The sequence below is a fragment of the Sebastes umbrosus genome, chromosome 9 (genome assembly GCF_015220745.1).
Source record: "Sebastes umbrosus isolate fSebUmb1 chromosome 9, fSebUmb1.pri, whole genome shotgun sequence".
NCBI classification, from domain to species: Eukaryota; Metazoa; Chordata; class Actinopteri; order Perciformes; family Sebastidae; genus Sebastes; species Sebastes umbrosus.
The window spans coordinates 1473907-1545804 of NC_051277.1; the positions used below are offsets into that span (position 1 = coordinate 1473907).

A 71898-nucleotide genomic window follows, 5' to 3' on the forward strand; every position below is an offset into this window, starting at 1 on the left:
CAACGAATCAGCCGACACCCCGCGGGTCTGATTGTTGTGTGCGTGCTCTCGTCTTATCTGTGCTCGTGTGATCACAGCCGCCGTTAAACTCCCACGGCAAATCACAGAGAGGACGCAACTCCCGAGAGAAAGCGGAGAACAGAGGCGCCAAAAAAAACCAACCAGAAGCATCAATTAACATGTCAGAGGAGGCACGAAGAAGAGCGTGTATCTCTACCAAATACTCCGATATCCCCTGTGGAAATAAAAAGGGCTCAATCTCACATTGGATTTTCTACAAAGTGAAACAGGTGTCATTTATCACTGAGAGAGTCTGAAGATATCAGACGCAGTGTGACGCTGTGAAAGAACCTTTAGAAGAGGAGTAAATGAAGTGAAACAATGCAGGAAGAAATGTTCAAATGAGGACTGTCGTTGAACATATAGACCCGCCGGTCCACCAGAGGACAGCGTGTCAGTGTCACGTTTTGCCTCGCAGAGACGTGAATATTACAAGCCTGTATTAACGTGCAGTACCGGCAGGAGTTAACAAAACCACTGACTTAGATTCAGGCAAGAAAACCACTTAGTTACTTTAAAGGAAAAATATCAAGGTTGGCTTAAAACAAGTACATAAACTAATTCAAACACGTGACAAACATCACTAACGTAACTTGCAAAACAAAATATTGGACTCTCACTTAAAAGTCCTGTGTTTGTTGGACCCATATATGACAACTGTCACTACAAAACACTGCACCTTCATGCAGGCGTGTAATATTCACATCTTGGCCACACCGACACGTTTTCTTGCGGTGGACAGGCGGCTTTATTACAGCCTTTGCGGGCTTTGTGAGACTGGGTTTGACATTTAGCACAGTTGTATATTTCTGAGCATTATTGGAGCGTTTTTGGTGAATTAAAATGAGCATCAGAGTCTTTTGCCGCGGTTTGTCTAAAAACATTTGGATAGTCTAGAGGAGCCAGATCAATATATCATTTTATCTTCTTAAAGGAGCAGTGGGTAGAAATGGAGCAAATATGATTAAAAAACTGTATTTTTATAAAACGGTCACTATATCCTGAGAGTAGAACATGAAACAGGTAACCTGAAAAAAATCATGTGCCTCCGGTGTCCTCCGGTGCTTTCACAGACCGAAGGTAAACAAGCAGTAAGAGCTGATCTGGAGTCTGCCGTCTCTGAGCAGCTGTCAATCACTCGTGAACTCCGATCAAACGGTCAAACTAGGCAGCGCTGATCAAATATGAATCAATATTCTGTTACTGTAATGCCTATTTCTCTCCTCAGATGTTTTCAGAATCATCTTGTAGTGCACGGTTTAGCTGTAGAATGAGAAAGTTTGTGACCCAGCAGCCATGTTGAGATCTGTTGAGGAAATACCAAGCACCACCCACCAGCCGGAGCACAGCCAATAGGAACGCTCTCTCTCTGAAATGACCTGTGATTGGTCAAAGTCTCCCGTCACGGGCTAGATGTTCTAAAGCCTGAAAACAGAGCCATGAGGAGGAGCAGAAGTCTAGTTATCTCTCAGAACACTTGAATTACAATATGCTGAAAGGTTATCATGGGATGTTTACTGGTCCTAAAAGAGCATTCACACGCTTTATTTTTCATTCATGTGATTGAAAGGGTTTAATTGGATTATTCTGGATTTATTGTTAAATGTTAGGACTTTGTACTAGACGCCCCCTAGTGGCTCCCTTTCATTAAAGTCTTCTTACTGGGTTTTTAAATAGTATTTTATTAGACAGTGAAAACTCAAAAGCGTCTTTTTAAGGTGTTTTTAAAGAATAAAGTAATCTATAAAGTAATTCCTCCACTAACTCCTTTAATGGGTGTCGGTGTGACTTGAAGACAGATTAATGTAAATGTGAGTTTATTTTAGAGGAGCCGGCGTTAGCAGAGGTGGCTGCTGGGTGTTTTGTGTGTCGCTGCCGAGAGCCTTTTTCTCCGCTCGGATTAATTTTTTTTTGTATAAATGAAACCGAAGGAAACTCGTCTTGACATGAAATTTGGAGCGGTCGGCTGCAGAAAGTGCTGCGAGTAATGAGCGTCTGGTCGAGGTGTCAAATAAGAGGATTACCTCGTTTGTGGGCTTTCAGAAGATAAGTGGATATCTGAGCGCTCGTTTGGCGGCGCCGTCTGAACCCCGACCTTTCACAGATGGAGGGGGGGCGGGGCCTCGGAGGGGGGGGGGGGAACTCTCCTCAGAGATGATCCGTCCGTCGGGAGGGGGGGGGGGGGGAGCTGACATTTCCGCCGTCCGAGAAAAACAAACCTGAGTCTCATTGATATGTAAAAATGTATTGTAACCTTTGTGACTCCAGATTATCGTTGTGTGATCACCTCCGGAGGTCGGCTGCCTTCAATAGAGACGATCCATCTAATCGGTCAGAGCTCAATGACATCCATCACACATCTGGATAATGGGTCCGGCAGATTGTGTGCAAAAATCTGCATTAATAATTCAACTCCGATCTTTATTATTCATCAGTGGGAGAGAGAGAGGAGAAGAGAGGAGAGGAGATAGAGAGGAGGAGAGAGTAGGAGGGGAGAGGAGAGGACCAGTGACCAGTGACCAGGAGACAAGGAGATGAAGAAACACGGAGACAAGGAGGCTAGAAAACAAGGAGATGAATTGACCAGTGAATAGGAGACAAGAAGATGAAGAAACAAGGAGAGAAGGAGATGAGAAGACAAGGAGGTGAAGAGGCAAGGAGACGAGGAGACAAGGAGATGAGGTGACCAGCAGATGAAGAGACCAGAAGACTCTGAGACGAGGAGCTGAGGAGATGAGGAAATTAGAAAAAGGAGAATAATCTCCTCATCTCCTTGTCTCCTCATCTCCTCGTCTCCTCTCCTCCTTGTCTCCATTTCTCTTCACCTCTTGGTCAAGTCATCTCCCCATCTCCTTGTCTCCTGGTCACCTCATCTCCTCATCTCCTTGTCTCCTGATCACCTCATCTCCTCATCTTCTTGTCTCCTGGTCACCTCATCTCCTCATCTCCTTGTCTCCTGATCACCTCATCTCCTCGCCTCTTCGTCTCCTCACTGACTTTTCGCCTTGTCTTCTGTCTCCTTTTCTCCTTGTCTCCTTGTCTCCTTGTTTCCTCGTCTCCTAGTCTCCTAGTGTCCTAGTCTCCTCATCTGCATCCTGCCCAGTGGAGCGGGGGGGGGCGTGGCCGGCGGTCTGTGTTGTTGTTATTTCGGAGGGTGAACTACTTTTACTTAACGAGAGGAGGAACACTGACTCATTAGGAGGGTGACGACGGCGGGAAGTTGTTTCAGAAATAACCCGAGGACGGCGTCTACGCCACCGCCGCCGCTTTGTGGGAACACGCCGCCACGAGAACAATAAGATCCGATCTAATGAGCTGATTTCACCACAAACACTCGGCTCAGAGCGGAGACGGAGACGGAGACGGAGGTGTAAACTGAGCTCATGTGCAAATAGACTGTTTGTCTGGCGTTGTTTGTGGAATCAGCTCGTCCACTCCCGTTCAGTCCTGTCCTGTCCTGTCCTGTCCGACGGCAGCGGCGGCGGCAGTGGCGGTGAAGATAATAATCGTGGTGATCAGTCATGTGGTCGCACCGCACACGCTCAGTGAGAGCTGAGTCCTCTGCTGAGACTCATCTGGTGATTTATCAGAACAGAGGCTCTTTGAAGGGCGCAGCCTTTGAGCAACGCGGCGTTTTATCTTATTGTCTTCGACTCTCTTCCTGTTTCCTTTATGAAAGAAGGAGAAGAAGAACATTACAACTTCTGGCCTAATTAAAACTTTCTGTCTGCTGTACTTTCTGACTACAGGTGCGTGGATGTTTAAAGACTGTAGAGAGTGTTACTGACAAAAGGCAGAGCTATCTGGAAATCCGGCCCTCAGATTAAAACCGGCACACCTGAGCGCCGAGGCAGCGAGTCGGCGTTAACTCGGTTTTAATGCTTTCTGTTTAATCTGGGTGGCAGCAGCCTCTCACCTTCATCTGTCTCCTGTGAAGTTCCCCTTTTAAAATATTCAGAAAGTGAACCGAGGCAGGCGCACACACGTCTGTGTTTAAACTTTAAAACCGGAGACTCTCGGCGAGATGTCAGCAAAACTCAAGTGAAAGCAGCCGCTCGCTTTGAGGCTCAGATTCATCGAGACGCATTTGAATTTTTATGATTTAATGTTAAAAGAGAGAAAACGCTGTGATGGAAAGTGTCACTTATTGACAGAGACTGGTGTGAGAGGGTGTGTGTTCTCTGGGAAACATTTGTTTCTGAGCGGAGACGACGCCTCACAGACTAACATTAAAAATGCTGATTACTCCTTTAAAGGAACACACCGCTGTTTCTTCACCTTTTACTTCATTAACTGAGGATTATTTAAGATATAGATTCCCTCTGAAATCACCGTCAGATATCCATCAACATTTATTTTGTTGTCAAACTCTTCTTCATGGTGTGTTCAAGGACATTTAAAGAACTGACACTTAACTGCTATTTTTGTCAGCAAACAGAAACTCATTTATATGTTATTTTTATGTTTGTCTAGATTTTTTTGTTCATGAAAACAAATAATTTTCGTGTCTTTAAAAAGTAAAACATTTGTGATCGAAAATGTAAAAATCACCAAAATGTACGTCCAGTTTTTAGATTGAATTCACATGATCAGATCATGATCAAAAATGAACTTGCAGAGACATGAAATGTGACACAGATTAATAATCTATCACAGACAACATATCCTCTTCTGTCAAAGTCACTTTGGTGATGCGTTCAAGGACAGTCCACCAACTGACACTGAAATGTGATGTCAAAATATCAAAGCTTTGTCAGAAAATCAAAAAATGAGCAAACCTCAAAACAGCAAAGTGATAATAGTTTTTAAAAAACTTTTCTGCAAGTGACTCTCACTTGTCTGAGCATCCTTGAACACATCATTTTCCTGTCTTTGAGTCTTTAAGAGTCCAAAATTTACAAATGTTAAACAAAACAAAACCCCATTCAACAAGTCACACCTCCAGTTTAACCAGTTCGGATTTAGTTAACTTAATGGTCCTGATTTTACACCCGACACAAAGCGGTGCGCAGCACAACTGTCATTGCTAGTTTCAGACCGACGTAGTTGTCATTTTCATGCCCAGCGGCCACGTTGTGCAAGTAGCAAATGTACTGGCGCCCATCTGTGCACCCATGGGCCTGTTGGTCTTAAAATGAGGTGTGGTCAGGCGCTTTGTTGGTGCGTTACTGCAGCAGAGAGTGATTGTGACCGACAAAAAGCTGGTCTAAAGTCTGGTGCAGTATTTTCCTGCTATTTAAAGGACTCATTATTCAGATAGTAAGATGCATCTACAGGCAGGTTCACAACACGCTAAAACAACGTTTTTATTTATGTTAAAGAAAATAACATTCAGGTGGCCGGTGACTAGTAAGGGATATCGACAGAGAGCTGGTCATTGTTGACGATGAAAAGGCAAAAGTTCAACTTCTTTGCAGACGACTCCGCGTCGTTTTGCCCGAGCCACCATCGCTGTCTCTGGCTCCTTCTGACCAATCACAATTTGCATGTCATGGATGTTGTTACCATGGGTGTATGGAGAGAACTGGATACAACGTTGGAGGCGGGGCTCAGTGGAGCATGAAGCCTAAATGACTCGACTTCCGCCTGGAAAAGTACCCGGATCTTCCGGCGATCTACCGCATCCATTGGGCCCATAGAACAGGCGCAGTAGCGTCCGCTTGGTCACATGGCTCGGTCACGGGGTGACAACTGTCACGCTGTCGTCACGGCTTGCTAACTCCGCCTCCTAGCCCTTGCTCCAGCCTCGGTCTGGAGGAAGGGAAATAACTCTGCATTCATCTATAAATAAGCACTATTAGCGTGTTCATACTGGGGAGTTGATTCACCTCAAAAAGAATGATCCTCTGAGTTACAGACGTCTCTTTCCCAATGGAAGTCTATGGGAAAAAGTATTTGATGTCTCAATCTCAATGACTGGCACTCTTCCTGGGGGGTTGGTTGTTACGACAAGTTGTGATTGGTCAAGTTTCAACTTTAAAGGAGTAGTTCACCCACAAACAATATACATTTTATATTGCGCTTTTATTTTTCGGGCGCTCCGCTCTCCTTGACGCCATTTGACTGGGACCATAGAGAGCCTAGAGAGGTGAGTACTATACACAATTTATATTATTTTTGGGTGAACTATTCCTTTAAGGCCCTGAGATGACCTGATCGGGCATCGTAACTGTCTCAAAAACACATCCACATCCTGAGGTCTGATCTTAGCTTCACATCAACAGGTTCTTACTTGTTATTTAGCTTTAATATGACCTTTGTATTTATTTTCTAATGAACTGGATGATTCTCATCCCTCAGAAAGTCTTCAATGTAAATACAGGTATATAGAGTTCAGTCTATAATCACAGACTTAAAGTCAAACAGGTGAAAACCTTCTTTCAGTATTTTATTGGATTCATCCACAGAGCTGCTTCCTCTCCCCCGAGCTCCCCGGAGAGATCTGTCCACCAGCCCGATAAAGTACGGCTGCCGTGTGGAGAGAATATAATAAAGTTTTGGGGAGATTGAGAGGCTTTGGTTCGGTCTGTGAGCCGCCGTCGTCCACATGTGAGTGACGGAGGAGGCGGCGTGGATCGACAGGAGGAGCTGAGGGTCCTCAGGGAGAACGCTGCCGAGCAAACCAGGTGGAAAAAAAGAGTTTGAAAACTCAAAATCTCCTCTTTTCTCCTCTCCTCCCTCTCCTCCTCTACTTCATCTTCCTTCTCCACCTCCGCTTTCTCTGACTTTTCTTTCTCTACAACCTCATCAGCGAGGAGGATTTATTGAATATAAAAGGTTTATTACAGTTAAACACACTAGATACATGAAAGAAAAGGTTCATTAAAATAAAGAATTAAAAAACATATGTGCAATTATAATAAACAAAGAGTTATGATGACATAGCCAAATGTCTGTTATAGCAGCATTTTCTACCTGTATGGTGCTGTGCCAAGTAGTGTATTGGGTAATTTATGCTTAATTTACAAGTCATATAAATATAAGGAAGCGTAAAACACAGAATAACTTTTTAAAATTTAACTCTATGGCTTTATACAGTTTTTTATAACATTAAATGCACTTATTTAACAATCAAATCTTTAAATTTATGCAAATGTGGCGATAAAGAGGAAGTCAAAATCTGTTAAAATGCTGTTTTTAACTGTCTCATATAGTCAACACCTGTGTTTTTTTCAGTTTATGTATGTAAAGTAGTGGTTAAGTTATGCAAAATTACAAATATTTTTTTCTTTAGGCATATATTTTCAGGTAATTATGCACTTTTAAATATATTAATAACAGTATTTTTATGTATTTGACAGTATATCTGCATAACAAGTATGTTTTTGTAAAATTACAGAAAATGCTGCTGCTTTTATCAATAAAGAAAACTGTATTTTTACAGTTAGTTTGGTTAAAATTAGCATGCAAAAGCTGTTAAAAAAGTAAATGTAATGTAAAAAATTAATGTATTCAATTTATACAGATGTGTTTGTTAAAACGTGACACATTTCAACAAACAGTTCATTCTTCCTGATTTTCCTGTTATATATGTACAGGGGAACAATGGAAAATTAATTCGGAAAATCTGTAAAAAAGTAAATAAATAAGAAATACAGTGTAGGATACATTGAATATATAAATAAATAAACATTTGTAATAAATGTTATGTGTTTACATGAGTTAATTCTGCATAATGAGACTACATACTTTCTGTTGTTCTTTGGCTTAAAAAGTACAACAGACGTTGTGTCTGCGGCGGCAGAGAGCTGAAGACAGCTGAATACCTGCAGATATGCTAATGAACACATGCTCGCTGCGTTTCTCTGATTCTCTGATTGTTCTAAACACAGAGAACATTTGGCAGGACGAGTTAGTAAAGCTTCAAACACACAGCTGTCTGTCTGATCATCTGTCTGTCTGTCTGTTGTTCTACAGCTCCTGTGGCGTTCCACCTCACAGTCACCTGATCCTCCCTGCTCACCTGTACATCTACTCAACTACCGAGGTACTTGTACTAATAACTTCAGTTACTTAGCATCCTCTCTACCAGCCAGCAGGGGGCGACTCCTCTGGTTGTATAGACGTCTCTGAGAAAATGAGCTTCTACTTCTCTCTTGATTTATGACCTCAGTAAACATTGTAACCATGAGTTTATGTTTCAAGTCTTCTTTAATACAGCATGATGTTCATTTAGTAAATGATGGTCCCACTTAGAGTCAGATAGACCATAAAGCAGGGGATGCTTTAGGGCGGGGCTACCTGGTGATTGACAGGTCGCTACCACGGCGTTGTCCGGTCTGGGAGTTGTCCGTGTTTTCGTCTTACTTTAACCCTTTCACAGCGTGTTCTCACTTCATCAAAGGTTATTAGAACATTTTTGGTCGCCTAAAAATGTCTTATTCAGCGTTCGGTTGTACTTAGCTCCACCCTCTAGTGTCACTTCTGGTTGTAAAAGACCAAGCTGGCCAAAATCCAACATTGCGACAGCCTAAAATCCAAGATGGCGACGGACAAAAACCAAGATGGCGATGCCCAAAAACAAAGATGGCGACGGCCGTAAACCAAGATGATGACGGTGACTACGTCCACTTCCTGTATGCAGTCTATGATTCGACATCGAGTCCCAGGAGTTTCTGATCCTACTTTTAATCTCAGAGGTGAAACATTGATCAACCTGCAGAGTCGTTCTCACCTGACCTCACCTCAACAGCAAGAAAGGAAATCTATATTCTTTATGACCCTGAGTGGAAATGTGAGCTTCTGGATTTTAAAAAAGGAACTTTATGAATAATAGTTCAGATTATCCTGGTGGAGATGTGACCTTTATGAGATTGTTTTAATAACGTGACTCAATAACTGAGTCGACAGTTTGTTGACTAGTCCTTGTTGGATGATCGTGTTGTTTTTCAGACAGAGGCTGGTCTCAGTTCAGCCCTCCAGTCCTTCTCTGCTTCCTGACTCTTTAATATTCTTCTGAGTCTCTGATTCTGGATGAAAGAGACGAGACAGAATCACACGTCCAACTCCTCAAAGCTCTGAAGTCCTTCTCTTTGTCTTTACAGTGGTGAAACTGGACGACCTGAATACAAAAGTCACTGCTGTGTTTTTGTCCCCGTGTGGTCTGAAGACACGGCGGGAACTTTCTACATGTTTTTATTATTCGGCATAAAGTTGCATTTAAACACTAGAGATGAATCTACGTCCAATATTCTCTCTCTTTTAGCTCTGTTTTTGGTCTCCACCAACTCCTGAGGGAAATATCTGTCTGTTTAGCTGCTAAATGCTCCGCTATGTTCACCAGCTCATCTCTACCTGGGTCTGTCTGCTGAGCAGGTCGTCTGCAGTCTGCTCGTCTTTGCTTGTTTTCAGCTGCCTTTACATTGAAGAGTATATTTGCAGCTGGAGAAGCCAAACTAGAACAAACTCTGCAGAGATGGAGACAACTCTCTGTGGGTTTCATGAGAGAAGCTCTCACATCTCAGAGTCAGTCCATTCAGTGCTGACAGATGTGCCATGTCTCCAGCTCGGTTTTTGGCCGTCATCATGTTGGTTTTAGGCTGTTGCCATGTTGTTGTTTTTTGCCGTCGTAATCTTGGTTTTTGGCCTTCACCATGTTTTTTTTTTGCCTTCGCCGTCTTGTTTTTTTGCCGTCGCCATGTTGGTTTTTGATTGTCGCCATGTTGGTTTTTGGCCGTCGCCATGTTGGTTTTTGATTGTCGCCATGTTGGTTTTTGGCCGTCGCCATCTTGGACAGTCTCATCTTTTCCAGACTTGAAAAACAGTAAATTTCTTGACATGAACAGATGAATATTGGCAATTTTCATTTCTTTATTTGGGAAATATCTTTAAAGTTTTCTAGTAACAACAGTTTTATACACGTGACCGTCACATCTGTCTGAGTAGTTAGCGTGTCACACTTAAATAAATAAACTGGTAAATAGTTTGTGTCAACATTACGAGTGTGATGTGTAAACTAGTGACAGTATGAGCAGAAACAAACCCTACAACATGTACTGTAGAGTTTCCCACTTTTAATTGGACTTTCTACATCTCAGTGTGAACTAAATGAAACCAGATATAGAGGAGACTAATCACACAGTCTGTGTTTCCACTGCTGGTTGTTTCAACACAATGAAAGGGTTAATATTTATCTGACAGGGGTCATATTTATCTGACTGTCTTGCCATGCGTCCTCGTCGTCCCGTCCAGCGGTGTGTTTTATTTTAATCCCCCTCTCTGAAAAGACCATTAGCAGCTGCTCTTTGTTGGAGCTGAAATGACGCTGAATGTGTCGGACGGAGAGGAAACATGAATTAAACATCCGTGAGAGACGAAGAATTATGAGCAGTGTCTGGTCTAATAAGGCTGAGCATTAACACCACAGTGTCTCCACGCTGACGGACACGGAGACGCCTCAGTGGGAAGAAAATTAATCAGATGTTCGTGAATTAAACACAACAGAGTCATCGGTGGCGTTTTATATATGTTTGAGGAGAGGAGGCGTTAAATCATAAACACTGATGCCTGCGTCCTCGATGCTACTAATACGACAGGAAGCAGCTCCAACACTGTTATTATTTATAGTTAAATATCATCTCCAACCCCTTTTATCACCTCTTTGGCTGCAAAATATCAACTGTAGGTTATGATCTACACCTGATACCTGAGTTCAGTTTCAGGACGGTAAAGGCCTTTGCATGCCAAGTCTGTATTTTTCGTAAGCCTATGCATTTTTTTTTAATCGGTACGGACAGAAACCTCACACACTGAGTGGGATGCGTTTTATTATTCTATTTGTTGTGAAAATTCGTAATACGATACAAAACTATGTGTGTACGATGGATAGCGCTATTCCCTAACAGGGCTAATTAATGAATGACATTTGCATTAAGCTATTGTTTAGCTGCTGAGACAACGTGGGTTTTGGTCGTTGCCATGTTGGTTTTTGGCCGTCGCCATGTTGGTTTTTGGCCGTTGCCATGTTGGTTTTTGCCCTTCGCCATCTTGGTTGTTGGTTGTCGTTTACTGAGGTAATAAATCAAGTGAGAAGTAGGGTCATTTTCTCATCGACTTCTATAGAACCAGAGGAGTCGCCCCCTGCTGGCTGGTAGAGAGGATGCAGGTTTATGACACACATACAGACACACTATAAAAGGACTTGAAGAAACTTGCTAGTCTAGCAATATTAAGGCTACAAACAACCCATAATGCAACACTCTTTGAGCATGGTGAACACGACATTGTCTAGTCGGATCTTATATCTGAATATCGTCTTCTGTTCAGGTCAATGTGGTGTTAGATATCTCTGATGAACGCGTCCCCCTCACATGTCATATTCCTATTTTAATATTTTAATAAAAAGAAGCTAAAAGTAAAGACGGTAAAGGTCAGTGTTCCTGAGACAGACATGGACTTCATTTCAGACTTTGCATTCTGTATTTATTTTGGTTTAGTTAGATAGTTCATTAATGTATCTGTGTGTGTGATTACAGTAAATACAGCTTTGCATTTATTCTCAATCAATGAATAAAATGTTCTCAGTATTGTTAGTGTTAATTAATAATACAGACATATAGGCTGCATTTTGAACTCTTTTGTTAGATTTATGAAAGTCGTTCATTGTGTATCTTCATTCGGTTTTGGCTTTTAAACAAAACATTATGTTCTTTTTAATTTCCATTTAAATATATTTTGTATATAGATTATTTGGCTGTAAAACTATGATGATATTGTGAAAGTTATAGTTCATAAAAACTCTGTGGTGGTGTAATTGTATCCATCTAAAGCAAAATATAGTTTTTTCAGTGCACAAATTATTAATTTAAGGTAATAAATGAAGTAATTTGAGGACATCAATTACTAAATTAAGGGGACAAACAGGTATATTGACGTCTATAATTAGTAATAAAGGGGAATGTGGTGTAATTAGTCTAATGTTTGACACTCACCAGGCTGCATATGTTTATCAATACAACACATTTCTGGTGTTTCCTGCTCACATTCACAGTTTCACTTTGTTGTGCAGCAGCATGTCTGAGTATATCTGTCGCCTTAACTGTGTCCATATTTCTTTTCTTACAGATGGAAGATATATTATTTTTATATTTATATAGATGTGCAGCAGGTGGTGGATTGAGCAGCAGAGCAGCAGTGAAACCACGTGATGGAGGACGATCACACAGACCGGAGAGAGAGAAGAAGAGCCAGCAGGGTGACATCATTCAGATTTATCCCAGCAGTGTTGTGATGAAGCTTTTCCACAACTGAGCATCAATATTTTGAATCAAGAGAGTGATACGGCTGAACTACAGTCAGAGAACATTACGATCTGAACTGCAGTCAGAGAACATTACGTGATTCCAGAAAATTCTCGCTGATTTACGTTGTAAATCCTGACGGTTGTCTACAGTGTTTGATTTACACCGTGGCCTTCAGGGGAGCCATATTATTTGTGGGTGACGCAATAAAAACGCCAACGCACAGCTAACAGACAACTGTTTGTGTTACCGTGTTAAACAGACAAGATGTGGTGCTAAATTTAACCATTTTTTACCACTGGAGAATTAATAAAAATGATCAATAATCCCTCTAAAATACCACATTAAGACACCAAGACCTCGATGAACACCATAGAAAAAGACATCCTGTAATTTGGGATCAAAAACTTTTGACATTTGGAGATTTCTGCATTTTTCAGCGATTGGATGGCGAACACTTCTGTTGTGTAAACTGCTCAGACACCCCCTTATTGTCAATCTTTCGGATTTTACTTCTGCCTTTCTTCCACCTTTTTTTTGGAAATTTTTCGGACTGTTCTTCTGCCTGTTTTTGGACCTCTTTCTGGCGTTTTTTCTGTGATTTTCCTGCCTTTCTCAGCCTTTTTTGGACATTTTTCAGACATTTTTCGAACGTTTTTCGGACGTTTACTGTTCTTCTGCCTTTCTTCCGCCTTTTTGTGTCGATCTTTCTGGCCTTTTTCTGTGATTTTTCTGCCTTTTTCAGCCTTTTTTTGGACATTTTTCAGACATTTTTTGGACGTTTTTCGGACTGTTCTGCCTTTCTTCCACGTTTTTCAGACATTTTTCAGACATTTTTGGACTGATTATTTTCCTAGAGGTCACCACAGGTCATTTTATACAGTGGTCAAGTTTAAAAAAAATGGTCTCACTTCAATGAAATGGTTACTATGAGGACTAACATCATCACACATGTTAGTCTTCACATTTATGTAATTCAAGACTGTTTAGGGAGTATTTCTACTCTGTGTTACTACTTTTACTTTAGCAAAGGATCTGAATACTTGAACTGTGGAGTAGAAGTATAAAGTAGCATAGAATAAAAGCACAAGTAACTCAGAATACTACAGTACTACGGTGAATGCACTTCATTATAGACTCCCGTGTGCTGCAGAGGCTGATGTCCATGTTTGAGTCATAAGGGGGTATTTCATGCTTTTGTCTGTATATTTGTACACATATATTTGCTCAATAACAATTATTCTTTAACACCTTTGATGACTGTTTACAGCCATGGATCCTACCATGTGATTTACCGGCCTCCACCTCCACCTCCACCTCCACCTCCACCTGGTGTCTCACGCTGCTTTGAAGCAGCCCCTCTGGAGGATGTACAGTAGTGATCCCAGGATGTGTTATCTCAGATAAAAGCCTCACGCCGTGCAGCTGCTGCTCAGAGTCCTGACACCTTTTCTTTTTTATTCCATTTCAAGCAGCAGAATCAGGTGAAATGATCTCACCCCTCACTGGCTCGCTCTTCTTCCTCTCTTGTTTTAAGGAGATCAGGTTTTAGAGGGAGATTCAACGGCGGCAGCGGCTCTCTGTTTGAGTGACGGACAGGAAGTCGGTTCATGTGGGCTTCAGCATCTGTGTCATCATTAGTATCGTAACCCCTGTAAATATGCATCTTCCTCCACTGTTTCTCTCTGACTGATCACATACATTATGGATGCTCTCCCTCCTCCTCCTCCTCCTCCTCCTCCTCTTCTTTCACCACCTTTTATGACAAATGCAGTTTTTTTTCTCTGTTTCCTCCCACAGCTGAATCACGGTGCTTCACTGCCATCAACAGGCTGCAGCGTCCAGACCTCTACAGGAGGACGAGAGTGAGTCTTTACATGCTTTGTTCAAACACAACTATATTTATCTTAAATTCTAGTAGAGATCCCTCATTAGATATCAGATATGTACGGTTGAATTTAAACCTTCACAGTCGCTGCTAGTGTATCTTATAATTTGATGTAGATTTTTATTAACCGTACAGCAGAGGTTGGATACGTATTCAGATCCTGTACTTCTCCTTTAAGTAAAAACAGCAACATCAAAATATAAAAATACTCCATTACATACAGAAGAATCATCTGAAGTAAAAGCAGTGGTGGAAGAAGTACTTCTATCGTTTACTTAAGTAAGAGTAGCAACAACGCTGGGAAATAAATAAGGGGTGAAATGCAAAATGAAAACTGTGCATAAATAAATAAATAAATGCATAAATACATGAATAAATACATATATTTAAAAATAAATATATTACATCTTAAAAGTGCAAATATATATAAATAAAAAATAAATGCAAAAAAATATATTTAAAAATTAATAAAAATAAATACATCAATAAATAAAAGGGAAAATTAAACAAAAGAATACATAAATAAGGGAATTAATACAAAGATAATAAAGAAACAAATTAAAACAGAAATATCAATTTTATCACACATTTTATCAATTAATTAATGGCTAAAATTATTTTTAATTTTATTTTGATATATTTAATGACACATTTATTTATTTATTCATTAATTTATTTTTTCCTCCATAACACGTGACGCAGGTGTCAATGTAGTTAGGTTTAGGAAAAGAGGGTGGTTTGGCTTAAAATAACTCCGAAAGCGGCGAAATTTAAGTACGGAAGGAAGTTACGCGAAAAAATAAATCAATCTGCGTTTTTTTTTCGTTTGCTTTTTTTCAAATGGAAACGTCCACTCAGCCGTTAGCAGAAAGCAGAGACGTATGTTAGCACAGTCAGCTAATCAATACGGTTATTAATAATGTGAAGGATAGCACTAGCTGAGTCAACGTTAGTTGTGATCAGTTTGGAAATAACCGAAAGGGTTGTATGTATACTCCTCTATTCTGAGAGGTAAAATTACTGTTTTCGTGAATGGAGTCTGGTGGCTTTGAAGAGAGCGCTATAACGGCTTCAGTTCCCCGTCAGAAAGGGCTGTCTGACGGAGAGGTAAAGCGGCTGTTGACGAGAAAACTAAAAACAAAATCAATATCAGTTTAAGCGTACGCTATATTTAGAATATTTTCACCGCCTTACCTCGCTGTCAGTCAGCCGTCATATCGCTCTCTTCACCAGACCAGACTCCATTCACAAAACCAGTCATTGTTTCCTCTCAGAGCTGCTGGTCTACCGCTGCATCCATCGGTCAGTTTGTTTGTGTTATTGTGTGACTTTCTGATCTGAACTAACGTCAGATCACGCGGGAAAAGGTTTTTAGAAAGACTTGAAGGGAAAATTGCATTTTGACACTAAAACATACGTACTTTGACATTAGTATGTGTTTAAGACATAAGTAACACAACTGGGAAGCTACAGAATGATACAAAAATAATGGAGCTGGCCTTTAATCAGTAAATGTACTTAGTTACATTACTGTAAAACATGCTGCTGTGCAAGAACAAGTCTTAAATCATCTAAATCATGCCTCTGGTGAGATTTATTCTGTCTTTTCTTTGAGAGGTTCCTGTAATAAATACATGTTTCGTTTCATCTCCATCTCCGTCACCTCTGACTCTCCCCCCCCCGGTCCCATCATGCCTCTGGGCGTCTGTTGACGGAGCATTACAATGTGATTTCAGGCTACTTCATTTGTTTGTTTTTTTATTTATTTATTTATTTATTTCCTTCCTGCGCCGCTGTAAACATAAATCACGGCGAGCCGAGCCCAGAGCTCATATAAACGTCAGGATAGACAGCGCAGCTCATAAACCTCTAATTTGATCTTTATTCATCTGGGACACGGCATGAATAAAAACCCTCCCAGTAAATCATCATTTTCTGCTTTCTGTCAACACGGCTGAGGGACGAGACAGAGACGGATACGTCCATCTGTCTCTGGAAGCCCCGCCTCCCTGCTGCTCGTTAGGCAGCGCCACTTCTGATTGGCCGGCTCAGCACACAAACTCGTTAAAGTGTTTTGCTCATTAATTAGTGGCTTATATGACATATTTACAAAATAATGTGACTTTAAATGATGGAATTAAAAATAAATTATTATTTATTAAATTAATATATTTTATTATTTTGTCTTTAATTCAACATTAAAGTGTTGACAGCAAATACACATTAGCTTCCTCCTCTTCTTCCTCTCTTTCTTCCTCTCCTCTTCCTGTCCATCTTTGTCTACTCATCCTCCTCTTTTCTCTTCCTCTCATCCAATCTCATATCTCATCCTCTCTTCCCTCTTCCTCTACATCTCCTCCTCCTCCTCTCTAACATCTTTCTCCCCCATGTCTTCTTCTTCTTCTTCTTCTTCTTCTTGTTCTTATTCCTCTTCCTCTGAGGGGTTAACAGCTCTCAGAGCTCTGACTGATGGAGCTTCACTGACATCTAGTGTTCACTGAGTGAACTGCAGCTGAACATCAGATCAAGACTCTCAGCTAAAAACAGAAATATGACTTAAACCAGATTAATTCCTGTCCAGACTAATCGAGTAAATGCAGCACTGAATAATTAGTTATTTGTGTTTCTGGCTTCACTTCATCTCTCTGTACCATTAAACAGGATGCTTATTAAACCACAGATATAATGATAAACAGGGCAAAAGCTACAAGTTTAATCTGGAGTTCAATTTTCTGGGTTTCTGGATGGACTCTGGATCTCATTAGGCCAAACAGTCACACGTTGTCTGAGGAGTTGGACACATGCAGCGTATTTGTTTTTAAATGAATACAAATAAATAAATAATACATTTTAAAAAGTGCAAAAAAAAAAAATGCAAATAATAAATAAATAATATAAAATAATTGCAAAGATACATAGATACATTTAAAAAATAAAACAAAAATAATTACATAAATAAATAAATAAATACAAGGAAAATTAAACAGAAGAGTAAATAAATAAGGGAATTAATACAAAGATAAATAAATAAAGAAGCAAATTAAAATGGAAATATCAATTTGTCACATTTTATCAATTAATTAATGGCTACTTTTATTTGTAATATTATTTTTGCTCTACATTTAATGACATTTATTTATTTAGGAGGCAGGTTCCGTCCCAGTCTTTTCAAAATAAACTTCTGTCTTCACAGGAAACAACTCGGTTAGGTTTAGGAAAAGATGGTGGTTTGGGTTAAAATGCAAGACTCTCGGCTAAAAACAGAAATATGACTTATACCAGATTAATCATTCCTGTACGGATTAATCGAGTGAATGCAGCACTGAATATTTAGTCATTTGTGTTTCTGGCTTCACTTGAGTCACACGTTGTCTGATGAGTTCGACACATGCAACTTATTTGTTTTAAAATAAACAAATAAATAAAACTAAGGTCGGTGGGTCGATCCCCGGCTCCTCCGGTCACATGTCGAAGTGTCCTTGAGCGAGATACTGAACCCCAAATTGCTCCCGAAGGCTGAGCCATCGGTGTGTGAATGTGTGTGTGAATGCTGACATGCAGTGTGAAGAGCTTTGAGTGATCAACAGACTAGAAAGGCGCTACTCCATCAGTAACAACTTTTAAATCACATCTCAAAACGTGTCTTTGTTAATGCGATTGCATTTCTTAACGTTTTAATGTTATTGCTTTTGGGTATGTTATTTCCGTTTTATTGTTGTAATTGTCTGATTTGATTTCATTGCCATCCTGAAATGTGTTTTATTCCTGTTTCAACCATGTAAAGCATTTTGTAATTTTGTTTTGAAAAGTGCTGTAAATATAAAGATTATGAAGAGTAATAATTCCTTTACCAACTAACATTGAGCTGTTTGACTTCCATATTGTCTTTATTATCACTGATAATAAGATTTACAGACGGATAAATAATGATGCTTTCGTGTGTTCAAGCAGGAACACAGTTGTCATATTTGGTCGTCTCTCTGTGGTTGAACCGCTGACGTTTTGTCACCCTGAATGTCAAATGTCTCTCTGGCTGCTGAGGCCGATTAGGAGCCGTCATATAAATGATCTGTCTGACAAGGTCAATGCCAAAGTGTCTTTATTTAAAGTATCTCCATTTGAATGCTGTCTTTCCTGATAGGAAAACAAAATAATATTTAATCACTAATTTGTCCTGAACTAAAGAACGTCTCTCATCATTTAGGTCTTTATTGTTTTATTTAAAATTAATTGAAAGAGGAAGTCTTTAACTGTTACATTTAGAGATGCACCTGCAATGAGTTATCACTGTGTGAATCGCATACAATTTGTTATTGAAAAAAAAGATTGAAAAAAGAATAATGCACCTGTTTTGCTACAATCAATTATTCATAAGTAAGTATAGTAATTAAATATAAATAAGTAAATAAGTAAAAAAAAATATATATATATGTGTGTGGAAGGAAGGCAGCATGTAGCTCGGTGCTTCATCACCTTTCTATCATGGAAAATACCAGAATAATACTAAATGTGATGTCATTTATATTTATTTATTTTTATATTTACAGGATTTCACAAAATACTGACGTTGTATACAGCTTTCCCCGCTGCCATGTCACGCCACCCCTCAAAGAAATGTTTGATTATCGACCCAAATTTGTCTCTTTAAATGCTTTCAAATCCTTCTCCACACTGCCAGCATGTAGTCCTGGGTGGATAAATAATAAACACTATTATATTTAAAATTAGGTTTTCATTTGTTGTCTTAAAACAATAAAATTTTAACATATTCAGTGTTTAAAGTCAGTCCTTAGTGGTTCTGTTGTTAAGAAATACAGCTCAAAGTGCTTCAAAATACGAGAAAACACACAAATTAAAGTTATCAAAGAACTCAAGTTGTTTTTTTTTCCAGTTTGGTTTAAATAACTAAAACTCCGAGAAGAATCGCTTAAAGGAAGACACACCAACTTATTAAAGAGCCAATCTATTTAACTTTAAAGTATGATTTTTAATTGATATTTCGTCATCTATGGTTTATTCCTGCAGCTCCTTTTCCTCCTAAAATGTGACCTATAAAGTAAAGTGTCGTCTGAGGTTCCTTTAAGATCCGAGTCTAAAGAAAATATGTAAAAATGTAAATGTCATGGTGTCTACTGTGACTTGTGTGAGAGCTTTGTGGACACAGTGTGGAGATGAAGCCGCCGTTATGAACGGAGGTCGGTGTTCAACAAAGTGGCACAATTTAATTTGTGTGGCAGGAACTGCACGGCTGCGATAGACTCGGTAATGAAACCTCTCAGCTTTAACTTCTGTCTACTTTATATTCACAAAGAGAAACGAGCGAGGCAGCCATTGTGGAGACATGCAAATACGCTGATCTCTTTAATACGAGCTTCACCCAATTGGATGGCGACTTTGACAAGCAGAACAAATGCCCTGCGAGCGCAAACATGTGCAGGTCAGGAGGAGCGGCGCTGATGGCCGAGGCAGAATTCAACTTTTCTTTATCCTCTTTTCAACGCCGCCAGTCACATTCTGCCTGTTCGCTTACTGTTAAATTAGTCATCTGAGATTAGAGACGGCTTAAGGAAGGAAAGTTTCCCCTCAAAAGTTGATAAAGCTCTGCAACTTTATGTATACTGAACATGTGCAAAAACAAAATGTGGGCGAGTTTGTCTTCGTGGGGAAGTTCCCGTGCACTTCTCACAACATAAAATATATTCTTTATTTAAGTTAGTAAACTATAAAACCTGATGAATCTGTTGGAACCAACCATGTCATGCTAGCTTGTTGTGAAGGAGGTTAAATAACGTTCCAAGCACTAAATGTTGGAGAGGAAAAACTGCCATTTTCAAAGGGGTCCCTTGACCTCTGACCTCCAGATGTGTGAATGTAAATGGGTTCTATGGGTACCCACGAGTCTCCCCTTTACAGACATGCCCACTTTATGATAATCACACGCAGTTTGGGGCAAGTCATAGTGAAGTCATTGTTTTGTGTTGTTAATTGATTTCCAATAATAAATATAAAAATACATTTGCATGAATTAGCATATTTGTCCACTCCCATGTTGATAAGAGGATTAAATACTTCGCAAATCTCCCTTTAAGTACATTTTAAAAAGATAAAAAATGTGTGATTAATTTGCAATTAATCGTGATTAAATATTCTAATTGACAGCCCTTGCTCACATGTAATTTGTAATATGGTATTAGGTTGTAACCGTTAGTTGCTGTCCTGTTAGAGTGACCTAGATTAGTTAGGAAAGTTATTTATTAGCATTAACAATGATATTAGTTTCCTTTGCTCTTCATTTTCACACAAATACTAGAAACAGCAGTCAATGTGTTGTTTGAACGCTCTGAACAATAAAATACAACACATCTTCTTTGTAGCGTCCGTGTTGTTCATTCATGTATTTTTTTCATAACTGAAAATCAATAAACACAGTTACAAATAATAACTAATATTAATCTATTAAAGGGACTGTTTGTAACTTCTTACACGTATAAATCACCCGGGGCGGTGTCCCATGCGCGTCCGTATATGCGCGTTCGCGTGTGTCTCCGCTGTTCAGACTCAGACTCCAACACAAACTCCAGTGAAGCACCAAAACCTCTTGGTTGTATCTAGTGAAGCTGTTAAACAGTGTTGGCCGCGGTCGGAGGACGCGGGGGAGACCGTAGCTTTGGTCTCCAGGACCGGAGTCTCTGCTCCTCTGCTCCTCTGCTCCTCTGCTCCTCTGCCTGCCTTCACTCACACACCGCGCTCCTTCTCTCTCTCTCTCTCCACCTCTCACGTGCATGCTGCTCACTCCACACTGCAGAAGAGTTAGTTTAGCTCTGAGAATATCTAGTGAATGTTCAGTGGACGTTTGTGCAGAAATAACTGCTGCAGCTCCTCCAGACCAACAGAGGTTTCCCGTGTCTTGTGAAGTGACGGGGCTCCGCAGAGAGAAACGTTATCGTCTCCCACCAAAACTCCGGCGTCTCCCCCGTTCCCTCCGGCCGCGGTCGGGAGGCTGAGGCGGGAAAAGCCAACACTAGGATCAGCATTGATTCATGGAGAGACCTTGGTCTGGTCAGCTAACATTACTGCCAAGCAGCTGAAATATAGAGTGATATTGTGCTTTTAGCTGACGTGTGTCTCCTCACTGTGTTGAGAGATGCTCCTTCATGTCTATGTAGAGCGAGCACAAGCGCCAGCAACAGGACGCTGACTTTCGTTGACTTAACGGACACAGGTGAAGCTGTTAACACATTTCTGATTCTTACAAACAGTCCCTTTAATAATCTCAGTTCTTTTGTTTTCATTATAAAGTGCAGTAACAGATGTAAACCTACACTAACAGTGAATCACAGCTGTAAGAACTACATTACCCAGCAGCCTCTCTGACTCCGCGCAGGCGCAGTAGCAGCATGAAGATGGCGTCAGTCAGCTTGTTGACAGTTTTACTTCTGAACGTTTTCTACAGTTTCAGCTCTTCTTTACACTTTCACCTCCGAGACACCGAGAGGACATGCTTCATAGAGGAGATCCCGGACGACACGGTGCTCACAGGTCAGTTTATAACGTTTAGAACAACGTTAGTAATAGTTTATACCGTTTAGAGCTCGTGGTGACAGAACAGCTGATCAGGAAGTGATAACCAGGAAGTCCACTAACAGCAGTATTAAAGTTACTCACAGTCTCTAAATGACTTAATGACACATTAACTTACTCTACTAAACATTATGAAAACCATAATGTATATAAACCTTTAACACTAACTGTTATCATGTGTTACATTAGTCTCTTCTTCATGTTCTGTTTGATTCTGATATTTATTTATTTTTTTATATTTAAGTAAATCATAGTTTGGTCCTTTGCAGGGGACACAGTGTCCTAAAAGTGTTAGTAAATTATGTGAAAAATGTCTGAAAACTATTAGTAAAATATATTTAAAGTATAAGTAAGATATGTGAAAAATATATTTGAAAGATTTCAGAAGTATTTCCTAAAATTATTAGTAACATATATCTAAACATATGTGAAACATGTCAGAAAAATGTGCTAAAAGTATTAGTTTGGTCCTTTTCAGGGACAAAAAAGCCTACACTTAAAAAAGATCAATTAAATGAACAAAGACTGAATAGTCTGTGTGGTCTGACTGCACATTGCTGGATATTCATATTCATATTATACATAATGCATTTCACAAGTATAATCCATTCAGTGTCTATACCGCTTTCTAGGGAGTCAGGATGTTTTCATGGTTTTCATGGCACATTTAAAGCTCTAGTTTTTAATTTTTTGGAAGGTGAAGCAAAATTCCTGCATGAAAACTGACAGAAAGTGTCCTAAAATTATTAGTAAAATATATTAAAACAAATATGTGAAAAAGGTCCTAAAAGTATTAGTAAAATATGTGAAAAAAAAATAGATTTAACATGTCAGGAAAACAAATCGAAATTAATTAGCTGGTATATTGATGTTTTCTCTTTCTCATAATAACAGAAATAAAAACAGTATAATTCAGACACCAAATGTATTATTTATATTTTAAATAGTTTTGGTCCCAAAAGAAGAAAAATTAAATATATAGCAGCCGACTAATCGGTGGTTTTGATCTGAGCTCACTAAGATTTCTTTAGTCAATTAGTCATCTTTTATGCTTTGTTCATGCTGAATGACTTATTCCCAACTTGTGAGCACATCTCTGATAAACACCAGATTTAAAGTGGTGCTTTAGTGTGATTCTTTGTGGAGTTTGATTAAATCAACTTATCAATTAGTCAGCAAAATCATACGAGTGTTAGTCGACTAAGAATTTCTTTGGTTGAGGACGGCCTTATCGATTAGTAGATACATCTGTTGATGATTTGATTCTTTATTTTATTACTCAACTATATTTGAATGTCAGGATTCAGTTTACAATGTTCTCAAACAGAAGCTGGAACAGGAATACATTTGTCATTATGAAATTCATTATCAAAGTTGTTGGTGAATCATTTTCTGTTTTATCAACTAATTGTTTCAGCTTGACGTGAAAACTTAAATAACCATAATATCTAAAATAGCCAAGTGTTAGCAAAGTCAAAACATTTATTAAATCACTAAAATGTATAGAACTTCAGTAAATAATGACCCGATATGTCCAGTAATATTTTGACATATTAAGTGATGTGTTTGTTGTCTCTGTCTCTCTGCAGGTCACTACTGGACTCAGCTGTATGATGAACAGAAAGACGAGTACCTGCCGGCCCCTCAGGACATCAGGATAGATGTTAGAGCCATAGATCCTGATTACAAGGTTGGTCCTTGATAACAAGTTCTGGTTGAGCCGAGCAGTTTGCACAGAGCCGGTCAAATTTAAGTGATTTTCTTTCCGATTTGGTTCCCTCCAGGTAATTCTGTCTCGGTCTAACGGCTCAGAGGGATTCTTCAAATTCACATCACGGAGTCCAGGAGAACACCAAATCTGCCTGCAGTCCAACTCCCCACAGCGTCCCCTGCCTGCTGGAGGCAAGCTGGTGAGAAGACACACGGTCTTTTAATGCAGTTATTTATTACATGTCCCGTTGCAAACCTTGTCCCTCCTAATGAACTTCCTGTTGCGTCCTGCAGGCTGTTCACCTGGACATCAGAGTGGGCGAACGCACAAACAACTACAATGAGATCGCTGCTAAAGAAAAACTGACGGAGCTGCAGCTGAGAGTCCGACAGCTGATGGAGCAGGTCGAACAGATCCTGCAAGGACAGAACTACCACAGGGTCAGTCTGAGTGTGTGTGTGTCCATTAACTCCATTTATTCTGGAGCTTTCAAAAACGTCTCTCAGTTAACGTCGTCTCTTTGAGTCCTAAAAAACATCTGCAATGGAAGACCTCAAACAGATGTTGTCTGTGACGGATCGACTGACTCAAGAAAGTCTTAGCAAGTAGATTTTCTTTGTGTTGTGAACCTGAGAAGTATAAAGTTAATGTGAAAACATCAGTAGTCAATTTAATATAGGAGCTAGTGAGCTTAAACATGGTTGGTTTTGGTGACGCTTTCCATTTAGCTAAAGTGGCTCCTTGATTCCTTCACTAGCATCTCTTCCTAGCTTCTTAGCTCCTCTCAGAGGATGGAGGAATTTTACGTTGTCACTCAGTGTATTTATTTTTTAAATCACAGAAGTTCGACTCTACTATAATGTGTTTAAATAGTTTAGTCATTATAGTTTAATCAGTCGATTATTTTCTACATTAATCGATTAGCTGTTTGGTCTATAAAACGTCGATCAGTGTTTACTGACAGAGAGGAGGAAAGAAACCAGAAAATATTGACATTTAAGTGAGTTTTATTTCTTAAAAAATTACTCAAACCGATTAATCGATTATCAAAATAGTTGGCGATTAATTTAATAGTAGATAACTAATCGATGAATCGTTGCAGCTCTAAACAGCAGTAAAGAAAAATGTTCTGATGTTGTTTCTTATACACAGAACAGAAGAGACATCAGACAGCAGGTGGGGTTGTTCTGGACTGTGTGAGGCTACTATAAGACTAAACATCGTGGCTGTATGGGATAAATATTTGGACCTTTTATCTTTCCTTGAATGAGAAAAGATGCATCTAGAATACTGAGGAAAATAGTAATAATAATAATAATAAAAAGTAATCCCTCTGCTCTGATTGATTGACAGTTGAGGGAGATAGATTTCCGTGAGGTCGACCACAACACCAACATGTGGATCTTCTGGTGGCCCGTCGTCCGCTCGCTCTACGTGGTGCTCTTCATCATCTGGCACACCAAGTCCTGGTAACACGTCCTCTTCTTTACTTTGATTACTCACTTGTTCATCCAGTATTTTATTATCATTCTCGTCTGTATTGAAGTTGTCGTACAGCCTCAGTAGGACAGTTTAGTATTTATACAGACTGTCCTGTTCCTTGATATTATTATAAGTTATTATAACTTCAACTCTGTGCACCTTAATTCCTCTCTGCTGCATGGTGTGAATTTATAAACATTTCTGATGCTGATCCATCAAAGAAAAAATCAGTTTTATTTCAACTTGGGTTTTATTTACATAACGTCATTCATCATCAGAATTTGTAAAAAAAAATATGTCCTGATCTCAGGGTCGGTACATTCTTACAAACAGTTATAAAACCAACAGATTTACATTTGAATAGGAAAATAGACTGTTTTATTTACAAGGTGGCATCTGAACAAAGTGCTGCTCTGTGTTTCAGGTGAAGTCTTCTTCAGTACACTTTGGACCTACAAGGGACAAATCAAAAGGGACAAAGCATGAACTTGAATATTTCTAGACATTGAAGCATAATCAAAGATATTTTTATTGTACTGAGAACCCCCACATCACATCACATCACATGACCAGGACCAGGACCAGGACCAGGTCCAGGACCAAGACCCTGCAGGATTTGGTCACCTGGAGAAAGCCGATACGGAGAGGAGTCCGAGCAGGAACTCGAGGCCGTAGAAGCAGAGCAGGACGGCGCAGAGGATGAACTCCAGCCGCAGGACGAAGGTCTGCAGCAGCAGGAAGTAAACGGCCAGCGCCGTACAGGGGAACAGGATGAAGAGCGACGCGCAGGACGCCAGAGAGCGCTCGCACAGGTTACCCTTCCAACCTGAACAAGGACACGGGACATGGAGGTCAACATCACGGAAGTCAACATCACGAAGACGTCCACACTGACTGACTAAATTTGACAACATTTTCTTCCATTTTGGCCGTCCGTCCAAAACAAGTCTACATTTTTAAACACCTGAAACTCAATATGTGGTTTTCCGATTTATACAAACAGCTGCACATTTTTGCCCCTGGCCTGTTTTGCACAACGACTTCTACTGAACATCATGAGTGCCACAGCACTGAATAAAAGTACTAGTACTCGGTGCAGGTGAGTATCAGCCCAACTCTCTCTACACTCCCTAAAAACTTGGTATTTTCCCGGAAGGGGCATGGCTTTGCAGGACGTAGGAGTGCACGTTTCCGCAAGCTCCGTGACAGTCTCGCTCTGCACTTAGATTAGGCTACTTTATATGATAACCAGGGCTGTCAAAGTTAATGCAATAATAGCGATTTATAGGTTGTAGCGGGCGCAGTTTTAAAGCTAGGGTGAAGATCCTGGTATCATAGTAAACTATAAAACCTGATGAATCCATCGGTACCAACCATGTTATATTAGCTGGTCTTGAAGGAGGTTAAATAACGCTGCAAACTTACGGTACATTTTGGTGAAGAAAAACTGTCATGTCCATTTTCAAAGGGGTCCCTTGACCTCTGACCTCCAGATCAGTGAATGTAAATGGGTTCTATGGGTACCCACGAGTCTCCCCTTTACAGACATGCCCACTTTATGATAATCACATGCAGTTTGGGGCAAGTCATAGTCAAGTCAGCACACTGATACACTGACAGCTGTTGTTGCCTGTTGGGCTGCAGTTTGCCATGTTATGATTGGAGCATATTGTTTTATGCTAAATGCAGAACCTGTGAGGGTTTCTGGATCAATATCTGTCATTGTTTTGTGTTAATTGATTTATAATCATAAATATATACATACATTTGCGTAAAGCAGCATATTTGTCCACTCCCATGTTGATAAGAGGATTAAATACCTGACTAATCTCCCTTTAAGATCCATTTTGAACAGATAAACAGCGAGCGAATAAATATTTTAATTCATTAACAGCCCTAGTCAATATATATATATATATATATATATATATATTTTGGCACTATTTAGTTGTGCATATTTTCCAGTTATGATGGTCAGTTTGAGAATTTATTAGCAGTCATTTGAAATTCTGCAGGGAGGTCTAGCAGCGGTTACAGCCGTGCAGCAGTACCAGGAGCAAAAATCTAAGTGTATTGTTTGAAGTTACAGTAGGCTTGAGGTGTCCTTTAGGTTTAATCCAGCGTTAAGTCAAAGATTAAGTTAATTAAGTTACGGTTTAGCTTGCTTATCTAAAAAGTGATGAGGCGACCCGATGCATCAGGAACAAAATGCTCCGCCCCCGGGTGAATACCAAGTTTTTAGGGAGTCCCGATTTAAGCACTAATGCAGTTTGTTCAACAGAAGTTTAACCTAAATAATTAAAATATAATAAAATAGTCTGAGTGAGTTCAGACACTGCTGCTTATTTAATTATCACCTGCAGCTGTTGTGCACATGGTGGCAGCAAAGAACCAAACAGGAAGTGGCCTCTGGCTTCAAATCAATCATGAAGATGTGTGTTAATAATGTGCATCTTCATTTAGTCCAGGTAGAATCTGAATATTTGTGTTTGGTGTTTCACCGTAAAAGATCCTGAGCGTCTCCAGACCGAGGAACAGCACCAGCAGCACCACATCAAGGACCAGGTTATCTGTCGGGTAGGGCAGTAAAATCCCTGCACGGCAAGAAAAAGAGAGTTTATCTATCAGCGTATAACATGAATTAAAGACGTAGGAAGTCTGTTTGGAAGTGATCGACCTCCTCTCTTTAGTTAGTCTTTCTTACCACCAAAGCAGAAACATTTGATTTGGAAGGAATAAACTGTTAAATTATTTGGACGCTGTGACGACATCTTGATCTGTCACAGCTGTAGATGATTCTTTTTTTAAATGAAGTTGTGTTTGTATTTTGTCTGATATACTACAGAATATACACTTTACTGTGTCTAAACATTGTATGAATGTGTTCTCAGTACGTGATATGCACTTTGTTTTTATAATATGTTGATTCACTTTAATGAATAAAAACTGAAACTGTTCCTAATGCTGGAAACCTCGTTTTGTTACAGAAGTCAATGTTCACACATACAGTATATGTCACTTTTACTGATTTAACAGATAGAAACAAGAACTTTAAACAGTTTCTGGCCAAAAAGATTTCAGTCATGTTTCAGTCAGTAAAGAGAGAGAAGAATAAAAAAAAGATTCCACACACTAGCAGATATCCATATATCCAAGTAGACAAAGTGATGAAATAAAAATTAAGATTCTCATTATTATATCATCAATAAACAAATCATTATTAGTAATCAATGTAAAGAGATAATCCATAAGGAAAACATTGGGGAGATAAAAACAAACCTTTTTTCAGTTGTTCTGGTGCCGACTCTAAAGTATGAGATGGCAGAGCGTTCCAGATCACTGAACCTCGGTAAACTAAACCAAACTCTAACTGAGATGTTCGACACACAGGAGGTCTGAGTATGGCATTATTTTGAGTTGTGGAATTGTTGATTATAGGAATACAGTTCATGGAAATATGAGGGAAGGGTCCTGTTCAAAGAGTTGTACACATATAATGATAATATGAAGGTTGTTCCAGCAGAATGACCTCAGCACAGTGGTTCAGTGCTTTAGAAATCTCTGTTTCCTTTCTCACTACTACTGATGTAAAGACGTGTGGAGGTGGGACAAACCTTTATAGATGAACATGAGGATCTCTGCCAGGTAGAAGGCAGCAAAGTACCAGCTGTTGAGGTAGAAGAGGACCTGCAGAGGAGTGGACGAAAGCTGAGGAAGACGGAGTCAAGGACAACACAGGAATATGTCACAGAGACAGAGCAGGTGTGTAGGTGTGTGTGTGTGTGTGTAGGTGTGTGTGTGTGTGTGTGTGTTTGTGTGTGTGTGTGTGTGTGTGTGCGCGTGCGCGTGCGCGTGCGCGTGCGTGTGTGTGTGCATCGGTTTCATGTGAAGGATACGATTGGTTGGCTCCCTGCAGAGAAGAACAGAAAATATAATAAATAATACATCAAATAATAGAACAGGTTGAGGGTAGTTTTTTTTCTTTGGTTATCAAAATGCATCATTATATAAGGCATAATTTTACCAAATTTTCCAGATAACCAATTATTTTCTTTTTGACTGTGAGTTTTATTAATTTGCAAAATCAAACAAGTACAACAAGATTGTCAAAATTAACTTGGTAAAGCACATTCATACAATATTTAGGTGTTTATTTAAAAAATAGTGTTTTGGATGTTGTCATTATCACTCAACCCTGTTCAGATCACCCTTCCTGTGATATAATTAATGTGAAACTGATTGATTTCTGCTTTATTTAATTTATTTTGTCTTCTTTATATAGAAACTGGAAACATGAAGGCAGTAGTCATGGTTAAATACATTTATTAAATACATTATTTAATATTTAAATATTATACTAAATGAATACAAAAATGGACTCAGTAATTTGACAAATAAATGCTATTAATTTTTTTATTTCTGTGCATATTTATTTATTTTCATATCATCCTGCACATTTATTTGATAACTGATATTTTGTATTTCTTTACTAGTTACTTTTATTTAAATCAATAAATAAATTAATAAATAAATTATAAATAAATAATAACAATAAAATAAATAAATAAAAAGGCATAAATGAATAAATAAATAATCATCAAATAAATGCGCAGGTTACCTTGAAAATGAATACATATGCACATACATAGAAAAATAAATAACATTTATTTATTTGACAAATTACTTATTTTTCTATTCATCTATTTTTATATTTAATTATTTTCAATGTAATAATAATGAATGGATTTAAACAACCTATGCTCTGCTGCAGCAGTACTGTATCTATACCCAGTACTACTAACCTATCCAGGTCTGCAGAGTGTCTCAGATCTACCACATTAAAATGCTCTAACATGTATTATCAGTGATGAAAACATGATATTTGTATGTTTGTAGCTGTGCCGTTAATATCTGCTTAGAGTTAACGAACCTGACAACAACATGGATCTCTGGTTTAACCACCGTCTGTGTGTCACGTTATATCACATGTTACAGTCTGTTCATCATAGAGGTCTGCTGGAGCTAACAGAACCAGCTAACAGAACCAGCTAACAGAACCAGCTAACTGAACCAGCTAACTGACACGGTTTACTGTCACCGCGGTGAACGCGTTGATATACTCCGTGTTGGTGTTAATGTTGATCTGAGTGATGAAGGCTGAATGTTTATTTGGATCAAACAGAGAGACTCACCGGGCGCCATGTCTGGTTACCATGGAAACAGCTTGGGCCGGAAGTGACTCTTCTTCAGGTTCATAGTTTAACCGGAAGAGGTTTAAATGTGCTGCCACCTACTGGCTGTCTGTGATACTACTACTACTATTATATACTACTACCACTATTACTAATACTACTACTACTACTACTATATACTACTACCACTACTACTACTGCTGCTACTGTTACTACTACTACTACTACTACTGGCTGTCTGTGATACTACTACTACTACTATATACTACTACCACTACTACTACTACTATATACTACTACCACTACTACTACTGCTGCTACTGTTACTACTACTACTACTACTACTGGCTGTCTGTGATACTACTACTACTACTATATACTACTACCACTATTACTACTACTGCTACTACTACTACTGGCTGTCTGTGATACTACTACTACTATTATATACTACTACCACTATTACTAATACTACTACTACTACTACTATATACTACTACCACTACTACTACTGCTGCTACTGTTACTACTACTACTACTACTACTACTACTACTACTACTACTACTACTACTGCTGGCTGTCTGTGATACTACTACTACTATTATATACTACTACCACTACTACTACTACTACTACTACTACTACTACTACTACTGCTACTGTTACTACTACTACTACTACTACTACTACTACTACTACTACTACTACTACTACTGGCTGTCTGTGATACTACTACTACTACTATATACTACTACCACTACTACTACTGCTGCTACTGTTGCTACTACTACTACTACTACTACTATATACTACTACCACTATTACTACTACTACTACTACTACTACTACTACTACTATATACTACTACCACTATTACTACTACTACTACTACTACTACTACTACTACTGGCTGTCTGTGATACTACTACTACTATTATATACTACTACCACTATTACTACTACTACTACTACTACTACTGGCTGTCTGTGATACTACTACTACTATTATATACTACTACCACTACTACTACTACTACTACTACTGCTACTACTACTACTACTACTACTACTACTACTGGCTGTCTGTGATACTACTACTACTATTATATACTACTACCACTATTACTAATACTACTACTACTACTACTACTACTACTGCTGCTACTACCACTACTACTACTACTATACACTACTACCACTATTACTAATACTACTGCTACTACTGCTACTACTGTTACTACTACTACTACTACTGGCTGTCTGTGATACTACTACTACTATTATATACTACTACCACTACTACTACTGCCACTACTACTACTACTACTACTATCACTAGTACTACTACTGCTACCAGGTTGTATGTGGTACCACCACTACTGCTACTACTGCTACTGCCACTGCCACTACTACTACTACTACTATCACTACTACTACTACTACTACTACTACTACTACTACTACTACAACTACTACTACTACTACTACTACTGCTAATAAATAGCTCAATAAATAAATGTATTCATTATTATTAAATTGGGAAATAATTAAATATGAAAATAAATGAATATGAAAATTAGTAATTTGTCAAATAAATACATGTTATTTATTGAGCTATTTATGTGCATGTGTATTTATTTTCAAAGTAACCTGCGCATGTATTTGATGATTGGGGTTTTTATTTATTTATTTATAAATATTTATAAAAAGTGGCAGTTTCTATTTTAATGTGTGTATTGTTGTTTGTGTTGTATGTTTTGTAATGGACTTCGAGTCTGTCAATAAAGATGAATTGATTGAATTGATTTATTTATTAATTTATTCATTCATTCATTCATTCATTTATTTATTTATTCATGTATTTATTTATTTATTTTAATGGAAGCTTTAGTCCTCCATACCCACCACTGTGTAAATGTAATGTAAATGTTAATGTACTTCTATGGCCCAGAGCGTTAAGAATTACAACAGCCAGCATCCTCATACGGTGCACTGATTGGCCAGACTCGATCGATGGAGTTAAGTACAAGTACCTCAGGTACAGTCCTCGAATGTACTTAGTTACATTCCATCTACGTTATTATTATTAATAATATTTTTTATTATTATTTTTTATTTATTATTATTATTATTATTATTATTTTATTTTTTTAAATAAATTACTCAATAAATAAATCCATTAATTATTATTAAATTGGGAAATAATTAAATATAAAAATAGATGAATACAAAAATAAGTAATTTGTCAAATAAATAAATGTTATTTATTTTTCTATTTATGTGCACATGTATTTATTTTCAAAGTAACCTGCGCATTTATTTGATAATTGGGGCTTTTATTTATTTATTTTATTTATTTTATTTATTTTATTTATTTTATTTATTTTTTTATTTTTTTATTTTTTTATTCAATACATTTTTTTATTTTTATTTTTTTTTATTTATTATAATGGAAGCTTTAGTCCTCCATACCCACCACAGTGTACATGTAATGTAAATGTTGATGTAGTTCTATGGTCCAAAGCGTTAAGAACTCCAACACCCAGCATCCTCTTACGGCTCGCTGATTGGTCAGAGTGGATCGATGGTTGACGTGGCAGTGCTGGTTCCGCGCATGCTCAGTGTGCGGGTCTGGTTGTGGTGATGAAGATGTCGTCAGGTAGTGTGTGTGTGAGGATGAGGTCTGTCAGTCTGTTCTCTCTGCTGCTGCTGAACGCTCTCTACAGCCTCGGCTCCTCGCTCTACTTCCACATCGGAGAGACCGAGAAGAAATGCTTCATAGAGGAGATCCCGGACGAGACGATGATTATAGGTGAGAGAGAGACAGCCAGCAGGAAGTCACCGGCTAATGCTAATGCTAATGCTAATGCTGCTGCTGATGCTAATGCTAGTGCTGATGCTAATGCTAACCGGCTAACTAGCTGAAGTTGTGTTTGGTGACAGCCGGATCTCTGGTGCTGATGTGTTGATTCACAGCTCAGTGAAGAGACACTCAGACCCTCAGAGGAGCTACTACTGACCTCCTTATATCTATATCTATATTTAAATGTCTTATAAAGCAGCTGTATTAGTCACATTCATGGCACTGACTCAAGTACATTGGAGTACTGCAGAGTATGTTAGAGTACTGTAGAATATATTAGAGCACTGTATAGTACATTAAAGTACTGTATAGTACATTAAAGTACTGTATAGTACATTAAAGTACCGTAGAGTACATTAGAGTATTGTAAAGGACGTTAGAGTACAGTAAAGTACATTAGAGCACTTTAGAGTACATTAGAGTACTGTAGAGTACTTCAGAGGACTGTAAAGTACATTAGAGCACTTTAGAGTACATTAGAGTACTGTAGAGTATATTACAGTACTTCAGAGGACTGAAAGTATGTTAGAGTACTGTAGAGTACATTAGAGTACTGTAGAGTATATTACAGTACTTCAGAGGACTGAAAGTATGTTAGAGTACTGTAGAGTACATTAGAGTACTGTAGAGTATATTACAGTACTTCAGAGGACTGAAAGTATGTTAGAGTACTGTAGAGTACATTAGAGTACTGTAGAGTATATTACAGTACTTCAGAGGACTGAAAGTATGTTAGAGTACTGTAGAGTACATTAGAGTACTGTAGAGTATATTAGAGTACTTCAGAGGACTGTAAAGTATGTTAGAGTACTGTAGAGTACATTAGAGTACTGTAGAGTATATTAGAGTACTTCAGAGGACTGTAAAGTATGTTAGAGTACTGTAGAGTACATTAAATACCGTAGAGTACATTAGAGTATTGTAGAGTATATTAGAGTACTGTAGAGTACTTCAGAGGACTGTAAAGTATATTAGAGTACTGTAGAGTACTTCAGAGGACTGTAAAGTATATTAGAGTACTGTAAAGTATGTTAAAGTACTGTAGAGTATGTTGAAGTACTGTAGAGTATATTAGAGGATTGTAAATCAAGGCAAGGCAGCTTTATTTGTAGAGCACATTTCAGCAACAGTGCAATTCAAAGTGCTTTACATAAACATTCAAGAACATTGTGACAAAATGCAAAAGAACATTAAGACATCATTAAAACAGTTATAAAAACATTAAGACTAGAAAATAAAAACAAGCTGAAAATAAAAGCTAGGATAGAAGCTAAAATAGAATATAACACACAATAGTAAAAGCTCTAGTGCAGTATATAAGATCATTATCTGGTTTAATAAAAGGCAGTTTAATCATGGAGCTGAATCTTTGGTTAACTGCACACGAAACATGCAAAGCTAACACAACATTAAACACAAAGTCACGTAACAGTAGTAATGTTATATTTAACTTCCATTTAAGAAGCTCATAAATACACAACCAGTGTTGGAAGAAGTATTCAGCTCCTTTACTGCAGTAAAAGTACTAATACTAATAGTACTAGTACTAATACCACACTGTGAAAATACTCCTCTGCAAATAGAAGTCAATTCAAAACCTTACTGAAGTACAAGTGTGTGAGTATTATCAGCAAAGTCAAATAAATATTGCCTGCCAGTACGTTTATGATCATTTTCAGTTAATGTACCTGACTGTCCTCTAACGGTTCACCTGTTTGAGCAAATACCACAAGACCTGTTTGAACCAGAGAGAGACACCGACAGGAAGTCACTGCAATATCTCGTTTTCTACTTTTCTAATCATCTGAGGTGGAGTCTGTAAATAGACGGAACAGAAACACAGACAGACTCCATACTAATCATCCATGATTTTCAATATACAACCTACCCGATGCTTTAGTACGTTCATGCAGAACTACAACAGAAACGGGTGCAACGACTCTCATTGCAAATAATTCACACTCTTAATGGCATTTTAACAATAACATGTTTCTTGATAAACTGAACGTGAGCTTTGGAAGTTAATTCTTGTATGTGTGACAAAATATTTTGTAGATTTTACATTGGTCAGACTTCATATGTCTACACATATACTACAATACTGTACAACCTGTTTACCATGACTGAACACCCGTCTACCACAGCATTGTATTTTACTCCTACACTTTAACTGCTGCACTATATTATTCTAATTAGATTTTATCCACCTGATATATTCGTTTTTATACATATTTGTGGTAGTCAAGTTTATTAGTACTGCACATTTAATACGACAGGCATTGACTTAATGTGTTTCAAAGTAAAAAATAAATAAAATAGGCAAAGATCATACATGATCAGACATGTTTTTAGTCTGCTTTTAAAAGAAGACAGTGTTGTAGTAGACCTTCGTTCGTGTGGTAGAGAATTAGCAGTACAGTGAAAACCTCTTCTAGTGATCACGTCTGTCTGGGTCAACCTGATCACTATACACGGATGATTATTAGAACCATTTTTTTTCTTTATTTCTCATGCAGATTACCATCTAATTGGCATTTTTATTTTATTACATGAGTGTAAAGTGATGAAACAGACAGCTTTGCTATTTACTGAATTTTATTGACCGTTTCAAAATACAGTCCAGCTGTTTCAAATGCTTTTCAAATTATTGCACATTTGTTTTCTGTCTCCAACACGAGGTTCACACAAGGCAGTTTTTCAAAAGCTTTGAGGAGACTACGATTTTCATTCAGAGAAAAATGACTTTCTTTTTCCCGTCATGATTTCAAAGTGCATCCAGCCGGAGAGCAGACGGGTTACTGCAAGTTCAGCATCACGGGAGTAAAGTAAAACAAAACAGAATTACCGTATTTTTATTTGTATTCCATATGCTGTCATGTATGAAAAGACCCAAAATGAACACTGTAAGCGGACTACTTGATGACTATAAGCTAATATAGGAGTGATTCTCTCCCAAGCTTTTTGATCACTATCAGCGATTGATCACTATAAGCGGTTTCAACTGTAGTAGCATTGTTGGAAGGAGCCTGAGAACTACGATTTCATTGACAATAACGAACTTTGTCAGAGAATGGAGCTGACTCTGATGTCGTCCTACGACCTGCAGACACACACAAGCTCTATCAAGTGAACTTAGGGCTGAGATTAATAACTGACCTGGGAATGAAAAAGTCTAACCATGACACACCTCTCTCTGTCTCTCTCTGTCTCTCTCTGTCTCTCTCTGTCTCTCTCTCTGTCTCTCTCTGTCTCTCTCTCTGTATCTCTCTCTCTCTCTCTGTCTCTCTCTCTGTCTCTCTCTCTCTCTCCCTCTCTGTCTCTCTCTCTCTCTCTCTCTCTCTCTCTCTCTCTGTCTCTCTCTCTCTCTGTCTCTCTCTCTCTCTGTCTCTCTTTCTCTCTCTCTCTCTCTTTGTCTCTGTCTCTGTCTCTGTCTCTGTCTCTCTCTCTCTCTCTCTCTGTCTGTCTCTGTCTCTGTCTCTGTCTCTGTCTCTGTCTCTGTCTCTGTCTCTGTCTCTCTCTGTCTCTGCAGGTAACTACCGGACTCAGCTGTACGATAAACAGAGAGAAGAGTACATGCCGGCCACTCAGGGTCTGGGGATGTTTGTGGAAGTCAAAGATCCTGATGACAAGGTGAACAGAAAGATGAATCATCATCATCATCATCATCATCATCATCACCATCATCATCATCATCATTATCATCATCAGCTCACAGCTCCATCAGTGTTTAACTGGTTTGTGTGTTTCCTGCAGGTGATTCTGTCCCGGCAGTATGGCTCAGAGGGGAGGTTCACCTTCACATCACACACGCCTGGAGAGCATCAGATCTGTCTGCACTCTAACTCCTCCAAGTTCGCCCTGTTCGCCGGAGGCATGCTGGTGAGGAGACGGGCCTTGCTTCAGTCCCTTTCACACATCCAGTCGATCTCTGAAACCGTTTTGTGGTTAAATTAGACTTTAAAGCTGATTTCAGATACAACTCAAAGTTCCTCGACTGACAATATGAACACTTGTAACTTCAGTATGTTCAGTCATTTTCCTCCAGTTGAACATTATCAAATTATTTGCTCACTGAAACATTTCCAACTTGAACTCAGTTTGCCTGAAGCGATTTGTTTAAATGATTCTGTTGACTTTGTATTCACGCTGCCTTTAAACTCTGCTATATTAATATTAATGTGGAGGTTTGTGATAGCAGCGTCTGTCAGTGTGAGTCTCACTGTTAGATAATGATGATAGTAATAATACCTCACTGCTCACTGCTGAACTTGTGTGCTGCAGAGGGTTCACCTGGACATCCAGGTGGGAGAACACGCCAACAACTACGCCGAGATCGCCGCCAAAGACAAACTGACGGAGCTGCAGCTGAGAGTCCGACAGCTGGTGGAGCAGGTGGACCAGATCCAGAAGGAGCAGAACTACCAGAGGGTCAGTTTAAACAGAGTGTTCAGCTGAGGTCAAACGTGCACACACATTTATGTTTTCACTCATTTTATAAGTTTGTTTTTATGTTATACATTTGTTGAAAAATGTGTTGAAAAATACAATGTAATTGGGACAATATCCCTAAACCAGGGGTCTGCAACCAGCTCCGGAACCACATGCGTCTCTTCAGCTCCTCTCCAGAGGCTCCCTGTGGATTTTTAAAAATGGAAATGAATAACTGTTCTTTGTTTACATTTTCATTTTAATTTATCATTGTTATAGGTCTATGGTACGACGGTACAACGGAGTATTAGGGCCACATTGAGGAAAAATAATAAATCTGATATTTCAAGAATAAAGTCATAATATTATAAAGTAGTAATTTTACGTGTTATTTTCTTTTTTTCTCGTAATATTCTGACTTTATTCTGTAAATCTCAGATGTTTTTTCCCTCAATGTGGTCCTAATACTCCGTGGTACATTGTCTCTTTGGCCGTCACTGCATTAGACTTATATACTATATACTTAGACTATAAACTGTGTTACCTTCATCACAATGATCAAATGTTTTGCGGCTCCAGACACATTTTTGTTTGTTTGTTTTTGCCTAAAATGTCTCTTTTGATAGTAAAGGTTGCTGACCCCTGATTTAAACATTAGATGTGTAACAGAGACGGTATACAGGAGTCAGTACGAGTCCAGTACATCAGGATCCGTTTGGTTTAATTTATTCTGAGCAGACAGTCGTTCAAGTGTCAAAGACAGACCCAATCCTGTGGTAAACTATTTTCATTATAAAAATAAGAGAAGATTTTCAACCCGAAATCTTCCATAAGCGTGTTGACAGCCTCCCAAAGTTAAAGGGACACGCAACATGATTCCAGCTGTGCTGTGTTTATGATTTCACCGCATTTATTTTCAGAAGACGAACAATAAGTTTGTTAAAGAAATGAAATGTGTGAATGTTTCTTTGTTTTCATCCTGTTACATAAAATGTATCACCTCGTCCTGGCTGGCAGTCATGTAAAATGTCCTCCGTCTGTCTGTCTGTCCTCTCTCAGTACCGCGAGGAGCGTTTCCGTCAGACCAGCGAGAGCACCAACCAGCGGGTCCTCTGGTGGTCCATCGTCCAGACCCTCATCCTGGTGGCCATCGGCATCTGGCAGATGAGACACCTCAAGAGCTTCTTCGAGGCCAAGAAACTGGTGTAATTGAGTCTGTTTGCGTGTGTGTGTGGTTGTTTGTGTGAGTGTGTGTGAGTGTATGTGAGAGCGTGTGTGAGTGTGTTTGGTCTCTACTGATTGATGCAGTGCTGAGCGGCGGCGGTGGCGGCGGTGACGGTCGACGCTGCTGTCGGAGGAAAACCTGCTGAGGAGACGGGACGCAGAGAAATCCAGCTGCACGATTCGGCTTGAAAACAGCATCTTTAGATTATTCCAGATGTTCTCATTGTTTTCCTCAGCAGCTGTGGTCGTAACGAGCCCCTCACGTTCGCAGTAGACTATCAGGGGTTAATGTGACAACTCTATATTTATATACTGTCAGCGTCTACCAGGCCGATAGTCATGTGTTTGTTTTTCCCTTTTTCTGTCTCCTCGCTCGCTGGGATGAGTACATGACGTGTTACTGGCCACTAGAGATGCTGTTGAGTCTGAATATCAGCTGGCAGTTTGAAGCAAATGCTGAAATTATTCATCTGTAAACTCATTTTGTTTTGCATTTTTCTGCATCTTGCATAACGCAGGGAACTAAAAATATTGACACTTGAGGACGTTACAGTGCTGTTGATGTTGAGATGATGATAGAGAAGTATTTACTGCCCCCCCCCCCCCCCGTTCATGGTTAACTGCATCTTGTATTGTTAATTTCTGAGGACGTGTGATACTAAATACTACAAGGAACACAGGATTTAGCTCTCACATGAACTTGTAGTTAAAAGTATATCAGAGCTTTTAATTGTGCCTCCGACTGCAGATTATAAATATAGTCAGCGTTCGGACTGATTTCTGACCTCTGCTCGGCTCTCGACTCATTTATTTTTTCACTGATTTAAACACCTGAAGAAGTAGATGCTGCTGCGATCGAACAAGGAAGAAAAAACTGTGTCCACCTGCAGGACTTAGAGGGATAGTTTGGATGTTTCGACGTGGGGTTGTATGAGGTACTTAGAATATCAACCAGAGAAGATACTACCTTAAAAATACACCCACAGTTTAAAAAACTATACGTTGTATTCCTGAAATCTCTTCAGTTTGGGCACCTCAAGACTTTGGTGAAGATGTAGACGTGTCATTTGTGTGGATAAAGTTAAAAAAATTACTGAGAACTGGCAGTTTAAAAAGTCTAAATTTACCTCAAACAACCACACTTCAAAATACCCAAGCTGTCCCTTTAAGGGTCGGATCTGGTCTAAAAACAGGTGTATTGTGTTTCTGCAGACACACATTTGTCCACACATTTCGTATATAAAATGTTAAAGCAAACCGTTGTGTTACAGATGCATAAAGTATAATTCAGGCTGTAGTTGGTTTCATTAATGAGGTGAAATACTGATCGAAGGTTGCAATACTCAGCTTTCAGATGCAGTTTGTGTTGATTCCTCTTTTATCTCACGTTCCCAGCCAGCTCAGTGAAATCCAACCAGATGAGACTGTTTTCTGTTTGTTACTGCGTGTGACTGGATCTACATTTTTACTGTTGTGTCCAAACTGAATGTATGTTTCTGTTCATCTGATTCTGGCTCGCTGTCGGAGGCACAGACAGAATATCGTGAATCTTCTTGTATCGGATCATTTGGCACCGCCGTCCCCGTTCTTCCTGGAACTTTTTGGTCGAAAGCAGCTTTACATCTTGAGGCGTCCACTAATCCCGTCAAATGAGAGAACTGGTTTGATAGTTGCATCTGTGTCTGATTTAGAATGAAGCCGACTGTGTTTCTTTACCAGAATCCAGTCGTTTGAAGGAAAAGCTTTCAGATTTGACCTTAAAATATCATGTTGTATCTCCTGAAAGATGTAAAGCACTGCATCAGCACCAGCTCGTCAAACCGGCTGGATGATCTTTACCTCCAGATTTTTCACTTTTCAGATATAAACAACAAACACAAACTGTTGTACAACGTTTAATTTAGTTCTCAAACTCGTACAGAACATTCAGCTTCCACGTGACTTCAGTGAGAAATGAGCAGTGAGATCTGAATCTGAGGAGTGAAATAGCAGAAAATGTCCCTCAGCTGATTTAAAAGAAGCATCAAGAAGGCCCGTCAGTCGATTCTTTCCCTCTTCAGCTCTAAACATTTAGTTCCTTTTTTTTTTGTTCCTTATTCTCTGGTGGTTTGTGTTGAACACGTTTATTCTGCTGGTAGATTACTGCAATGTTTTTCTGGGTTAGAGTTTGAATCAGTTGGTTTTAGGCTGGAAGAGGGGCTTGAATTTATTTTATTTTTAGAGAGATTCTGTCCATGTGAAATCTGTCTGAAATTGCACTCGAAATAAAGTTTTGTCACATTTGGTTTAAAGAACTCACTGTTTCTTTTATTCCAAAAGTCACTTTTCATAAAGTGGAAAATAATGATTACTATTTATTTTTATGTTTATTTGCTGTGATCTGTTTTCTTTGTTGCATGTATGTCCTTCTTTAGATTTTTTTAAAATAAAAATAACGGATAAGGCAATCAATAAAATTAAAAAGTTATTTTTGGTTTTAAATGCAGGACTTTTAAATGTAGTTGAGTATTACTAGATCTGAGTCCTTCTTCCACCGCTGAGTAAATCTACTTAGTTACATTCCACCACTGGTACTCAGATAATTTACTTCAGTAAAAGTAGTAGTACCACAGTGTAGAAATGTGAAAGTACAAAAGTATCATCATCAAAATATACTTTAAGTACCAAAAGTAAAAGTACTCATTATGCAGAATAATATGTATTATATTATTGTATTCTAATGATTGATGCATTAATGTGTTCATCACCTGCCAAAATCAAAAATAAATGACTTGATAAATAAATAAATATGTCATTACATTTAGCAAAATAATATAAAAAATAAATGTAGGCATTAATTAATTGATAAAGTGTGACATAAATTGATATTTGTTTTAATTTGCTTCTTTATTTATATATATTTGTATTATTTTGTTATTTACTCTCTTTAATTTTCCCTTTTATTTATTTATTTATTTTTGCATTTATTTTTTTTATTTATTTATTCTTTATTTATTCATTTATTTTTGCATTTATTTTTAATTCATTCATTTATTTACTTATTTCTGTAAGATTTGTATTCAGTGACAGCACCCTCATTTGCATAATGAGGCAGAAATGCATAAAGAAATGTAAAAAGAAATATGTAAAGAATGTATAAAAAAAGAATAAAGAAATATTTAAAAATAAATACAAAATAAGTGCAGATATAAATAAATAATTAAAAATAAATGAATAAATAAAAAATAAATGCAAACAAATAAATTAATATAATAATGAATACAATTAAATACATAAATAAATAAAAGGGAAATTTGAACAGAAGAGTAAATAAATAAATAAGTGAACTAATACAAAGATAAATAAATAAAGTTAGACAAATTTAGGAAATTTATTTAGAGTATATGTATGGCTCAATAAGGAAGCTGGTTAATAATTAATAATTTACTTATGGAGATTCTCACTCCTTTTCGAATATGTAAATCGAGGCATCAAGTGTTGACAATTTATTTTTCTTATGCTTTTCATTGTATGTAAATACTTGTTTCTGACTGTCCACTTGTTGGTACGATCATTCTCTTTTTCTTTATTTTTTCTTTTCTTTATTTTTTTATTCTACATGTTCGAAATACATTTTGAAATGAAAAATGAATGAAATAAAAAAGAAAAATTAAAACAGAAATATCAAATTATGTCACATTTTATCAACTAATTAATGCCTAATTATTGTCTAGATTTTGGCAGGTTTCGTCCTCCATATTTACTGGTGTGTAAAGAAACCTTTTAGGAACCTTTATTACTAACAGCAGCCGTTGCCACTCGGACTCAGATACAGGTCGGACATCACTACAATCAGCTATTTTCCGTCGTGTAAAAACCGTTAAATATTCCTCCGGTCGGTGTTTGGTCGTGTTAACGGGACATTTCTACATTTCTCCCCGAGTTTAACCGTTAACGGACATTCGGTCGCACATTAACCGGAACCTTTAAATGAAGGTGTAACGGTTGAACCCGGAGCGGAGGAGTGTGTGCACCGCTACATGGAGACGTGTGACGTGTACAGGGCTGAAGCTGAGGAGGCAGAGAGCTAGCAGAGAGCTAGCAGAGAGCTAGCAGAGAGCTAGCAGAGAGCTAGCAGAGCTAACACACTGTGCTGCTGCTGCTGCTGCTGCTGCGGGTACAACATGGATTAACTGAGTTAGGAACTAGTCTACTCTGCTGAACTCATGTTGACCAGCTGAGCAGTGAAGGGTTAGCTCACAGGTAGCTCCAGGTAGCTCAGAGTTGTGATGAAGAGGATGGAACATTAACCTGAAGAGGATCAACAGCTTTCTGTTCAGAGTCTGTCTCAGTCTGTTTGTTAATGAAACTGTGGTGAGATCAGTGTTTAGAGATGATGTACTCATCCAGAAGAAAACCTGCTCTCTACTTCAAAGAGGAGAGAAGGTGAGATGGACATTTACTGGGTTTTATTATTATTATATATACTATTATTTAATTGGTTTTATTATGATTTATTTGGTTTTATCATTATAAAAACTATGATTTATTTGTTTTTATTATTATTTATTTGTTTTTATTATTATATATACTATTAATTATTTGGTTTTATTATTATTATATAAACTATTATTTATTTGGTTTTATTATTATTATATAATAAAACCAAATAAATAATAGTATATTATACCATTATTTATTTGGTTTTATTATTATTATATAAACTATTATTTATTTGGTTTTTATTATTATATAAACTATTATTTATTTGGTTTTATTATTATTATATAATAAAACCAAATAAATAATAGTATATTATACCATTATTTATTTGTTTTTATTATTATATATACTATTAATTATTTGGTTTATTATTATTATTATTATAAAAACTATTATTTATTTGGTTTTATTATAATATATACTATTAATTATTTGGTTTTATTATTAGAGAAACTATGATTTATTAGTTTTTATTCTGTTGATTTTAAAGGTGATATTACTGACAGCCATAGCTGCTACACAATGTTCACCTTATTCCTTTTAATTCACAATAATAGAACCAGTGCTAGAAGAAGTATTCAGATCTTTTACTGCAGTAAAAGTACTATTACCACTCTGTGAAAATACTCCACCACAAGTAAAAGTCAAAGCAGTACTGTAGTAAAAGTATGTGTCTATGTACTTTTACCTAAGTAATATTTTGAATGTAGGACTTTTACTTGTAACAGAGTATTAGTACTGTGGTATTACTACTGTTACTGAAGTAAAGTATCTTGAGTGTCAGTGGGGGAATGTAACTAAGTAGACAGAGTGGTGGAAGAAGTATTTAAGTAAAAGTACTAATACCACACTGAAAATACTCCACTACAAGTAAAAGTCCTGCAAAAAAAACCTTAACTGAAGTACAAGTATGCAATCAATTAAAGTGTTAAAGCAAACAAATCAAGTATTATTAACAGTTCAAGTAATAAAACAGTTTTTTTGGCCTCTGAAGAAGTGAGAAGTGTAAAGTTCCCCGTCAACAGGAGAAGTGAAACCAGACTGTTACTCAATGTTTCACTCAGCGGTTCTCAAACTTTGGTTTAGTTTTCAAATATCTTAAATCTGCTGGGAAGTGAGTCTAAAATTACGTGAAAGGTCATGTTGGATATTTGTTTTTGATGTAATGACGTGTGAGGGAAACTCCTCTGATCATGTAAATCATGTTAACTTCCCTCGTGTTTGATCAGGATGAATCCTGAACACTGTGACCTCTCTGACTGAATCAATCTGGACCTGATTGTCTAAACTGAGGCTTTGTTTCCTCCTGGATGTCATCACAAGATCATCAGAAGGCTCTTTTGTGTTTTGAACAAAGACATGCGAGATAGTAACTGAAAAAAGTGACCTAACCGCTGTCCTGTGTCCTGTGTCCTGTGTCCTGTGTCCTGTGTCCTGTGTCCCACACTCTGCTCTGAGTATTTAAACACTGGAAGAGACGTTTGTCTCGTTCCTCGTTGTCAGAGTGGAGTTACAAGATTGCCAGCCATGAAAAAATTAAGTCTTGTGTTTGTATATTTTACTCATACATTACAGACCAAAGTAGGGCTCAATAACGTGTCTCTCTTTTCAACTAAAGACATTGTTGTTTCAACATTTTTGGGTCTTAAATTATATTCCGTTGAGGTCTTAAAAAGCGTTGAACTTGATGGTGAAGGAACCTGAGGTGTGACCACACAACTTTATAATATACTTATATCATATTTATTATTTCATCTGTAATATTTATTGCCCACAAATGTAGAAATTTGCCTTCGGCTCATAGTAAATCACAAAACATACAATAAATAGCCCAACATGCACAGTACAGGTAACGATAACGGACATGGTCCCCGGTTTGAATGGTGTTTATGAATTTAGTAAAGTTATTGCATTTGGTATGAAAGACTTTTTGTAAATGTTCTCGGTTGCTGCGACCGACAGGACAGTTTTAAAGTTTAATTCAGCTGTTTTTTTAAGTATTTTTCAGTCTTGGATCTTTTAATGTAATTTTTAGTGAAGTTTACTATTAAACTTATTTTTATTATTTTCTTTCTAGAGTTATTTATTTTCCTTTTTGTGATGTGTACGCTGTAAAATGTGCCGCTCGGTATTTAACCTGGTCTTTAATATGTCTCGTCTCTCGTGTGTGTCTCCAGGTTCCTGTCTGGTAAATGTACCATCTACAAGCTGTTCGGCCTCTGCATGGTGCTGCTGCTCGTCTCTCTGCTCTGGCTGCAGCTCAGCTGTTCAGGCGAGATGTCGGCCACCACGCGTGAAGACAGACGCCCCTCCCAGCCGCAGCAGCTGCAGCAGCCACCGCCGCCGCCGGCCTGCCCCCCGGCCGACAGCCAGGCGTCTGCAGCAGACGACCCCTCCTGGGGTCCTCACAAACTGGCCCTCATCGTCCCCTTCAGGGAACGCTTCGACGAGCTGCTGGTGTTCGTTCCCTTCATGCACACGTTCTTAAACAAGAAGAAGATCCGCCACAAGATCATCATCATCAACCAGATGGATCACTACAGGTGAGGACATCATCTGCTCCCTGAACTGTTTAATGTTCTGTTTGAACATGTCCTCTGGCTGCAAGTCTCATCCTGCCAACACGCCACACCGGGTGGCAGGATGTGGTTCTATTTAAGAAGCACCTTGTTTTCACTTGAACACGCCGTCTTTACATACTAAAACAAGTTAATGTTACATTATATACTCTCTTTTTAGCAGCACATACTTGTAGACGAGCTTGTTCATTGTTTGTGTGCTTGGAGAATTAAAAAGTCTATTCATTAGCAGGCTGAACGGGAACAAATCATCCCCGACCAATACCAGAACATCTTCCTCTAGAACTTCTGATTCTGCACAACATATAAACGTAGATAAACATGACGACCCTCGAGGAGTTTACTGTGTACTACGGCTTCAAATGAGGCCTACGTTCACACAATCTCTCTCAGCATTACTTAACTGTTACTCCAATATTGATCCAGCCTGTGGGCCTGTGACTGAAGCTCGCCGTGCGGCTCGCAGAACCGGTTAACCTGCAAAATAACCAGTAAAACTTCCAGCTTCCCAGTCTGTTGTTGGGTCACAGACAGCTGGATTCCATCCATCCTGGAGCTTCAGTTTTGAAATGCATCCTGCTGTTTAATGATTGTATTTTAGGTAACTCGTTCTTTAAAGACTGCTATGAATCTAACTTAGACCGTCTTGTTTCCTTGTCTCAGATTTAACCGAGCGTCTCTGATCAACGTGGGCTACATGGAGAGCGGTAACGACACGGACTACCTGGCGATGCACGACGTGGACCTGCTGCCTCTGAACGAGGCTCTGGACTACGGGTTCCCCGAGGAGGGGCCGTTCCATGTGGCCTCACCTGAGCTGCACCCGCTGTACCACTACAAGACCTACGTGGGAGGAATCCTGCTGCTCACCAAGAAACATTACCACATGGTACTACTGACTTGATTCCACTTTTCCACGTCCCTTTCACACCTACCTTGTTTGGCTTATACTTTCAGACTGTTCAGTTTGATCTGAACCAAAATGACAGGTGTGAAACCTCGCCGGTACCAAACAGCAGAACCTTGGTCTGATGAAAAGAGGTCCGGATCTAATTGAACCATATATTTGGATGGTTTGGACTTTCAGACCATTTAAAAAAATTAAAAAACAGAACTAAATGAGCCGGTAGCACATGGGGAGAGGAGACCAGATGTTGAACTAGTCCCAATGTTTATTTCGGTTTGGACACTTTTTAATATTTTGCATTCAAACGTTTATTTCATTTGCACGTTGACGACTTCTATTTTTCTCTGTCCCACAATCACTTAACTTCACTCGTCCACCGAACAACACATACAAATAGTGAGACACACAGAAGAACCTGAAGTTTTAGATGACATGTGGTTAAAGTTCCTGCAGTGGAAAATACTGAACAGTCTTTTCACATCACATGAATGTAATGATTTAAATGTTCCACTAGATGAAGCTGTTTAACCCGGTGAGATTTTAGCTGTAGTCAACTCAGATCTGGTTTTCTGCATCAAACAGTTTTCAGTCTTTATTGGCTCTGAAACAGAAAATAGAATGTTTAACTTTCTGTTTGTTTTTTTCAGTGTAACGGGATGTCTAACCGGTTCTGGGGTTGGGGCAGAGAGGACGACGAGTTCTACAGACGACTGAGAAAAGCTGAGTTACAGGTACAAGTCTCCAGAGAACACTGAACGATTGTAGTCCGTTTAAAGTTCCCAGAGCTCTGCATTAGTTTCATCAGATAAACCAGGACCATGTTTGGATCCTTATCTTGTTTTAGTTTTCCAGATTATTGTCCGACAGGTGAACGGGACGTCCGTCCTGACTTCTTGTTGTTTTTCTCTGCAGCTCTTCCGACCGAGTGGAATCAATACAGGATATAAAACCTTCCTCCACATCCACGACTCGGCCTGGAGGAAGAGAGACCAGAAGAGGGTCGCCTCCCAGAAACAGGTACAACTCACCTGTTTGTGTTAGAAAGACTATACACACATTTACAAGGAATAAATAAGGCACGAATGAGATAAAAGATAAGTAATTAAAAGTGGAGAATCTGAGCAATATAAGTATAAAAATATAAGCAATATGAGGATAATACAATAACACTATAATATAAGTAATGTGTGCAAACATCAGCAGCAAAAGTCCAGTAAGTTCTGACAAAGCGGCTGTAACTCTCAGATCAACTCTAGAAGATCATAACCCTCCCCTCCTCCTCCCCTCCATGGATGAACCCTGTTAAACCCAACACACCCTCCACTGTCTCCCCCCCCGTCCTCCCTGTAGGAGCAGTTTAAGGTGGACCCGGAGGGGGGGCTGACTAACCTTCGCCACCAGGTGGAGTCCAGACAGGAGCTGACCATCAGCGGCGCTCCCGTCACCATCATCAACACCAAACTGGAGTGTGACCAGAACCTGACGCCGTGGTGTCTCCTGGCGTAGACGACGTACGGGTGTCGGTTCGGTTCTGACTTCGCCTGGAGGCTTTTTTTTATTTTTTTTTATCTAGTGGTGCTACGCAGATCCTTTTACGCCAGCGCTGGTCGTCGTGGTTCTAGTTTTTGCCGGGGAGACTTTTCTTTTAGCTGACGCAGCGGCGCAGACTGACCCTCAGCTGGATCGGTGAAACCAAATGTTGCTGCACTGAGCGGATAGAAATGGTACAAACAGACATAATGATGATTAATTTAATCCCCACGCAGGACGCAACCTGGAGCTGAATATCCCCGAGGATCAAACAAACTACTTTTCCTTACTGTCAGGTACATCTCAATAATAAAACTAACAATAAACACTCAACAAGACTGATAAAAAAACCTCCTGAACGGATCTAAAGAGTCGACTGTTTGGACGGAGACGGACTGTTACACCAAACTGAACGAGCATGGCCAAACCTGAGCTGGTTTCATTCATTCATTTTGGTCCCTGCAAACTTAAAGTCTATTTTTACTGGGATTGTGCAAATGGAGCAGAGATGGAGCAGAGATGGAGCAGAGATGGAGCAGAGACGGAGCAGAGACGGAGCAGGGATGGAGCAGGGATGGAGCAGGGATGGAGCAGGGATGGAGCAGAAGAACGCTTCAACAGATGTTAAATCCATCTGCCAAACATGCATCATACTGTAACGTCAGATTTTAGCTTTTTATCCACGTTGGAGGAAAAATCTCTGCAAACAAAAAGTATTTTTGCTAGACTGACTACTAACGTCTAAAGTTCCTCTCATGATGTTTTTATTTTCCTGCTGTTGAAGTGAAGAGGTCTAAACTCTGATCTTATCTAACAGAGAGAGCAGCGAGCGGGGTGTGTTTTTATTTTAATTATGTTTTTACAGTATGTCCCTGTTGAACCACAGAAAGCAGAAACTGGAGATTTTATTTTGAGATCTTTTTCTCAAAAACGTCCCCAAATATATTTTCTTTTATTAACGTGATGCGTTTCTGTTCTCTACAAAGTAAACTGAGCCAAACTAAGCCAAACCAGGCTGAACTGAACTGTAGCAGATGGTTTATTAGCAGCATTTCATAAACAGATAACAGATATTAAATCTTTAATCCAACATTAATGGGACAGATTGATTTCAAAGGAAGGAACCAAAGTATCCAGTCATTTATAGAGCGGCAGTCTGCAGGATAAACGTCTGCAACTAATGATTAATGAATTCATCTGATTATTCTCTTGATTCAGCTGTTAGAGGTTGACTCCATCTGACAAACCAAGACTTTCTGGACTTGTAAAATGATCTTTTCATCCGTGTGATTCATGGAGCAATTAGAAAAAAGAATTTGTCTCTCTCCGTTGACTACGTTCATATTTTTATCTGAAATACAGTCCCATGGTTTTCCACCGGAAGGGGCGGGACTTAGCCGCTCTATATGGAACTTGCTGTCAAAATATTAACGCCAACATGAGCAGGAAGTCCTGTAAGTGATCGGAGTAAAAAAATCATTTAGATGATGAAGATCATCATTTGATCAAAAGTTCCAGCTAATTATAACCTTGTGGTGAGATTGTTTTTGTCGTCTGCTGTAACTTGGTGTTCAGTTTTCTATCCTTTAAGACAAATAACAGAAGCTGGAACTGTTGCCAAACTAATTTATGACATTTTTTATTAATCAAAACTGATAATTATCTGTTGATTGATGAATCTAATCTGATCTGATCTGATCTCTAGCTGGGTTCTTTGGTTCCTTCTCAGTCCAGGTTTTAACCCTGAACACCTTCAATAAGATGTTCTGGTGTGACAATAATCCTATTTAAAATGTACACATTAATCAGGTTATTTCTAACGTCTACGTGTTCACCTTTTACCTCCTGATCATTTCCTACTGTTACTGGTGATGATGACTGTACCCGTTGTCCTAAAGTTTCATTGGTGGACTCGCTGAATGACCTCAAACCCTGCAGAGAGAAACCAGATGGGAATATATTTATTTTGGAGAAATATTCTTTTAATGTATTTTTAAATTCATTTTGTTGAAAACATTTATTTTTTATTTTATAAATGAACTGATCTCAAACCTCCCGAGGGATTTACTGCTGGAGTGAGACTGATGAGAAACGATGAGGATTAAACCTCATTCTCTTCTCTGGACCGTCGGCTCCACGTGTCCCTCAACACCTTAATCATTCAGATTAATCTCATCAAACCCTGCAAAATAAAATCTGAAATCTGGTTTTAAAAGCAAAAGCTAGAAAAATTAGTCCACAGTTTAAATTATTTTTCACGATAAAGTATCAGTCATTGTCTACTCGCTTCAGGAAAACGCACAAAGTTGAGTAGAGAGGTTAACGTCACAACACATCGTCGTCTCTCTGGTTTATTCTCTGGGTTTTATATTGGTACAAAAAACCTGCTCAAAAACCCCAAAATCATTTCTTTTTAAATTGTGTAATTTTCTTGTGAATTTAAAGTGTCTTCCTGAGGAGAAGCTGGAACAGGTTTTATATAATTTAGCAGTATTTTTACCATGAAAAAAAGCAGAATTTGGCTCCCTGATTTACACAAAAGAGTCATGAAAAGTCCTTGAAACGGAGTCCTTGAAACAGAGTCCTTGAAACAGAGTCCTTGAGTCCTCGGGTTCTTCTGAATCTCTATAAATGTGAGCCTGAAGGAGTCCTGGTTCTGTTCTTTAGTTTTATAATCAGAGGGCTGCTGACACTGTCTGGTTCTCTGCTGCTGTTACGTGCCGGTCGGCCTCCAGAGGGCGCTCTGGGGTTCTATAGGCCATGATGTCATACTGATTTTATTCTCCAGAGACAACGGTACCATGTATTTGTACAATATTCAGTATTTATAAAAATCTGAGTCTACAAAACATCTAAAGGGTTGTTTTTTTATTTCACAAATCTTGTGTTTGATCCAACCTCCGGATCTGAAACATGAAGCCAACGCTGAAGAGTCTTCAACCTGCATTCTCTCTACCAGCCAGCAGGGGGCGACTCCTCTGGTTCTATAGAAGTCTATGAGAACATGAGCTTCTACTTCTCTCTTGATCTCTGACCTCAGTAAACATTGTAAACATGAGTTTATGTTTCAAGTCTTCTTCAATACAGCATGATGTTCATTTAGTAAATGATGGTCCCACTTAGAGTCAGATAGACCATAAAGCAGGGGATGCTTTAGGGCGGGGCTACCTGCTGATTGACAGGTCGCTACCACGGCGTTGTCCGGTCTGGGAGTTGTTCGTGTTTTTGTCTTAGAACTTTTCAGTTCATCAAAGTTGATTATAGCATATTTGGTCACCTGAGGATGTCTTATTCAGCGTTCGGTTGTACTTAGCTCCATCCTCTGGTGTCACTTCTGGTTGCAAAAAAAAAAACCAAGACCGGCTGTTAATTATTATTTTTTGCATTTAATTTTTATTCATTCATTTTTTATTCATTTATTTAATTTTAGTTTTGGCAGGTTCTGTCCTCCATAGTTCTCATTAAATGTGAATAACAACAACAGCATAAATCTAATAATAAATACTGACTCAGTCATTATCTGCTGGAGGTGAGATCACAGCCAATGATCTCCTCTCCTACCTGATGGTGTGACTCCTCTACAGGTACATGTTCTCTTCCTACCTGATGGTGTGACTCCTCTACAGGTACATGTTCTCTTCCTACCTGATGGTGTGACTCCTCTACAGGTACATGTTCTCTTCCTACCTGATGGTGTGACTCCTCTACAGGTACATGTTCTCTTCCTACCTGTCACTTCCTCTTCTCTCATCTTCATGTTCGTTTGTTGCTTCGGTGACTTTTTAACAGGACAGCGGGAGGCTTTGCAGGAGGAATGCAGGTAAACACAGGTGTGCAGTTACCTGAGTGATAGATCAGAGGTTAGCAGATCCATTAGCGGCTCAGAACAGCAGGCGTTTACAGCCGGTTAGCCTGTCATCATCCTGCTGCTCCTAATGAGCCGCTGTGAATCTGCTAATGAAAGCTCTCCCGCTTCATTATCCTCCCTGTGTCTTCTTCAGTACAAACATCACATTCTGTAGTACACCTGACAGGAGAAGAGCTCACCTGACTGTTTACTGTACTGGTGTTAAGGATGAAGATCAGCAGCACTTCACTGAATCTGGACCCAGTTCTGAATCCACTCATCAAAACCTTTCAGGCTGTTCAGATCCTTTAAAGTACTAATACCACAGTATACAAATACTCTGTTACAGTAAAAGTCCTGCATTCAGTGAAAGTACGTCAAAATGTAGTTAAAGTATAAAACTGTGACTGCTGTAATATTATATATTCTATCATTTTATTATTACTCATTAATTAATGTAAAAGTAGGATTTTACTGTTGTAGTTGGTTGAGTTGGAGCTCATTTTGATTTATTAACTAATGATTATTTTCATTATTGATTAATCTGCTGATTATTTTCTCCATTAATCGATTGATTGTTTGGTTTGTAAAAATAGTGAAAATAGTGAGAAATGTTCGTCACAATGACGCAGAACCCAAAGTGACACCTTCACAAGGTTTGTTTAGTCCAAACTTCAATATCATTACTAATACATTAAATATACAAAAAATATCTGTAAATTATTAGTGAAAAATGTCCAGAAATTATTAGTAAAATGTGTGAAAAATTTCAGACATTTGTTTCAAGTATGTGAAAAATTATTTGAAAAATGTCAGAAAAATATCTGAAAATTATTGGTAAAATATCTGAAAAATGTCAGAAAAGTATTCGTAAAATATGTGAAAAAATAAATGATAAATTTAGAAAATGATTAGTGAAATATCTGTAAAATATCCAAAATTATTAGTAAAATATATTTAAAAAATGACAGAAAAATTACTGAAAATTATTAGTAAAATATGTGAAAAATGTCAATTATTAACATTATTATGTTTTTTTTTATGCTCCTCTGGGAAGCGGCCGGGCAAAAAAGTTTAATAAATAGGTAAATAAGTAAGTAAATAGTTATAATAGTATGTATATTTATAATATTTTTATTGTTCAACACAGGTAATTTCACTAGAATATGACAATAGAATAGAAATAATGTAGTTTTACTTTTGTACGTCTCTTAGTAGGAGGACGTTTTACTGGCATCCGGTAGTCTCTTTCAGTCCAAAATGGCGGAAGCGTAGCTCTGCTGCTGGGCGCTGATGTTGACATTTCACAAACAAACAACAGTTTGTGTTTCCTCTTCCTGTTTACCAGCACGTTTCTGTCCGTGTGTGAACAGGTGTGAACAGGTGTGAACAGGTAGATGATCGTCATCTCTCTGCTGGTTATCAGCAGCTTGAGTTTCCCTGGAGGCCGTGACGGCCCGTCTCTGTCTCCGTCGTCTCCAGCAGACTCTAACCAGCTCTGACGGTACAGTTGTTGGATTTTTGGGGACGATCCAACGACGGCGACGGAGACAAAGAGAGGATGGGGTGAATCTACACCTCCCCCCCCCCGCCCCCCCCTCAAAGCTGTTCCCCCCAGGGTGCAATTTTCACCTTTAGTTGGAGGTGACTGCGATGGAAATACAAAACACCTCTCCGCTGCCACAAATAGACACCAGCAGCACGCCGGCGCTGCAGCTTTGTGCTAATTTTTTAATTCCCCACTCGGTGATTATAATGCTTTTATCTCCGCAGCATTATAAGATAATGGAAATTGTATAGTAATAATAACGAAGAGCAGCCGGGCCGCGCGGTTCACACGTATTCACAGACGCTCGGGGCTCCGGAGCAGATGTGGTGCCGACACTTTTCATTTTCAGCCTTTTCATAATGAATGTGCTTCTATTATGAAGCAATTAGCAAAGAATAAAAGATAAACTGGAGGGATGAGAGCGTGTAATCATGTTCACTACACGGCTAATAAAACACTGAGGGACCAGACGCAGTGAAAACACCAGCTAACGGCTCATCTGCTGCTTCAGATACACATCTTATACACATCAGGAGACGCCATCGTCTGCTCAGATTTTACTCATTGTTGTTTCCTTCGTGGTCCTTTCTGTGTTTTCTGCACATGTTGATGAATGCATTTTATATTTGTGTTCTTAAATTCCACACATTAGTGAACAGCTTCACATATTCTTTGTGTTGTGTTATTCCATATTTTAGTTGTCGGAGGTATTTGGTGCTTTAGTGAGTATTTTAATCTTCACTTTAGAGTTCATTGATTGACTGACTTTATTTGATTATTTAAATACCCACAATAACGTGGCATTTCTGTGATTATCAAATTGTCCTGCAGTAGAGTAAAGATGTGTTTTTAACCTCATACACCATTCATAGCTATACCTACCTAAAAGTAAAGTTGTAATCCACGTAATCGTGAACCAGGAAGTGTGAAACCAAAAGTCAACGTTGATTTATTCGTCACGTAACTTCCGTACTTAAGTTACTCCACTTCCATAGTTATTTTAACCCAAACCACCATCTTTTCCTAAACCTAACTTAGTAGTTTTATTTTGAAAAGACTGGAGCGGAAATTGACACGTGCGTCACGCATTGCTGGACATTCGTAGGAAAACGTACAAAAAATACGTTGTTGAAAGTCGTGCTGAGCGTCACGAAAAAAAAGGGAAATTCGTGTCTATGTACACGAATCAAATGATTAAATTTCATGACTATTTCACAAACTGCAGTGAGACTATATACTGTATATACAGTATATTTATTAAACATATTCATTCATGTTTTTTTTGTTGTTTTTTTATTTAAATGTATTTATTTATTTTGTATTTATTTATTTATATGTTTTTGCTTTAATTTATTTATTTATTTTTGCTTTTATTTTTTATTTATTTATTTATTTTTTACATTTAATTTTTTAATGAAGTCCATCTCTGCACTCTGACCCCGTGATGACGCACATTGAGTGACAGCTCGTTTGCATAACGAGGCAGAAAAGCATAAAGAAATGTAAAAAGAAAATAATACATAAATAAATAAGTAAATAAAAGCATAAATACATAAATAAATACATTTAAAAATAAATATAAAATGAATAAAAATAAATGCAAAAAACTAAAATATATAAAAATAAATAAAAAATAAATAAATGCAAAACAAATAAATAACAATAAATATAAAATAAATAAATGCAAAAATGTATAAATACATTTTATAGTATATGTAGTAAAGGGGAAACTCAAACAAAAGAGTAAATAAATAAGGGAATACTATATACAAAGATTCATAAATAAAGAAGCAAATTAATAAAGAAACATCAATTTATGTCACAATTTATCAATAAATTAATTACTACATTTATTTATGATATTATTTTTGCTACATTTAAATATATATTTATTAATTTATCGAGTCATTTATTTACTTATATTTTATTTTGGCAGGTTCGGTCCTCCGTACACGCGGTGCACATTCACTGAATGTAAACAGTTCGGGTCTTTAAAGTTCACCATGTGGATAAAAGTATGAAGACAGCTCTTAGTTGCTGTAACAGGACCAAATGTAATCAGTTACTTTCACATTTATATCATCTTATGGATGTGTGTTTGTGTAGTGGCATTGCGTGCGTGCGTGCTTGCCTGTGTGTGTGTGCGTGCTTGCACGTGTGTGTGTTGCTGTGTCGGCATCAGTCCACCTACAGATGGTCGGACTCTCACTCGTCTGTCACACTCTGATTGGCTGCTTCTCTGCTGCTGCTGGAAGCTTCTGAACCTGACAGACAGTACACAGGACAACACACACACACACACACACACTGTGACTATATAGTATATATAGGAAGAACAGTATAGCTATAAACATAAATAATAACATGAAACACCAGAGAAGATGAAGTCACTATAAATACAGAACATCACAGAATGTATTAACAGGCTATCAGAGCATTAGTAGAATATTATACAAACATATATACACGTAGATATAGAAATAGTTTTATTGTGAAAGGTGAGAAGGGAAGGAGTGGATCTGGTCTGAGCTGCCTTTGTCAAGATTGAAAGGAGTAATAAAGTTTGTAGTCTTGGTTCAGACTATGGAGCCTCCGTGTTGTTGTTTCATAAATAAAGACGCAACTCAACGTGATCGGTCGATGTTTTTATTCACGGTGCGAAAACTCCGAAAAAATTAAAAATTGTTGAGAAACAAAAGTATTCGCGTTCTGTGTGAAAATACTCAGAACAAGAGCAACAAAAAAATATATTGACGTCGGAAAAAAACGTCTCCGGTGTGTTAAGGCCTTTAGTCACGAGAAGTCATAGTTTTCATTAATAAAATCAACATTATAGTCCGAGAACATCTATCGATCGATCGTGTGAACAAAAGTCATTATTTTATTTAGTTGGCTTGTTTTTATCGGCATTCGACATTCACAGAATTCGACTGTGAAATATGAAAGTTTCAGTTTCGGTGTGAAGATTAAATTGTAAAATATGTGAAATATATAGAAATATATAGGTAAACAATGTCTGAAAAATATCTGAAATCTATTAATGAAACGTGAAACATTTTGTGAAAATTGTCCAGAAAATGTGAAAAATATCCGAAAAAACAATTTCAAAAACTATTAGTAAAATATGTGAAAAATAAATGTGAAAAATGTCCAAAAAATATATAAAAAATATACAAAAATTTTCCGAAAACTATTAATAAAATATGTGAAAAATTGCCCCAAAAAAGTTTAAGTATTATTAAAATAGGCTCATAGAGAGAGACGAGTTCTTTTCTGAATTGATGTGCGATTAATTTGGTCTGAAAAGACCAAAATAATATTTATATAAACAGGTTAGAATTATCTCAAACTCGACCTGCTGCAACATTAAAATGATGATTCCTTGTTCATGGATCAATAATAGTAATAATATATATATATATATATATAACACAGGACTTTGACTTGTAATGCAGTATTGTATTATAGCACTATGATATTTGTACTTTTACCAAAGTAAAGGATCTGATTTCTTCTTCTTCAGCTCTGTGGTGTTGATCATGATGACAAACGGCTGATTCAGTGTGTGGTTCAGTGTGTGTTTCAGTGTGTGATTCAGTGTGTGGTTCAGTGTGTGTTTCAGTGTGTGATTCAGTGTGTGTGGTTCAGTGTGTGTTTCAGTGTGTGATTCAGTGTGTGATTCAGTGTGTGTTTCAGTGTGTGTTTCAGTGTGTGATTCAGTGTGTGTGATTCAGTGTGTGATTCAGTGTGTGGTTCAGTGTGTGATTCAGTGTGTGGTTCAGTGTGTGTTTCAGTGTGTGATTCAGTGTGTGTTTCAGTGTGTGATTCAGTGTGTGTGGTTCAGTGTGTGGTTCAGTGTGTGTGATTCAGTGTGTGTTTCAGTGTGTGTGATTCAGTGTGTGGTTCAGTGTGTGATTCAGTGTGTGGTTCAGTGTGTGTTTCAGTGTGTGATTCAGTGTGTGTTTCAGTGTGTGATTCAGTGTGTGTGATTCAGTGTGTGGTTCAGTGTGTGTTTCAGTGTGTGATTCAGTGTGTGTGGTTCAGTGTGTGGTTCTGTGTGTGATTCAGTGTGTGTTTCAGTGTGTGTGATTCAGTGTGTGGTTCAGTGTGTGGTTCAGTGTGTGTTTCAGTGTGTGGTTCAGTGTGTGTGATTCAGTGTGTGGTTCAGTGTGTGATTCAGTGTGTGATTCAGTGTGTGATTCAGTGTGTGTTTCAGTGTGTGTGATTCAGTGTGTGGTTCAGTGTGTGTTTCAGTGTGTGTGATTCAGTGTGTGATTCAGTGTGTGTGGTTCAGTGTGTGGTTCAGTGTGTGTGATTCAGTGTGTGTTTCAGTGTGTGTGATTCAGTGTGTGGTTCAGTGTGTGGTTCAGTGTGTGTTTCAGTGTGTGGTTCAGTGTGTGTGATTCAGTGTGTGGTTCAGTGTGTGATTCAGTGTGTGATTCAGTGTGTGATTCAGTGTGTGTTTCAGTGTGTGTGATTCAGTGTGTGGTTCAGTGTGTGATTCAGTGTGTGTTTCAGTGTGTGTGATTCAGTGTGTGATTCAGTGTGTGTGGTTCAGTGTGTGGTTCAGTGTGTGTGATTCAGTGTGTGTTTCAGTGTGTGTGATTCAGTGTGTGGTTCAGTGTGTGATTCAGTGTGTGGTTCAGTGTGTGTTTCAGTGTGTGATTCAGTGTGTGTGATTCAGTGTGTGGTTCAGTGTGTGTTTCAGTGTGTGATTCAGTGTGTGTGGTTCAGTGTGTGGTTCTGTGTGTGATTCAGTGTGTGTTTCAGTGTGTGTGATTCAGTGTGTGGTTCAGTGTGTGATTCAGTGTGTGATTAAGTGTGTTTCAGTGTGTGATTCAGTGTGTGGTTCAGTGTGTGTTTCAGTGTGTGATTCAGTGTGTGGTTCAGTGTGTGATTCAGTGTGTGGTTCAGTGTGTGTTTCAGTGTGTGATTAAGTGTGTTTCAGTGTGTGGTTCAGTGTGTGATTCAGTGTGTGGTTCAGTGTGTGTTTCAGTGTGTGATTAAGTGTGTTTCAGTGTGTGGTTCAGTGTGTGATTCAGTGTGTGACCACTGGAGGGCGCCGTGCTGTTTGTTATGAGCTGAAGAGAGTTTCCTCTTTTATTTAACCAGAGCAGAGTTCACTCTCAACTCATCCACATGTTCACTGATGTTCAACACAAACAAACCTCAGATGTTACTGAACTGTCTTCACAGGAAACATGTTTCAATTAATGAGTCATGTGCAGAAAAACAACAAAGCACACTCCACACTGCAGAAGAGTTAGTTTAGCTCTGAGAATATCTAGTGAATGTTCAGTGGACGTTTGTGCAGAAATAACTGCTGCAGCTCCTCCAGACCAACAGAGGTTTCCCGTGTCTTGGGAAGTGACGGGGCTCCACAGAGAGAAACGTTATGGTCTCCGACCAAAACTCCGGCGTCTCCCCCGTTCCCTCCGGCCGCGGTCGGGAGGCTGAGGCAGGAAAAGCCAACACTAGGATCAGCATTGATTCATGGAGAGACCTTGGTCTGGTCAGCTAACATTACTGCCAAGCAGCTGAAATATAGAGTGATATTGTGCTTTTAGCTGACGTGTGTCTCCTCACTGTGTTGAGCGATGCTCCTTCATGTCTATGTAGAGCGAGCACAAGCGCCAGCAACAGGACGCTGACTTTAGTTGACTTAACGGCCACAGGTGAAGCTGTTAACGAGACATTTCTGAATCTTACAGCAGTCCCTTTAAAAGGACTATTTGTAACTTTCAGAAATGCTTCTTAACAGCGACACCCGTGGCCGTGAAATCAACGAAAGTCAGCGTCGAGCTCGCGCTTGCTCGCTCTAAATATACCTGAACGAGCATCCCTGCTCTCTCCGCCCACAGCCGGAGAGAGCAGGGAGACACAGCCACCCGGTCGGTAACGAGACGATAACGTTACTAGCTGAGGAGCTCCGTCACTTCACAAGACACGGGAAACCTCTGTTGGTCTGGAGGAGCTGCAGCAGTTATTTCTGCACAAACGTCCACTGAACATTCACTAGATATTCTCAGAGCTAAACTAACTCTTCTGCAGTGTGGAGTGAGCGAGCGCTCAGGTCTAGAGGTGGAGCGAGCTGAGAACGCGCGCGCTCTCTGAGTGAAGGCAGGCAGGCAGAGGTGGAGAGGCAGCGGCCACACGCGAACGCGCATATGCGAGCGCGCATGTGTGGCGACCCGCTACATTTATACGCTTAAAAAGTTACAAATAGTCCCTTTAAATACACAAAAAATATGAAAAAATTGTCCGACAAATAAGTGAAAAATGTCTAACAAAAATACAAGTAAAATATAAGTGAAAAATATTCGAAAATTATTAGTACAATATGTCAAAAAAATTGTAAAAAATGTCCAAAAATATTTGAAAATTATCAGTAACATTTGAAAAAAGCTTTGATAAAAATGTCCAAAAAATATGTGAAAAATATCCGAAACAAATTTGAAAAATATGTGAAAAATATCCCCAAAAAAGTGACAAAATTATTAGTAAAATATGTGAAAAATGTTTGAAAAAATGTCCAAAAACTATATGTAAAATATACGATAGATATGTGTAAAATGAGGGGATTAAAGGTCTGAACTATAACTTAGTGATGATCAATAAAACAACCGGTAGTCGGTGCAGATCATATTTAAACCCAGGAGGATCTGTAATGTCATTAGTTAATATTAATCTGGGTTTGTTTATTTGCATTAACGTTTGTTTATTGAGTTTATTGAGTGAGAACCAGAATTTGATCTCTGACCTCTTTCCATCCCTCCATCCCTCCATCCCTCCTCCTCTCTCCCCCTCTTTCCTCCCTCTATCCCTCCTCCTCTCTCCTTCCTCCCCTCTTTCCTCCCTCCATCCCTCCTCCTCTCTCCTTCCTCCCCTCTTTCCTCCCTCCATCCCTCCTCCTCTCTCCTTCCTCCCCTCTTTCCTCCCTCCATCCCTCCTCCTCTCTCCCCCTCTTTCCTCCCTCTATCCCTCCTCCTCTCTCCTTCTTCCCCTCTTTCCTCCCTCCATCCCTCCTCCTCTCTCCTTCCTCCCGTCTTTCCTCCTCCTTTCTCCTTCCTCCTCTCTTTCCTCCTCCTCTTTCCTCCTCCTCTCTCCTTCCTCCCATCTTTCCTCCCTCCATCCCTCCTCCATCTCTCCTTCCTCCTGTCTTTCCTCCTCCTTTCTCCTTCCTCCCCTCTTTCCTCCCTCCATCCCTCCTCCTCTCTCCTTCCTCCCCTCTTTCCTCCCTCCATCCCTCCTCCATCTCTCCTTCCTCCCGTCTTTCCTCCTCCTTTCTCCTTCCTCCCCTCTTTCCTCCTCCTCTTTCCTCCTCCTCTCTCTTTCCTCCCATCTTTCCTCCATCCATCCCTCCTTCTCTCTCCTGTCTCTCCCTCTTTCCTCCCTCCTAAAGCCAGTCTCTCTCTCTTTCCTCCCCCCTATAAAGCCAGTCTCTCCTTCCTCCCCTCTTTCCTCCCACCTATAAAGCCAGTCTCTCTCTCCTCTCTCCCCCTCTTTCCTCCCTCCTATAAAGCCAGTCTCTCTCTCTCTTTCCTCCTCCTATAAAGCCAGTCTCTCCTTCCTCCCCTCTTTCCTCCCCCCTATAAAGCCAGTCTCTCTCTCTCTTTCCTCCTCCTATAAAGCCAGTCTCTCCTTCCTCCCCTCTTTCCTCCCCCCTATAAAGCCAGTCTCTCTCTCTCTCTTTCCTCCCCCTATAAAGCCAGTCTCTCTCTCCTCTCTTCCCTCTTTCCTCATCCTATAAAGCCAGTCTCTCTCTCCTTCCTCCTCTCTTTCCTCCCTCCTATAAAGCCAGTCTCTCTCTCTCTTTCCTCCCCCTATAAAGCCAGTCTCTCTCTCCTCTCTTCCCTCTTTCCTCCTCCTATAAAGCCAGTCTCTCTCTCCTCTCTTCCCTCTTTCCTCCCCCTATAAAGCCAGTCTCTCTCTCTCTCTTTCCTCCCCCTATAAAGCCAGTCTCTCTCTCTCTTTCCTCCCCCTATAAAGCCAGTCTCTCTCTCCTCTCTTCCCTCTTTCCTCATCCTATCAAGCCAGTCTCTCTCCTTCCTCCTCTCTTTCCTCCCTCCTATAAAGCCAGTCTCTCTCTCTCTTTCCTCCCCCTATAAAGCCAGTCTCTCCTTCCTCCCCTCTTTCCTCCCCCCTATAAAGCCAGTCTCTCTCTCTTTCCTTCCCCCTATAAAGCCAGTCTCTCTCTCTTTCCTCCCTCCTATAAAGCCAGTCTCTCTCTCTTTCCTCCCCCTATAAAGCCAGTCTCTCTCTCTTTCCTCCCCCCTATAAAGCCAGTCTCTCTCTCTTTCCTCCCCCTATAAAGCCAGTCTCTCTCTCTTTCCTCCCCCTATAAAGCCAGTCTCTCTCTCTTTCCTCCCCCCTATAAAGCCAGTCTCTCTCTCTTTCCTCCCCCCTATAAAGCCAGTCTCTCTCTCCTCTCTCCCCCTCTCTCCTCCTCCTATAAAGCCAGTCTCTCTCTCTTTCCTCCCTCCTATAAAGCCAGTCTCTCTCTCTTTCCTCCCCCCTATAAAGCCAGTCTCTCTCTCCTCTCTCCCCCTCTCTCCTCCTCCTATAAAGCCAGTCTCTCTCTCCTCTCTCCCCCTCTCTCCTCCTCCTATAAAGCCAGTCTCTCTCTCTTTCCTCCCTCCTATAAAGCCAGTCTCTCCTTCCTCCCCTCTTTCCTCCTCCCTATAAAGCCAGTCTCTCTCTCTTTCCTCCTCCCTATAAAGCCAGTCTCTCTCTCTTTCCTCCCTCCTATAAAGCCAGTCTCTCTCTCTTTCCTCCCTCCTATAAAGCCAGTCTCTCTCTCTTTCCTCCCTCCTATAAAGCCAGTCTCTCTCTCTTTCCTCCTCCCTATAAAGCCAGTCTCTCTCTCTTTCCTCCTCCCTATAAAGCCAGTCTCTCTCTCTTTCCTCCCCCCTATAAAGCCAGTCTCTCTCTCTTTCCTCCCCCCTATAAAGCCAGTCTCTCTCTCTTTCCTTCCCCTATAAAGCCAGTCTCTCTCTCTTTCCTCCCTCCTATAAAGCCAGTCTCTCTCTCTTTCCTCCCCCCTATAAAGCCAGTCTCTCTCTCTTTCCTCCCCCCTATAAAGCCAGTCTCTCTCTCTTTCCTTCCCCTATAAAGCCAGTCTCTCTCTCTTTCCTCCCTCCTATAAAGCCAGTCTCTCTCTCTTTCCTCCCTCCTATAAAGCCAGTCTCTCTCTCTTTCCTCCCCCTATAAAGCCAGTCTCTCTCTCTTTCCTCCCCCCTATAAAGCCAGTCTCTCTCTCTTTCCTCCCCCCTATAAAGCCAGTCTCTCTCTCTTTCCTCCCCCCTATAAAGCCAGTCTCTCTCTCTTCTCTCCCCCTCTCTCCTCCTCCTATAAAGCCAGTCTCTCTCTCCTCTCTCCCCCTCTCTCCTCCTCCTATAAAGCCAGTCTCTCTCTCTTTCCTCCCTCCTATAAAGCCAGTCTCTCCTTCCTCCCCTCTCTCCTCCTCCTATAAAGCCAGTCTCTCTCTCTTTCCTCCCTCCTATAAAGCCAGTCTCTCTCTCTTTCCTCCTCCCTATAAAGCCAGTCTCTCTCTCTTTCCTCCCTCCTATAAAGCCAGTCTCTCTCTCTTTCCTCCCTCCTATAAATCCAGTCTCTCTCTCTCCTTCCTCCCCTCGTTCCTCCCCCCTTATAAAGGTGAGTTCTGACATATTTGGCATAGCTGGTGTGCAGGTGAGAACACGTCTGTGTGAGATGCCGTTTAGTTAATGGTTCACCTCCTGCAGCAATTTGTCCTCCACAACAACACATAAATTACCGTTTAGGAGATGACTGCAGGCCGCCGGCGCTGCCAGACGCTGACTGACAGTTTGGTTTCTCAAGCTGCGGTCTGGAGACCCCCCGGGGGTCCTCCAGGGGTTTCCATGGACTCCCCGTTTAAATCTCTTAAACTTTGATTTACAGCAATTTCCCCGATTACAGACTGAAAGAGTCACAAATGTGTCAGGAAGCCGTCTGATCACGTCTGTTAGTTGAATGTTTTCTCTATGACGACTGACCCACAAACATCAACACACACACCTCTCAGCCGGAGGACGTCATTAACGGGTTTTCATTCAATTCAATAAACTTTATTTATCAGAAGCACATAAACAGTAAGTTTAACAGAGCCGAGACACAAACGGTATTTCAATGTTCAAATGTACAAAATGTGACCAATAGCAGCAGTCACAAACTTTTATATTAATATTACTATTTTTATTATTATGAATTAATAAAAGTCACAATATTGTGATAATAAAGTAGTAATATTTAGGGAATAAAGTAATGTTAGGAGGAAAAGTTGTAATATTTTCAGATTAAATTGTAATTTTGTAAGAACAGGTCACTTTATAAGGATAATGTAAAATATCTTATAAGTTATAATTTTACAAAAAAATCTCAATTTAATGAGAAAAACATTTAACATTTTCAGAAAAAAGGTAGAATTTTACCAAAAAAAATCGTAAAGATACAAAATAAAGACGTAATTTTACAAAAAAAAAGTTATGAATTTACAAATAAAGACATCATTTTTAAAAGGAAAAAAAAATTACTTTTTCAAGAACAAATGTGTAATTAACAAGAAAAAGTTGTAATATTTTGAGATAAAATTGTAATTTTGTAAAAAAAAAAAAAAATTGCAAAGAGTTCGTTTTAGGAGGAAAACGTCAAATATGTTATGAGTTATAATTTTACAAAAAATATTAATTTAATGAGAAAAGCATTTAACATTTTCAGAACAAAGGTTGAATTTTACCAAAAAATCTTAAATATACAAAATAAAGTCGTAATTTTACAAAAAAGTCATAATTTTCATGGGAACATTTTTAAGAGCAAGTGTAACTCACAAGAAAAAGTTTAATTAATGTTAATTTATGTTTAATGTTTATGGTATTTAGTGTCGAACATAGCAGATGCTCATAAACGGTATTTTGTAAGGGTAGTTATGTGTACAGTAGTATATATATAGTAGTAGTATCTGTTGCTGTGACTCTTCAGTTTCTCTGTGTGGGTTCATTATCTTTAGCATATCTTAAAGTATTTTCCCCTCAGACCTCCGTTATAAAAGACGTATTTAATTTAATTATTTGTCTCGTCACTCTGCCTGTATATGTGGAACCTCATTTAAACCTGCAGCTCTTAAGGTGGAGCCACGTGTTTAAGGTGGAACAGCTCCCTCAGAAAACAAACAGCAGATTCTCTTTAGTCTTAAACCAACAGTCCTCCCCTGGGGCCGATGGGATTGGTCGATGATGGACGCTAATTAGAGCATCAGGAGGTCTGTGAGGGACGTGATTGGCTCTCGGAGGGTTTCAGAGTCTCCTGGTGGACGCGAGGAAAAGGTGTGTCAAGATGAAGGAAATACAGGTTTTACTTTAATTACTGATATTAATGTTTAACGGTCTTTTTTTTTTTTTACAATAGACCAGTACATTTACTCAAGTACTGTAGTTAGGTACAGTTTTGAGATGCTTTACTTGAGTATTTCCATTTTCTGCTACTTTCTACTTCTACTCTACATCTCAGAGAGGTAATATTGTACTTTTTACTGCACTACATTAATCAGACAGCTTTACAGATTCAGATTATTAAAACAAAATCTAATCAACTAATAAATGCAGATGTGTTATTATAGATTAAACTACCTGCAGTAAAGTCATTAAAAGTAGCTCCACCTTTATCAGCTGCAACTTAAGATTTCTAAATAGATGTTTTAACACCAGAATGGATATATCTGCTTCATCTGAGTCTATGTGGAGGAAGAAAGAAGTTACCGCTTTTATTGTTGTAGTCTGAGTAACGTGACGTCATATCCGTTCCGTATCCGTCAACCAAAACAAACCTCAGAGAGTCTAAAACGTTGGAGGGTCGTCGTGGATACGACCTGCACCCTCCCATGTTAAATCCAGCGTGGTAAACACTACACATCCAGTAAAGGATGGAAACACTTTGGGTTTCACACATTGACGGGAAAAGCAGAGCTAGACAGAGCAGAGCTAAAGCTGCGTGCTAACTCTGTCACGGACAGGAAACGTTATGGTATGGCGGTAACGTGGCGGTGGAGCCGGCCGTCGCTCTCGTCTCCGTGGTCAAATGGGTCACAGCTACGACTGTAGAGCACCCAGATACTGACATTTATGTTCTCTGCATTGAAACGGCCCCGATGGAGCTGACCATGGATGGATAAAGAGAACGGAGCTGACGGGAGAGCTAGAGACCACCTTGGAGAAGTTACAGGAAGTAGACACGTGGGACTACGTCAGCTTTTCAAAATAAGATGTTAACAAAGGGAACTGTAGATACTAAATACATCTATGGAAATAAGATTGATGGATTATATTCAGCAGAAGTATAAAACATCATAAATTAAAAAAGAAAATACCACTAATCTGTGAGGGAAATGTCTTTATTCTTTGAGTTTTGGGTTGTTGGATAATAAATGTAATCAATAATTCCTGACAATGATCCTGATATATTTGACTTCAGGACATCTCTGACTACATACATGCTGGAAATCAAACATTTTTACTGGATTCATTTAGAGATTTTCCAAAGTAAAAGTCTCTAGAAGTGTCTGATTCAACTTGTTCCCTTCATGGTTTAGTGGTAAACAAGTTAACAACAATCACAATACATATCGAATTGGCACCCAAGTGTCGTGATATTGAATCAGGAGATAGGCGTATCGTCCCAGCTCTAATATTTTAGTACTTTTACTTCCAGTCAGTAGAAGATCTGATCACTTCCTCCACCGCTGCGATCGACAGTACTACTTGTGTACTTCACTCTCCTCACTGACAGTAAATTACCTCCAAAATACTTGAGAGGGTTCAGCGCTGTCATCACGTCACAGTGAAGAATCCCAAACGGTATGTTAGTGTCAGAGTCAGTGTTTCATCAGATGTGAGGAAACCCAACGTGACAGGATGAAGTGACAGGAAGTAAACTTCAGGTCGAAAGCGTCTGAGATGAAAGCAGCTGACAGACGACCGTAATATCTTTATGAGTTTTACTGAGGGAATGTCGTCCAACCACGTTTGTGTCTGGTTGTTACTGCAACAAGAATGACGATAATTACAGTCAGTCAACAGTAATACATGTAATATATGTGGAACTTTTCAAAACTGAAGATTTTTTTGTTCCTTCCTTACTCCTGTCTTTCTTCTTTGGTTATAAAACTAATACAAACTACATATAAACAAATGCATAATTGAAAATTAGTATTGCATAATAAGGCAGAAATGCATAAAGAAAGTTAAAAGAAATCTTTATGAAGGACGGAACCTGTCGAAATAAAACATTAATAAATAAATAAATGACTCGATGAATAAATAAATGTAATTTAATGTTGCAAAAATAATATAAAAAATAAATGTAGTCATTAATTAATTGATAAAATGTGACATAAACTGATATTTCTGTTTTAATTTGCTTCTTTATTTATTCATATTTGTATTAATTCCCTTATTTATTTACCCTTCTGTTTAATTTTCCCTTTTATGTATTTATTTTACATTTATTTATTAATTTTTCATGTATTTGTAATTAATTTATTTAGTTTTGCATGTATTTTGTATTTATATATATTATATTTGTATTGACAGCCCCCTTATTTGCATAATGATGCAGAAATGCGTAAAGAAATGTAAAGGAATGTATCAAGAAAAGAATATAGAAATAAATAAGTTTGGGTAAATAAATAACGGGTGGAATGTACAGAGAAAATCGTGCATAAATAAATACATACATTTAAAAACAAATAAATAAAAACAAGTGCAAAAACAAATGAATAAAAAATTAAATACAAAAATAAATAAATAAATATAAAAATGAATAAAAATAAATACCTAAATAAATAAAAGGGAAAATTAAACATTCATAAATAAATAAGGACATTAATACAAAGATAAATAAATAGCAAAGCAAATTAAAACAGAAATATCATGTTATGTCACATTTTATCAATTAATTAATGTCTACATTTATTTTTAATATTATTTTTGCTATATTTAATGACGTATTTATTTATTTATCTTGACTGCTAACATCTCTTTCCTTTCATTCAAACTTTTATCCTCCCCGTGCTGCAGTAGAGTTTCATCACCGCTGGATATCAGAGTGTAAAGTTCAGACAGGTTTCGTCTCCTCCTCAGGACCGACTCAAATCATAAATCTGACTCGATTATAGAATAACACCTCATATATTCATGTGAATCATGCAGCGGTCAGAGGCTCAGCGGGGTGTTTACGGGGACGCTGATGGACGATGTGTCTCAGCACGACCTCGGACGTCACGCCGGCTCTCCGTGAAAATGGCCTCCACGTCTCGGCAGTAAAAAATGAACATTTCAATATGTAGCTGGTTTTCATCGGAGACAAGTCCACAGACGTCTCAACGTCTCAACGTCTCAAATGAGGAGCGGTGAAATGATCTGAGAGTTTCTTTTGTTCTCTTTGTCCTCCAGACTGAATCTTCTGCTTCACTTCAACCTGTTTTATTAAGTTTATTTTAGTTTTATAAGACGATTAAATCCTTGTTTGGGTTGAAGTGAAGTTAAAGGACTCGGAACTGAGAGTTTTTGTTTTAAGCAGATTTAAAATATGCACAACTTTTACTTTAACTCTCGTATAATGATTACCTTTATTGTGAAAACAGGAAGCCAAACAATAGAGACCGTGTTAACATGAGTGGAGTTCATATGATACAGATGCATTAAGTTAAAACCAGACAGCTGTGGACAGATGTGTGTGGTGTTGTCAACAAACTTTTTGTCTTTCCTCTTTTCTTCTGCGGCTCTCCGGACGTTCCCGTCGGCTACGCGGTTAAACACGGACCAGGACAAAAAGCAAACATGGCGGTGGGGCGGGCGGGTAAACAAACAGCGGCGGGCAGGGAGGCGTTTAGCAGCTAATTGTCTTCACTGGGGAGCTGTTATGGCCTCAGTTAAAGCCTGTAAAGTCCCCGGGCCTGGGGGGTGGAAACATACGCTGCTACAGGAAGAGCCTAGGGGCACAGAGGAGGACTCATACCCCTTTCACCCCCCACACACACACACACCTGGACGCACACACTGATGCATAAATGAGAAGAAATGCATGAGTGTCCCTCAGCAGCACACACACCTGGAGACAAAGGGAGTGTCTATCACCAACACACACACACTCACCTGACCCTCCCCCCCCCCCCCATGACACCTGTCAACACCTAAAGTGCAGAATAAACATCCTCTGAGCTCGTCCAGCAGGTAGATCAGCAGATCAAAGAGAAACACTGACAGGACAGATCTCAGATCAGCTTCCAGACCAGAGCAAACGATGGACGAGATCAGATCAGTGCTCAGACCAAATGATGAAAAACCATCAATACTTGTACTGAACCAAACACTGATCAATACTGATACCAAACCAAACACTGATCAATACTGATACTAAACCAAACACTGATCAATACTGATACCAAACCAAACACTGATCAATACTGATACTAAACCAAACACTGATCAATACTGATACTAAACCAAACACTGATCAATACTGATACCAAACCAAACACTGATCAATACTGATACCAAACCAAACACTGATCAATACTGGTACTGAACCAAACACTGATCAATACTGATACTAACCCAAACACTGATCAATACTGATACTAACCCAAACCAAACACTGATCGATACTGATACCAAACCAAACACTGATCAATACTGATACTAACCCAAACACTGATCAATACTGGTACCAAACCAAACACTGATCAATACTGGTACTAAACCAAACACTGATCAATACTGATAATAAACCAAACAGTGATCAATACTGATACTAAACCAAACACTGATCAATACTGATACTAAACCAAACACTGATCAATACTGATAATAAACCAAACACTGATCAATACTGATACTAAACCAAACACTGATCAATACTGATACCAAACCAAACACTGATCAATACTGATACCAAACCAAACACTGATCAATACTGGTACTGAACCAAACATTGATCAATACTGATACCAAACCAAACACTGATCAATACTGGTACTGAACCAAACACTGATCAATACTGATACTAACCCAAACCAAACACTGATCGATACTGGTACCAAACCAAACACTGATCAATACTGGTACTAAACCAAACAATGATCGGTTTAGTATCAGTATTGATCAGCGATAAAGAGAACGGAGCTGACGGGAGAGCTAGAGACCACCTTGGAGAAGTTAGAGGAAGTAGACACGTGGCACTACGTCCGCTTTTCAAAATAAGGTGTTAACAAAGGGAACTGTTTATAAAATACATCAATGGTAATCAGATTGATGGATTATATTCACCAGAGGTATAACACATTATAAGTTATAAAGAAAATCCCACTAATCTGTGAGGGAAATGTCTTTATTCTTTGAGTTTTGGGTTGCTGGATAATAAATGTAATCAATAATTCCTGACAATGATCCTGATCTATTTGACTTCAGGACGTCTCTGACTACAGACATGCTGGAAATCAAACATTTATACTGGATTCATTTAGAGATTTTTCAAAGTAAAAGTCTCTAGAAGTGTCTGATTCATCTTGTTCCCTTCATGGTCTAGAGGTAAACAAGTTAACAACAATCACAATAAATCAGAATATCGAATCGGCACCCAGGTATGGAGACAGTATTGAACAGTAAAAATACTCAGTTCCTTCTAAAGGAAATCAAATATTATAATCCAACCTCTAGTCTTCCTGCAAGTTATTTTAAGGTTTAAAGACTTTATTGATTAAAAAGACTTTATTTGGTTGGTTTCATTTGATCGTTGCACTACAGCTGTTATATATAGGTTTGTTACTAAAGAAGCTTTTACTTTGAAAGGACAAGAAGGAAGCAACAGCTGACTATTACTAAACTAAATATTGTGTGTAAATCCAGATGTGCATCGGAGCAGAAGAACACTGTTAAAGATAAAGTGACGGATGAATCAGCAGGAAGTGAGCTGAACTTAATTAGATTTAGTAACTTTATCCGGTTGTTTTCACTTCCTGTCGTCTTTTCTTTCTCTCTCTCATCTCTCTTGATTGTGAACCTGACCACCTTCGCCGTCTGATGCTCCTCCTCGTTAAATCAGCGCTCCATAAATAAAAGGCGTTCCCGCCTGTCGTCTTCACTTCCTGCCTGCAGCTGTCTGGCGTGGGGGGGGTTTACGGCTACTTAGGTGGTAATATATCGTCCTGGATCCCACAGGTGTCTTCCTAAAGTGGTCTGGATCAGATAAGAACCGACTCTCCTCCCATTTCCCGCCTCCCACACTCCATCCTACCCTCCACCCCCCCTCACACAGAGAGCTTCAGGAACCAACAACCATCACTGATGAGATTATAATGAAACTGGTTCAAATGATCCGTCTCAATGCCGATAGAGGAAGTTACCAAACATGTACAGCTACAGGTCAAAGGTCAACCAGGAGAAATGTTTGTGATATGTGATAGGACTCGATTATTGTTGCTGCGTTTAAATCAAGCGGGAACTTCTGGTGCTCAGAGATGAAGCCAAAAACTGCAGTTCCTCTAATGACCACTTGAAGCTCCAAAAGCGAGTCAATTCCCGCAAACCTCCGTGTTAAGATGCATGACTTCACAGCAGAAATAAACATGCTTTCAGCCTGGTACAAAAAAAACTACAACTTTTTTTCTTATAATCTTATGACTTTATTCTCATATTATTACGTCTTAACCTTGGACTTTTTTCTCGTAATATTACGACTTTTTTTCTCGCAAACTTCTGACTTTATTCTAATAATGTTACGACTTTTTTTCACGTAAACCTATGACGTTATTCTCATAATATTACACATTTTTTCTCGTAAACTTCTGACTTTATTCTAATAATATTTTAAAAAAAAAATCGTAAATGTATGACTTTATTCTCATAATATTACAATTTTTTTCTCGTAAACTTCTGACTTTATTCTCGTAATATAACGACTTTATTCTCTATGATACTCTGTTGTAAAAATTTACCCAAACCTGATCCATTAATATCTTTTCTTTGCATTTCTCATGATAAAACATCGCCATCTTTAACTGCTTGTCACATGCATCAATTTTACCAAACATATAATCCACTGTGTCATCGGCATACAGTCGATCCTCCTGGATGAACCTTTATTCCTCAGAGTGCAGCGTTGACCTCTTCAGGAAGGAAATATGAAAGTAATGATATATTTAAGCAGACAGACGAAGCCTGGTAGTAAATCTACAGACAGACAGACAGACGGTACACCTCCAGCTAGTACAGCACGGTGGCATGTTTGCTTCTCTTCTGAAACATGGAAATTAGGTAACAGCG

At 38.9% G+C, this 71898-nt stretch overlaps 4 protein-coding genes across 6 annotated transcripts; 3 read left to right on the forward strand and 1 right to left on the reverse strand.

Annotated features, from left to right (window-relative positions):
• The first annotated feature begins 21551 nt into the window (after positions 1-21551).
• Positions 21552-25587, forward strand: LOC119494895 (transmembrane emp24 domain-containing protein 9-like). Its single transcript, XM_037781118.1, has 6 exons — positions 21552-21726; positions 23358-23458; positions 23553-23678; positions 23773-23919; positions 24833-24948; positions 25386-25587. The coding sequence occupies exons 1-6, from the start codon at positions 21585-21587 to the stop codon at positions 25387-25389; spliced, it is 636 nt and encodes a 211-aa protein (XP_037637046.1). The 5' UTR covers positions 21552-21584; the 3' UTR covers positions 25390-25587.
• On the reverse strand, positions 25182-30205 carry si:rp71-1d10.5 (transmembrane protein 216). The gene is made up of 6 exons (XM_037781119.1): positions 30154-30205; positions 28858-28871; positions 28576-28669; positions 27463-27555; positions 25586-25787; positions 25182-25413 (listed from the first exon to the last, which is right to left on the reverse strand). Exons 1-6 carry the CDS (start codon positions 30161-30163, stop codon positions 25398-25400), a joined length of 429 nt encoding a protein of 142 aa, XP_037637047.1. The 5' UTR covers positions 30164-30205; the 3' UTR covers positions 25182-25397.
• A 2554-nt stretch (positions 30206-32759) lies between these two features.
• Positions 32760-40963, forward strand: LOC119494894 (transmembrane emp24 domain-containing protein 9-like). Its single transcript, XM_037781117.1, has 5 exons — positions 32760-32966; positions 36547-36647; positions 36771-36896; positions 37299-37445; positions 38505-40963. The coding sequence occupies exons 1-5, from the start codon at positions 32798-32800 to the stop codon at positions 38652-38654; spliced, it is 693 nt and encodes a 230-aa protein (XP_037637045.1). The 5' UTR covers positions 32760-32797; the 3' UTR covers positions 38655-40963.
• A 1486-nt stretch (positions 40964-42449) lies between these two features.
• On the forward strand, positions 42450-54049 carry b4galt7 (xylosylprotein beta 1,4-galactosyltransferase, polypeptide 7 (galactosyltransferase I)). Of its 3 annotated transcripts, none has more exons than XM_037781115.1 (6): positions 42450-43094; positions 45329-45694; positions 46394-46619; positions 47285-47368; positions 47550-47654; positions 53398-54049. In XM_037781115.1, the coding sequence occupies exons 1-6, from the start codon at positions 43042-43044 to the stop codon at positions 53401-53403; spliced, it is 840 nt and encodes a 279-aa protein (XP_037637043.1). In that variant the 5' UTR covers positions 42450-43041; the 3' UTR covers positions 53404-54049. The 3 variants fall into 3 exon arrangements, with proteins under 3 accessions (XP_037637043.1, XP_037637042.1, XP_037637041.1); XM_037781114.1 differs by lacking the exon at positions 53398-54049 and adding an exon at positions 47883-48022; XM_037781113.1 differs by lacking the exon at positions 53398-54049 and adding an exon at positions 47988-51018 and having other exon boundaries at positions 42451-43094.
• The last annotated feature ends 17849 nt before the right edge of the window (positions 54050-71898 follow it).

Bases quoted from the DNA above. Each gene is read 5' to 3' on its own strand.
- LOC119494895 (XM_037781118.1), top strand. From the start codon at position 21,585: ATGAAGATGGCGTCAGTCAGCTTGTTGACAGTTTTACTTCTGAACGTT. The intron at 23,459-23,552 runs GTTGGTCCTTGA...GGTTCCCTCCAG, and splicing joins CCATAGATCCTGATTACAAG to GTAATTCTGTCTCGGTCTAA. The intron at 23,679-23,772 runs GTGAGAAGACAC...TGCGTCCTGCAG, and splicing joins TGCCTGCTGGAGGCAAGCTG to GCTGTTCACCTGGACATCAG.
- si:rp71-1d10.5 (XM_037781119.1), bottom strand. The intron at 27,556-28,575 runs GTTTGTCCCACC...CTTGCCGTGCAG, and splicing joins CCTCATGTTCATCTATAAAG to GGATTTTACTGCCCTACCCG. The intron at 25,788-27,462 runs GTGAAACACCAA...GTCCTTGTTCAG, and splicing joins GACGCTCAGGATCTTTTACG to GTTGGAAGGGTAACCTGTGC.
- LOC119494894 (XM_037781117.1), top strand. From the start codon at position 32,798: ATGAAGATGTCGTCAGGTAGTGTGTGTGTGAGGATGAGGTCTGTCAGT. The intron at 36,648-36,770 runs GTGAACAGAAAG...TGTTTCCTGCAG, and splicing joins TCAAAGATCCTGATGACAAG to GTGATTCTGTCCCGGCAGTA. The intron at 36,897-37,298 runs GTGAGGAGACGG...TGTGTGCTGCAG, and splicing joins TGTTCGCCGGAGGCATGCTG to AGGGTTCACCTGGACATCCA.
- b4galt7 (XM_037781113.1), top strand. From the start codon at position 43,042: ATGATGTACTCATCCAGAAGAAAACCTGCTCTCTACTTCAAAGAGGAG. The intron at 45,695-46,393 runs GTGAGGACATCA...TCCTTGTCTCAG, and splicing joins AACCAGATGGATCACTACAG to ATTTAACCGAGCGTCTCTGA. The intron at 46,620-47,284 runs GTACTACTGACT...TGTTTTTTTCAG, and splicing joins CCAAGAAACATTACCACATG to TGTAACGGGATGTCTAACCG.